The 68664-nt window shown below is 47.8% G+C and overlaps 7 protein-coding genes across 9 annotated transcripts in view; 3 read left to right on the top strand and 4 right to left on the bottom strand.

The window, feature by feature from the left end:
- Positions 1-3934, bottom strand: part of MAPK15 (mitogen-activated protein kinase 15) — a gene marked incomplete at both ends in the record, with an annotated part of 4991 nt that extends 1057 nt beyond the window's left edge. Inside the window, 10 exons of one of the 2 annotated variants that reach the window (XM_080939267.1) lie at positions 1-75; positions 170-307; positions 735-792; positions 1383-1522; positions 1670-1833; positions 1917-2047; positions 2417-2507; positions 2636-2665; positions 2805-2903; positions 3866-3934. The exon at positions 1-75 is cut by the window's left edge and continues 31 nt beyond it. In XM_080939267.1, coding sequence (XP_080795393.1) covers positions 1-75; positions 170-307; positions 735-792; positions 1383-1522; positions 1670-1833; positions 1917-2047; positions 2417-2507; positions 2636-2665; positions 2805-2903; positions 3866-3934 — 995 coding nt within the window. The remainder of the gene's footprint in view (positions 76-169; positions 308-734; positions 793-1382; positions 1523-1669; positions 1834-1916; positions 2048-2416; positions 2508-2635; positions 2666-2804; positions 2904-3865) is intronic. The other variant, XM_080939268.1, reaches the window with a different exon arrangement.
- Positions 3935-14049: 10115 nt separating this feature from the next.
- On the top strand, positions 14050-15535 carry CCDC166 (coiled-coil domain containing 166; the record flags this gene model as incomplete). Its single annotated transcript, XM_080939750.1, has 2 exons — positions 14050-14484; positions 14582-15535. The coding sequence occupies 2 exons, from the start codon at positions 14050-14052 to the stop codon at positions 15533-15535; spliced, it is 1389 nt and encodes a 462-aa protein (XP_080795876.1).
- A 6432-nt stretch (positions 15536-21967) lies between these two features.
- ZNF707 (zinc finger protein 707) lies at positions 21968-27682 on the bottom strand. The gene is made up of 4 exons (XM_080939075.1): positions 27505-27682; positions 24603-24759; positions 24178-24291; positions 21968-22913 (listed from the first exon to the last, which is right to left on the bottom strand). The coding sequence occupies exons 1-4, from the start codon at positions 27610-27612 to the stop codon at positions 22072-22074; spliced, it is 1221 nt and encodes a 406-aa protein (XP_080795201.1). The 5' UTR covers positions 27613-27682; the 3' UTR covers positions 21968-22071.
- Positions 27683-31298: 3616 nt separating this feature from the next.
- GFUS (GDP-L-fucose synthase) lies at positions 31299-60707 on the top strand. Of its 2 annotated transcripts, XM_080939200.1 has the most exons (12): positions 31299-31367; positions 55830-55926; positions 56599-56756; positions 57104-57218; positions 58507-58635; positions 58727-58800; positions 58966-59099; positions 59225-59289; positions 59550-59616; positions 59748-59827; positions 59994-60093; positions 60389-60707. In XM_080939200.1, exons 3-12 carry the CDS (start codon positions 56611-56613, stop codon positions 60442-60444), a joined length of 966 nt encoding a protein of 321 aa, XP_080795326.1. In that variant the 5' UTR covers positions 31299-31367; positions 55830-55926; positions 56599-56610; the 3' UTR covers positions 60445-60707. The 2 variants fall into 2 exon arrangements, with proteins under 2 accessions (XP_080795326.1, XP_080795327.1); XM_080939201.1 differs by lacking the exon at positions 31299-31367 and having other exon boundaries at positions 55915-55993.
- Positions 39220-46938, bottom strand: ZNF623 (zinc finger protein 623). The gene is made up of 2 exons (XM_080939228.1): positions 46816-46938; positions 39220-41525 (listed from the first exon to the last, which is right to left on the bottom strand). The coding sequence occupies exon 2, from the start codon at positions 41451-41453 to the stop codon at positions 39954-39956; it is 1500 nt and encodes a 499-aa protein (XP_080795354.1). The 5' UTR covers positions 41454-41525; positions 46816-46938; the 3' UTR covers positions 39220-39953.
- On the bottom strand, positions 50428-50772 carry LOC308438349 (large ribosomal subunit protein eL30-like; the record flags this gene model as incomplete). Its single annotated transcript, XM_080939719.1, has 1 exon — positions 50428-50772. The coding sequence occupies one exon, from the start codon at positions 50770-50772 to the stop codon at positions 50428-50430; it is 345 nt and encodes a 114-aa protein (XP_080795845.1).
- A 3531-nt stretch (positions 60708-64238) lies between the features above and the next one.
- The window catches only part of PYCR3 (pyrroline-5-carboxylate reductase 3), a 5062-nt gene continuing 636 nt past the window's right edge, over positions 64239-68664 (top strand). The window contains exons 1-5 of the mRNA XM_080939216.1: positions 64239-64368; positions 66591-66655; positions 67032-67211; positions 67454-67666; positions 68651-68664. The exon at positions 68651-68664 is cut by the window's right edge and continues 636 nt beyond it. Coding sequence (XP_080795342.1) covers positions 64278-64368; positions 66591-66655; positions 67032-67211; positions 67454-67666; positions 68651-68664 — 563 coding nt within the window. The 5' untranslated portion in view covers positions 64239-64277. The remainder of the gene's footprint in view (positions 64369-66590; positions 66656-67031; positions 67212-67453; positions 67667-68650) is intronic.

Raw genomic sequence — 68664 nt, forward strand, 5'->3', positions numbered from 1 at the left:
GAGAGCTGGTCTCCTTCGTGCACCGGGAGTCGCACAGCGGACACCCGGGTCCACTCGCGGTCGGGGCAATGGAATCTGAGGGGCCAGAAAAAAAAAATGGATGCAGGCGCGATGGGGACACAAGTGGCCGGAGAGCAAGCCACTCGGGCATCCACCCTTGCAATCTTACCTCTGCACGTAAGGGTGTTGCAGTGCCTGCTCTGCACTAAGCCGCTTGTCGGGAGCAAACGCCAAGAGTCGCTCGAGGAGGTCCAGGGCTTCTGGGGGGGTGTCTGGCGGCAGGAGGGCGTCCAGCGTCTGCCGTGGCCTGCGGGCAGCCGCCTGTCGTCTCCTCTCTAGGGCCCACCCGTGGAACTTTCTGTCTGTGGCGTGACCTCTGCTTTTCTGCTTGTGTAAACCCTACTTTTCGAGCTTTTCGAGTCCTCTTTTGGAACTTTCCGAGGTGTTCATCACTTCACCCCCTCCTCCCCGCCCAGTGGGACGCTCCCCCCTTTTCTAAGGCTAGAGTGTTCTCATGTCTGGAGGATGGGTCTTAGTTTTCTGTTTTCCTTGTCTGTCTCCTAGATTTTGCACCACCCTACCCCCCCCACCCCCCATAACCAAGCTTGAAGAGGCTGGGGCTAAGCACTGAACTCTATCTACAGGGTACACACTGGTTCCTGTGTCAGCTGCAAGATGGCGGTCCCCTCTTGCCATTTTCCACCCCTTCCCCCACGCCTCAGCGTTCCACTCACCTGGAGCCCAGATTCTGCAGAATCAAAGCACTGTAGTCTGAGCCAAGGCCCTGGAGCTCTGTGGGTAGGTGGAGGGAGGTATAAGCTGGTAGATTTGGTAGAGGGAACAGCCATTGCTTCTGCACAGAGTCTGTGGTCTAGAAGGGCTCAGACCCATAAAATCCAGCCGGTTTGCCCTGAGCTAGCTGTGCCTTACCTGGAAATCACACACTGCAACATGCTCAGAGGATGCTGGGGGAGAGGGGGTTGTCACACCTCCCTTTGCTTCTACCCAAAAACCAGTCAGAGAACATAGGTGTGCCCTGCTGGGCCTTGAAGGTGTCTCTCTCTTGCCATGTCTCTCTCCACAACTGATGCTCTCAGCAGCCAGGGCAGACACTTCATTCCTGCTCTGCTGGCCCTCTGCACAATCAGCTCCTTCCTGTTACTGTTTAACTTTCTCTGTCCCTGTGGCCAACCCTGCCTCTCTACATCAGCTCTCCAGCAGCTGCTCTCTGAGCCCTGCAATCCACAGGGCCCTTTCAGCCCTTCTGGGACAAATGACCCTCTTCTATGCACAATATTGGGGCTTGTGTCCCTCTGACTCATTACCCCATGCCTAGGGACAGGCTACTGAGGTTGGGACATGAGGTCGGTGTGCATGCTCACCCTCCATCGAGGGCAACGGAATGGTCTCCAGGATCAGCTCCAGCTGGTGGAAAGTAGACGTGCCCGGAAACAGTGGCTGCCCTCGAAGCATCTCTCCCAGTATGCAGCCCAGGCTCCACATGTCCACCCCAGGGGTATACCTGGGGCAGGAAGGGGTATGTGCAAGGGCAGGGAGCACAGGGGCAGTGGCAGAATGGGAATGCAGGGATAGGGCAGCGAGGGAGCCCAAGCAGGACCAGGACACAGGGACCTGAAGGGAGAAGGTAGGTTGGGTGTCCGGCTGTTACCGTCGGGAAGATAGAAGCACCTCTGGAGCTCGGTACCAGCGTGTGGCCACATACTCTGTCAGGGCCTGGCCCCCAGGCCCCTCAGGGAGGTCACTAAGGGAGCGTGCCAGGCCAAAGTCACAGAGTTTCACCCGGCAAGCAGCATCCAATAGAACGTTGGCTGGCTGGAAAGAGGAATTGGGCTTGAGACCCGGTGGGTGAGATGCACAGGAGAGCCAGGGACCTGTGGACACAGTGTGGACCCAACCTTCTGGTCCCGGTGGATGACACGCCCTGAGTGGATAAACTTGGTGGCTCTCAGGAGCTGGTAAAAGATGCAACGCTTGTGGATATCCTCCAGTAGTCTGCCCTTCTGGATGACTGCATTCAGGTCGGTGTCTGGGAAGGGGCAGGAGCCGGGGAAGGAGACGCAGGTCAGTCTGGAGGGTGAAGAGTGCCGGTCTGTACCGCTTTGAGCCTGCACCAGCCCTCAGCCCATTCCATGTTCTTGGTATACGCGCTCAGCAGGACAGGGAGAACAGCAAAGGAAGGCAAAGCAGGGATTCTATGCAGAAGGGATGGGGGCAGGACATCACCACCAGGCCAGTGCAGGCAGGTAAGGGGAGAGGGGACTCACCAGCTTTGTGCTCAGGTGGGGGGGGGGGTGCAGATGAGAATGACAGATACAGCAGGGGCCAGACAGCAAAGGAACATCAGGAGGGAACCAGGCCACTCAGGTAGGGCTGGGGTTGCCAAGGCCTCACTCACCCATGGACTCAAACACCAGGTAAATATCCCTGTCATTCTTTGCTGGGATTACATCAAGCAGACGGATGATGTTGGGATGGCCCCCAAACTCCTAGGAAGACAGACTGTTGCTGTGGGGAAACCAGGGCTGTGCTCCGGGCCACTGGGGCCAGCTTTCTTGTCTGTGGGGACCTACACCCAGGGAAAGGATGTTGTGGTAGGATGTCCTGGGCCACTCACCTGGAGAAGCATGATTTCACGGAAGGTCCTCTGTAAGAAACAGAAATGCCCAGCAGGGCTGACCCAGAAATGCCAGGAATCCTATTGTGACAGGCTCTCCCACCCCCCTCCCCCCGCCACCCCCCCTCACCTGCTCGATATTCCCCACACTTCCTCTCTACTTACTTACCTGAGCGTCTGTCTGGTCCCTAAAGGCATCAAAGATTTTCTTGATGGCCACTACCTCGCCAGTCCTCCGGTCCATGGCCTTCCACACAATGCCATAGGCCTGGGGAACACATGGTCAGCTTGTTGAATGTGGACCTTCTACTACACATGTATATACATTCCAGCCATCCAGGCTGTCCCATCTAGCTCTGGATACTGGATGGGTCAGAGTGGGATAGGCCTGGAGTGACAGAGCCTACCACACTAACGGTAGCATGTTCTGTTGTGGGAAAAGAGGCTGAGAGCTGTGAAGCCACCAGTGGACACTACTGGGCAGGACCTGCTGCCTCTGGAATGACCTTTAACCCTTCCAGCTCCCCACACATTCTCTCTTTTTCTAACCCCCTCCCACCTACTTAGCAAATCCTATTGAGTTGACCTTCAGAATGTATCCAGGACGTGCCAGCTTCCCCTCCTCCCATTTACGCTGTTAAACTGGCCCAAGCTTCCAGCCTGGTTTATAGGCCACGCCCACCCATTACCAGAGCCTCTGAGCCTCGCCAGAGTAAACCGGATGAGCTTTTTAAGTGTTACCAAAGAGCGAGCACTAAAGATCAATTAAAGTCAGAGTCTTGAAGGTTCCCCATATCCCTTCCTCACAATGGGGACCACCGCTGCCATTCTCCCAATTCCTCCTGGCTCCAGGCATAAAAAGGCAGTGTCTCCAACAACCAACAGGTCTTTGATTCAGGGCCCTTGCAATTGTTTGCTTGCTCCCCTCCATGATACACAGAGAACACGCGCGCAAGACCCAGTTACAATCACGAATGCACCCATGCTCACACACAACTCCTGCTCTCATTCTGTTATCCACTCAGACCTTCCTGAGCCTGCCTTTCAGGGCGAGGTTCTCGAGGTCCACCTAGTTTCCTTATGGAAACAAGAGTACAGGAGCCTCGTAGGAGGCAGGACCCGAGCTCAGGAGTCAGCATCCAGTGTCATAAGAATTAGACCTTGAGGGGGCTGATTAGACCCGCAAGTGACTGCAGTGCCCCTAATATGATCGGACGTCCCCGCGCTCACCCCCTTTCCAAGCCTCCTCTTGATCAAGTATCTCTGGGTTACATGACGATCCACCTCGGCCGCACACATGGCGAGAGGCGGGCGCTGGCTCTTGGAGTCCACCGATTCTCTCCTTGGAGCTGCTGGACCTGTTGATCCGTTGGCTTGGGAACCAGCAGCCGCGATGCTCCTCCCTTGCGCCTGCGCCAATGGGCGGGGTCTGCAGCCAGCCCCTCCCGTCCGCTTGGGTTCCCCTGGTCAGTGCCGCACGCGGGGTGGAGGTTGGGGTTTGGAGGCAGCTCTGCCAGGCCCTGAGCTGTGCACATCTCAGGGTACAAGGGGATTCAGAGCCAGGCTTTCTCAGGAGCAAAGCTTTTGGATGCAATAGTGGATGAAAAGTTGGCGAGATCAGAGTGTGGCGGGTGTCCTAGTCCCTGGTAGAACACTAGAGAAGGTGACTGGGAAAGTGAGCCCAAGGCTTTGAGGTTCCAGGACTGTTTGGCAGGGGAGCTGAATGGGGTCCAAAGGCATAGGCCACCCAGAGGACTAAAACACTGGGCACATTAGTGAAAGGGAGGAAGTTGCCAGGGCCAGAAGGTCGCGATTATGCTGGGCACAAGAGCAGGGAACACAGTGTGGAACTGGATTAGGGCCTTTGTTAGGATGTGGGAGAGGTGACAAGCCTGGGCTGACCAGAGAGACCCAGAATGCAAGACTTGTGGCTCAGTGGCAGAGTGCTTGCCTAGCATGTACGGAGACCAGAGTTCCATCCCTAGCACCCCCCGAAAAACGAAAGATGGAAAATGCCGATTATGCCTCCTCCGGGTTCCTGTTCCTTAAGAAAACTGGGTGATGCTGAGGGAACCTCATCCCGGGAGCCACTGGGAGGAGCCACTGGGAGGAGCCACTGGGAGGGGCCACTGGGAGGAGCCACTGGGAGGAGCCACTGGGAGGAGCCACTGGGAGAGCGATTCCAATGCTTCTCCACCTGTCAGTCACTTACCTCTAGGGCCCTAGTCTTGTTTCCACCAGATGCTCCGGGGAGGCCTGGCTCACCAGTCACTGAGATTGAAGGACCGTTTCCATCAGCATGGCTCAGGGTCACATAAGCAGAGCCCACCAAGTCTGAGTGGTACGTAGCATAAGGACAGGAATTATGTGAGCCTGAGTGTGCATGTGTTTATTTGTGTGCGTTAGAGTGCGTCGGAGGGAGCAGGTGACACAGTACAAATTGGACTAGAATGCCACTTAGGGAACAGTAGAGAATCAGGAAGAGCTCTGAGCTCTCCCATCCACTGTCAGATTGCCACCATGCCTAGGGGTTAGATTTTTTTATTTTTTTAAGCAAGATTTAAATCTGTTGTAGTTAAATATTTGTGTAAAATGCTTACACAAAATGTGTAAAATGTAGTGAATTACCGAAAGAAAAAAGTAAACCTCAAACTTACAGAGGAAACCATCATTATCATTTAGTTATTGGATTGGGTAGTTAAATTACCCTGCGCTACGGCTTTTGAGAAGAGTTTCTTAAGGCTGGAGAGGTTGCTCAGTTACACTGACAGCTCTTCTGCAGGATCTTCGTTCAGTTCCCAGAGCTCAGCTGGCAGCTCAGTTACAGCTGTTTGTGACTCAACTTCCAGGGGACCCCAACACCCTCATACAGATACACATGCAGGAAAAACATACAAAATTAAAAAAAAAAAATAGTAAGAAAGAGCTTTCAGCTTTTCCTGTCCTTTCTGCCTTGCTTCGTCGAATGCCTGCCATCAACCATAGTAGCAGATACATCAGGCCTGTGGCAACTGGTGGCCAAAGTATAATGCAGTATAATGCCTATCTGGTGGCACTGAGAGGTCTTCCCACTCAGTCGCTGGGATGTCTGCCATACACACTGACCCTGTCAGGGGTAGTGGGCTCCTCCTGCCTCCTGCCACTTGGGGCTGAAGAGATATAGCTCAGGAGGTTGTGATGACAGAAAAGCTGGAAGTAATACACTGAACTTATGAAGGACTTACCAATAAACATGCTTAGGCTATGTCGTTACACAAAAGTCGAATTTAGCTCAGGAGCCCTGCTTCCAAAATGGCTGGAACTAAGCAGACCTCCTAAGAACTACAGAAAGATGAAATGTAGAGTCATACTCTAGTGTACTTAGGGTTGCGGCGGGTACATTTTTGTTAGGTTTTATTCACCAAGACTGCCCATTAGGATCTGTTTCCATACCAGGCAGGATGACTCTGCTTAACAATGACCTAGAAACTGCAGTGATCTATGTCACATAACAGAGAACTATCTTTGCTGTGCCAGTCTCTCCTTTGTCCAAAGTGACCAAGCTTGCAGTTTCTGTAAAACATGTTTAATTGCTCAAAGTGAAACTTGAGGCTGGGACCTAAAAAGGATTTACGGATAAGTCCAAGTGTGGAGTGTTCTAGCTTAAAAATCTATTTTAGCTGCAAAATAATTTCTGCCCTAGGCCAGTTTCTCTTTGGGCTTAAGCCAGAACTAGATGCATACCATTGCACAAATTTGCTTCACTGTTATTCCTCAGATGTTTGGAGTCAAATCTCACTTCCTGCCTCAGTACCTGTGGGGCTGTGAGGACAAAGGGGCCTGAGTGTGATCCCCAGCACCACATAAGAACTGGTGGATTGGGCTGGAGAGATGGCTCAGTGGTTAAGAGCACTGACTGCTCTTCCAGAGGTCCTGAGTTCAAATCCCAGCAACCACGTGATGGCTCACAACCATCTGTAACGGGATCTGATGCCCTCTTCTGGTGTGTCTGACGATAGCTACAGTGTACTTATATATAATAAATAAATCTTAAAAAAAAAAAAAAAAAAAAGAACTAGCTTGCTGGCTAGCCTGCCTGACTTAATTAAGCTCCAGGTCCCACTGAGAGACCCTGTCTAAGAAAACAAAGTGTTCCATGAGGCCTGACGTTAACTGGTCTTCACACATGTTCGTGGGCAGACACACTTGCACAGGCAGTGGCATACATATGCATGCACCTGCAGAAATGTGAACACACACACATACACCTAGAAATTCTACAGTGGCAGAGAGAGAGGAGAGAACGCCCCACAAGCACAATTGTACTGGGATCTCCAAGTTTGTAGGTGGAACGCAGGATATAGTGCATTCAGAGAAAATCGGGGAAAGTGCTTCTGAAGAAACAGTGCAAGTCCTGAGAGCCTGCAGAAGCTGCTGTCCCAGGCCAAACAGCAGCTTTCGGAACAAACGAACGAACGAACGGGAGCGGCAGCTAGTAGAGAAGTCAGGTGAGCTGCTGGCCCTGCAGAAAGAGGCTGAAGCTATGAGGGTAGACTTCAGCCTACTGCGAAACCAGTTCTTAACAGAAAGGAAGAAGGCAGAGAAGCAGGTGGCCGGGCTGAAGGAAGCACTGAAGGTCCAGCGGAGCCAGCTGGAGAAAAACCTTCCGGAGCCAAAACTGGAGAACAGCTGCATGCAAAAGGAAATGGCTATACTTGAACTGGTAGCCAGGACAACCATGGAGGACCAGGCGCCTCATGAAGGAGCTCAGCCAGATGCAACAAGAATACCTGGAGCTCAAGAAACAGGTGTGCACCCCAGGACCCCAGCTGGCTAGCCCAGGCCACCATGTGGGCTCAATATACTTACTCCCTCCTGCAGGGCATAGGCAGGGTTTGTTGCTGTATCTCTTTAAGGGGAGTGAGTTGTGGAAAGCTGATTGTGAGTGTTTAGGTTAAATTTTTTTTTCAGCTTTAAAATTTAGACATAAGGAAAAAGGATTGGTTGAAAATATACTTTTAAAATTAACTCAAAAAGAAAGAAAGAAAGAGAAAGAAAGAAACAGTGCAAGTTTCCTTACTTAAAATGTAGGAACTTCTAAAATGATTTCTTTATTTTCACTGGGTATGCTGGCGCACACCTTTGATCCCAACACTGGGGAGGCAGAGGCAGGAAAAGCTCTGTGAATTTGAGTCCAGCCTGACTTACATATCAAGTTCCAGGAAGGGCAGGGCTAAATCTATATTATCTGTAAAGTATTTCTTCAGTTCAAGGTCAGTTTTATTCAGTGCATTAAACCCCTGGTGGGTTTTGTTTAAAGATTTATTTGTTTTTCTATTATGTGTATGAGTTTTTGTCTGAATGTTCGTATGTGTACTGTATGTGTGCCTGGTACCTAAGAGTCACTGGAACTGAAATTGCAGATGGTTGTGAGGAACCAAACTTAGGTCTTTTACAAGAGCAGCAAGTGTTAACTACTGACCCATTTCTCTGGCCTTGAGAAAAAAAAAAATTTCGGGTAGATTTGGCACTTTCTTCAGTTCGTGAGTTTCTAATTTCAAAAAAAAAAAAAAAAAAAAAAAAAAATTAAGGGCAAACAGCTGAGTTGCCTGATACCCACCCTCTACCCCTGAACTCTCCAGCCCAGGGGCTGGGCTTCCCTTCCCCCAGAGGCTCTTCCCTATATAATCCAGATATTTGGTTACCTCTTCTCCTTTTGTACCTTTGGCCTCCTGGCTGCTGTACTTGGTGCTTTCCCTCCCCTCCCCCTCTCCCCATGTGGTTCATGGTCACGACCACTCTGGCCTCTTCCAGATGTGTCTGCCTCTGGCTGTGCTCTCCTAAGTTCCTCCAGCACACCTAGGAGCAGTCATGTCCTTTTCCTTTTTATTTCCTTTTTTTTTTTTTTTTTTTTTTTTTTTTTTGTGACTTGATACAAACTAGACCATGGGGAAGAGGGGATCTTAATTGAGAGAGCCCCTCTATCAGGCTGGCTTGTGTGTGTGTCTATGGAACATTTTCATGATCAATGATTGATGTGGGAGGGCTCAGCTCTCAGTGGGCAGTGCCACCCCTGGGCTGGTGGTTCTGGGTCCTATAAGGAGGCTGAGCAAACATGGGAGCAGGCTGCAGAAGGAGGATGTGTACCACACTGGGTGTAGTTAGGGCAAAGATCTCAAAGCCAGCTTCCACATAGACATGATTTCTCCAATAAGGCCACACCTACTCCAGCAAGGCCACTTTTCCTAACCAAACACAGGTGTCGATGGGAACAATATCTGTTCAAACCACCACACTTAGTATCATTTTCTTTTTTCTGTTTTTTGAGACAGGGTTTCTCTGTTCAGATCTGGCTCTCCGGGAACTTACTCTGTAGACCAGGCTGGCTTTGAACTCAGAGATCTACTTGCCTCTGCCTCTCCAGTGTTGGGATTAAAGGCTTGTACCACCACCACCCAGTGGTACAATACTTATACTTTTTTTTTTTTTTTTTTTGAGACAGGATCTTATGTAGCCCAGGCTAGCCTTTACCTCCTTGATTCCCCCTGCCACCATCTTTCAGGTACTAAGATTACAAGATCAAACCCTGACATCCCCTTGTATTTATAAAATTTTATGAGGTGAACCCCTCCCACACACACTTACCCAGCCGGGCCTAACTAATAACAGCAAGTTCTCAAAGCATTAAGAGTGCTTTGTAGTGAGTGTAGCAAATTCCACAGAATTGAAATATTTCCTCTTGGAGAGAGGAGGCAACTCCTGAAGCTCAGGAAATAAAAGAAACTTACAGGTTCCAGAAATCCGAAACTTACAAGATTCACATTGGCCCCTGTCAAGGTTACTCAAGCCTCACTGCCCATTCACAGTGAGATTCCCCCTCAAGGCTATACAAGCCCCCCATACAAGCCTACTGGGCTGTCTGAAAGCCCTGTGGGGACTCCCAGGCATGCAGATTTCCTTCATGCATGCTGAGTGGGCTTTTGGTGATGCAACTGTCTTTGAATGGTCTCTGTTCCTATAAGTAACCCCAGTAAACTCAGTGGTTCATGAAGCTAGACTTAGGTGGGACAGATTCTGTGGTGGTTTGTTCATGTCTCCCCAGGAGGAGTCACACAATTTGAGGGTTACTAAACTCTTTATATTTGGTTTCATAAACTCAATGGTCCTCAAATCCGTTCAGAAAATTTGTAAGAAGGTGTGTAAGTAAGCTTGGACAAACCTAGCAGAAATCCTACTGCAGACAAGAGTGGGCAAAACAAGCACACAAGAACGTTTCCTACCAGAATTGTCCTTTAGGTTGAGGCTTCTAGTTGGAGGAGAAACAGACACACAACCCCCAAGGTGGTGCTTTACTGGGCTCTAGAGAACCACTTCCATTTTAAAATGTTTATCACTCAGGGGAAAACAAAGTCAGTGAAGAACTTTCTATGAAAGAACAAGGTTCTGTGTGGGCTGTAGTTATGAGAGACAGGAAGGTTGAAACTGACAGAAAGTCCTGTCTCCAGTCATATTACAAAGATACATGTTGAAAGGAAAAGTATTACTCAAGACCCCCATGGCCCAGTTCTCAACACAAAGGAGATTTATTTGACCTAGAAGGGCAGAAGGACAGGGAGTGAGAGTCAAACATGGGAGACAAAGGATGAGGGAGAAGGGGAAGGAACAAAGGAGAGGGGGAAAGGGTGTTTGTTCTGGAATAGGACAAAGGTCTGCCTCTGGATAGAGAACACAGTTGTGTGGCGCATAGGAAAATAGTGTTTTATAAAGGTACAAGGAGGAACCCCTGTGTTACGTTGAGTTGTTTGATTTCAATTGGGCATGTTAATTAGGCAAGCCAAAGGGGGCTTTTGATAGCTGAACCTTAGTAGTCAGCCCCAGGAGGAGGAAGTGGCCAAATATAGGAAGAGACCTTGATATCTAGCTTTAGGAGTATAATCTAATGGTTTTCAGCAAGGCAGGGGGAAAAGGGGAAGAGGGCCAGGCCTTGGGAAGACATGCTCACCAAACTCAAGCCAGAGTCCCTTCACATGTGCCCCCAAATGGTTAAGAATACAAAACAAAGAAAGCAAAAAAGCTGGAATGCTAAGGACAAAAACCTCAGAAACACCCCAAGTGGCAGCAGGAATGATTGTCTGGCGATCTGGCATCTTTATCTTTTGACACTCTTGAAAGCTCTGTGTGAACCCCATGTAGTTGAAATCTACTTTCAGGTTTTTTTAAATACCATTTTTATTATATTTAATCATTTTTTACATTCCAGTCATTATCTCCCTCCCAGTTCAGTTCACCTTCCAAAAGATGTGCCCACCCATCCCCTATCCACACCACCAGGCCTCCCCACTCCCTGGGACCTCAAGTCTCTTGAAGTTTAGGTGCATCTTCTCTGAGGCCAGAGTAGGCAGTCTCTGCTGTATATGTGTTGGGAGCCTCATATCAACTAGTGTGAGCTGCCTGGATGGCAGCTCAGTGTCTGAGACACCTCAGGGGTCCAGGTTAGTTAAGACTTCTGGTCTTCCTATAGGGTCGCCCTCCTTACCAACCTTTCAGCCTTTCCCTAATTCAACCACAGGGGTCCCTGACTTTTGTCCAACTGCTTGTTGGGCCTCTTGGATGGCAGCCATGCTAGCTAGGCTCCTGTCTGTGAGCACACCACAGCATGAGTAATAGTGTCTGGCCTTCGAGCCTCCCCAACCCCTGAGATGGGTAGAGAACACACTTTTTAGTTGGAATATAACACAGAAGCCTCCGATATGTGACCGGTGACACTGGGTGCAGAGGCAAGGCTCCCATCCTCTCAGTTTTGGATAGAACTATCCTGACTAGAGAACTGCGTAAGGACTCTCGGTTATCCACTTTCTGTCCGGTTCTAGGCTGATTCAAAATTCAGTCTTCACTGCTGCTGGTGACACTATGAATCCAGGAATAGAGAGAACACGAATTAAATTAAATGGTTACACCATAGGAACAGGAAAAGACTCCTAGGTCATCATCTGATGCTTAACCAAGTCTGACTGTGAACACCTCTCATGTTTTGAGTTTGTCAGACAAGAGTTAAATTTCTAAGTGGAAACGTACACCTGCCGTCATAACTCTGATCTACAGACTTTTGGCCTGTGTTGTGAGTGAAATCTACTTTGGTAAGCAAGGGTTTCTCTGTATAGCTCACCCACTTCCTCCTCTGTACACAGTCACCCCAGGATACCAGCAGCTCTTTATGACAGTCTTTCTGGTCCAGCTGCTTCTTCATCAAAGCTACCAAAAGCATTCCTAATGACATTCTCAGGATCTGTTGCCAGGTGACATCTTGCCAAATACACGGAGAAACATGGTGATAGTGATGGAGCCTGGCACCCCATCAGTGTGGCATCCAGGTATCTATCAACTGGAATTTTCCCCAGTGAGGCAAACAGACCACACAATTCTCAATTCTTCCTTATTTAGGAAGCCAATTTGGTTCTGGTTGATTTTTCCCCCTCCTCTCTGAGGTAGGGTTTCTCTGCTTAGCCTTAGCTGTCCTATAACTCAACGCCGTAGACCAGGCTAGCTTTGAGAGATCCTCCTGCCTCTGCCTCTCAAGTGCCAGGATTAAAAGTGTGTGCCACCACTACCCAGCCTAGCTGATCATGTTAAAGGTCTCTTTTGCCTCCTGGATCTGGGACTGGTCAAACACTGGCAGACACATTGGGCATGGTGTGCTGAGGGTACTTCTTGGTGATCTTGGCTGTTGTCCTTTTGCTTGACGTGGTGGTGGTGAAGACCCCGCACAGCCAACAGAGTCAAAGCGAGCCAGTGGTTTACTTGTTGCCGCTCGGCTGAGCCTACATCTCCTATTGAACCGTCACCTTCAGTATCCAGTAGCAAACTGGCAGATCCCTGATGTTTTCTGATCAAGATGGAATCCTGTAAAGATGCTGTCCGTGTACAGATAATAGCAAAAAGGGGGAAGTCAATCCCTGGTGTACCCCTCAGATCCTCTAGATGTCTGGTCTACTGGAAGAGAAAGCCAGGGGTATGACGGATGGGCCTCATTTCACCCCCCCCTCCAAAAGAGTCCACTTTTAACCTGAGAGGCATTTGGCACTTATTAATGACCCACAGATAAGCAGGAGGCACTAGGCCCCTGTCTTCTCTAGCCAGCAGCTGCCACCTTCCCACATTCCCACAGGAGCCCTTTTCATTCTGTCATAGATTAAAAAGTTACAATTTTTTAAGGGATGAACCCATGTAAGCCAAAAAGGGGGGGGGGGGGGAGAGATTTTGAACCACAGAAGGATGGGAAAGTTTGGATGTGAATTATGGTAGGTAAGTAGGGGAAACTTTACCTCCCTGAAGAATCTAGCCGATGAGGAATTCGGAGGGGGAGGGATATGTAGGTGTATAAAAACCACTGTTTTGAACCAAGTTTTCAGGCTAGCTATTTTTGCCTTTTTTTTTTTTTTTGATAGGTTGCACAGTCTTTGCAAGGTTGTAAAATAAAATTTCCCATTTGTCACCGAGTCTCCATCACTCGGATTATGAAGTGAAGGCCGTTGTTTATCATGCATTTTATCTGAACGGTCTTAGTGCCTTCCACGTAGTCTCATTCCACCAAGGCCTCAGATGCCAACAGTCCCATTAGAAATACTACGTGGAGATGAGTGTGGTGGTGAAGGCCCTTAATCCCAGCACTCCGGAGGCAGAGGCAAGCAGATCTCTGTGAGTTCAAGGCCAGTCTGGTCTACAAAGTGAGTCCAGGACAACCAGGACTCCGTTACAGAGAAATCCTGACTCCATAACAAACACACAAGCAAATGTGTGTGTGTGTGTGTGTGTATCTCGGGGAGGTTCGTCCTGAGAGTATGAAGACTTCACAAGGACAGGTGGGGGAGGGCTCGCTCAGAGCTGGATAGAGGGAGCATGGGTAAGAGTCCCCTTATGCTATGGGACCTGAAGAGCATCCGATGGAGTGACAGCTAGAGCACGAAAATCCTGGTGAGGGGCGGATAGGGACTTGGAAGTTAGTTCAGTGTCTTGAAGGTGAAGCGTTGCCTGACTGCGATGCCATAACTGAGGAGTCATGCAAGGATATAAGAAATGGTAGGGAAGGAAAGACTGAATCAAGCTGTTGCCAGAGTAACAGAATGGGGTGAGGTCAAAGCATCGTGACCAAGTTCTGTCTCCATAGATGATGATGCGAAGGTTGAACATCAACATTTCTAGAGGTACGCACCAGGATGTGAAAGCTGTGGTCCGGAGGGAGCGCTCAAATACAGATTGGCCATGGTGCTCTCTGATCCTTAATCCTGCCTGCTCTGAACGTCATAAACTGAAGACGCATCCCTGAACCTAGGGTGTAGTTCTCCAGAGTTTTCGGGTTAAGAAGGGGGAATAACTGAGCTGGGGGAGCGGGTGGAGCACGGTGCTCTCATGAGTCCAGTTGGCCTGGGCCTTAAGCCATGGCGCCCAAGAAGAAGCGCGGACAAAACGCCTGGCGCAAGCAGGCGGGCGAAAGTGCGGAGCAACCGCTCTCCGAGCGTGCGCAGTACTTACAGCGCGAGTACGCGATGCTCTCGGAGAGCGTGGTGGCCAGTGAGCAGCAGATAGACGAGGTGCTGCAGAACAATGAGTTCCTGAACAGCGAGGCGCAGCGCTTGCGCGAAGAAAACCGGCTCTTTGCCGGTTATGTGAGCGCGCACGCTTTGCGCTGCGCCAACGCCGTGGTGCGCCTCGAGGACCAGAACCGCATAGACCTGGCGCAGATCCGCTGGCAGCGAGCGGAGCTGGCGTCGTTTTACCACGGCCGTGAGGACGGGGTGCGTGCACAGCTGCAGGAAATGAAGAGGCGCGCAGAAAACATGACACAGCAGGTGCAGGAGCTGCAGCCCTACAAGGCCAGTGCGCCCCCCGACCGCGAATCCGGGTCGAGAGGGATGGGCGCGTTCCCTACAGGTGCGCTGATCTCCCCACCCCCCACCTCACCCCATGTAGGAGCTGCAGCTGGAGCAGCTGGCGCGAATCCGGACACTGGAGCGCGAGCTGCTGCACATGCGCGTGGAGCACACGCAGCTCCTCCACCAGGTGAAACGACGCTTCCTAGATGACAAGTCTGGTTTCGAGCGGGAGGCACGCCTGCACGTGCATTCCCTGACACGTCGCGCAGAGCGAGAGGCAGCGCGTTCCCTCATTTCCCACGCACAGGCCCTCAAGGCAGACAATGGGCGTCTCCGACTAGAACTCATGAGGCTTCTCCACAGGTCTCTTTTACTGCAGGAAATGCGACAGCAGCTGCTGGAGCAGCGGGAGCAGCTGCGCCGGGAGCACGTGAACGTGCAGAACCTGGAGAAAATGCACGGCTGGTTGCACAGGGGTCCGGGGGGACCACCACTCTGGCAGCCACCCCAAAGCCACCAACCCAACTTGCTCATCGGGTCACTTGCCACCGAGCTGGACTCAACCTATCACATTTTAGGAACCCAGGCTTCAACCCAATCAGTTCAGGCCTCCCGAACCCCATCTGTGGATCAGTCACACCGAGTCTCCAAGACTCCATCTGTACTGTCGTCCAGTGAGCCTCTTCCTGGGCCGTCTCGTAAGGCTGGGTCTGTGATTGCTCCCTGGAGTCTGTCACATCCAGAATCTCGAGTCCCTTCTCTGACTCCATCACACAGGGGCTCGCGGGTCACATCTGAGACCCCGTCACGAAAGGGATCCAGGGTTCCGTCCATGACCTCAGGTACCTTGCGGTCACGCGAGGGCTCTCGGATCTCTCCTCAGCCCTCCTTGCGTGAGGTCTCTGCCGAAATTGACACAACTGCCAAGTCTAGCTCCAAGCTTCTCCCAGTCCAGTTGGAAGATCAGGTCTCTCTCAGCCCACAGGTGGAGGAGAAAGTGAACACTGAGGACCGAACAGATACTGTCTTGGAGCAGCCTGAACCCACATGAGGGGGCAGGCCACCAGGGCATGGGGTGGAGAGACATACCTTGGAAGATTTGTTGGTGCATAAATATGTTAATAAAAGTGTAAAATAAACTCTATGATGCTCTGGCACTTGCCCTGTATTTCAAGTGAGCAGAGAGGCCTGCCATTCGAGCTACAAGTGAGCTCGATGCTTCCTTGTCTGCTGGAATTCGATGTCCTTCCACCAACAGCCAGCTTGGGTAGAGAGCCAGCAAGGCAGGCATATGCGGTGCTCAGGGGAAGTTGGGTAGTGTAATCTCAGCAGCAGAGAGCAGATTCTGTTCTCAGCACAAAAAGAAATTACTGGGCTTTCCCATTATATATATATATATATATATATATATATATATATATTTAGGGAACATTGCAAGAATTATGTGAACTCCCATTGCCACCCATCAAGATGAACAGGGATGCGTGTTATGTATCTGGAACTTTCTGGGATTTTGTTGGAGACAGTTATGTCCCTTAATTTTAAATACATCCCTGTGTGTTTTACCGGATAGGACTTTGACCTGTTTTCTTCTGGTGCTGGGTGTTGAACGCAGAGCTATATGGATGATAAACAAACCTATCACCTGAGCTACACACACCCCAAGCACTGTCCAACTTTCTTCAAGACATGATTAAAATTAGGAAATGCAACTTGGAGAAAAATTCTATAAATCATACTGACCAGACTGTCACTTGTCCCTGTGGTGTCTATAGCTAGTTGTAGCCCTTACCTGGGTCACATCTTACATTCCTTTGTGTTGGTCTGTCCTTTTCTTAAGAAAGGGTCTCTCTGTGTAGGTCATACTGTCCTTGAACCCAAGAGATCCTCCTGCCTCTGCCTCTTCAGTGCTGGGATTAAAGGCATGCACCACCATCTCATCCCCTTTGTCTTTTTATAAACTTCTTTTTAAAGATGTATTTATTTTATGTATTTGAGTACACTATAGCTATCTTCCCACACACAAGAAGAGGGTGTTGGGTACCATTACAGATGGTTGTGAGCCACTATGTGGTCACTGGGAATTGAACTCAGTACCTCTGGAAGGGCAGCCAGTGCTCCTAACCACCATCTCTTTAGCCCCCTTTGTCTATTATTATTATTGTTGTTGTTATTATATTTATATGAATACACTGTAGCTGTCTTCAGACACACCAGAAAAGGGCATCAGATCCCATTTCAGATGGTTGTGAGCCACCATGTGATTGCCAGGAATTGAACTCAGGACCTCTGGAAGAGCAGTCAGTGCTCATCATAACCACTGAGCCATCTCTCCAGCCCCATTCCCCTTGTCTTAAGGTGCAAGGCCAGTCATTAAAATTCTTCTTAACTGAGATTTGAATGGTTGGCTTGGGCACCTTTCCTGTTCAAGAAGTTCCGGGCAGGGCTGGAGAGATGGCTCAGAGGTTAAGAGCACTAACTGCTCTTCCAAAGATCCTGAGTTCAATTCCCAGCAACCATGTGGCGACTCACAGCCATCTGTAATGAGATCTTATACTCTCTTCTGGTGTGTCTCTGAAGACAGCTACAGTGTACTTATATATAATTATATAATAAGCAAATAAATTTTAAAAAAGGACGTTCAGGACAGGCGATGCTTCCTGACCTATGGTGCAGGGCGAGGGAGCCAACAGCCTTGATACTTCTGAACTGCCTTAAGAATCCACAAGTTCATGTGTTCAGGAACACAGCTATCATCAGAAAGCCCCATGGATCTTCTGCGTGTTTGGACTAGGGAAGGCTGTCTCAAAAACAAAATAAAGAAAAAAAAAATTATAGTTTGGGGAGACAGCCACTCAGAAAACTGGCTGCTCTTCCAGAGATTCTGGGTACCACCCACATGCTGCTCACAACCATCTACTGGATGACTTCACATGCACATTTAAAGCACCCATACACAGAACATACATTTTAAAAGCTCTAAAGACTTTAGATTTTTACGTGCATGGGTGTTTTACCTCCGTATATATGTGTACCTTATACATGCCTGGTGTCTGCAGAGGTGAAAGGGGGTGTGTGATTCTCAGGAACTGGAGTTACAGTTATTTTCGAGCCATTGTGTGGGTGTTGGGAACGGAATCTGGGTCCTCAGCAAGAACAGTAAATGCCTATCATCTGAGCCATCTCTCCAGCTCCCTGCATAGAATCTTCTAAGATCTAATAGTCAAGTTGCAGGGCCTCCAGATTTGCCCGATGAAAAGAGGAGCATGTAGACCACAAGGGTGTATGTCCTGCTGTCTAAGAGCAGCCTCATGACCCATTCAGAAACCATCTGTCAGATCTAACGTCAAACACTGAAATCTTCTCTGTGCTGCGCCCATGTCTAGATGTATGTTCACATACATATGAGCATGATTGTGAAGGCCAGAATTTGACATCATCAGGGGTCTTCCTCAGGCGGAACTCTCTAAGCTAGTCCAGCCAGCCGGTTTGCCCCCAGGAATCCTGTCTCCACCATTATGGGTGGGCCACATGCTCATCCAGCTTATTATGTGGGTGCTAAGGATCTAACCTTGGGCCCTCATGCATGCAACAGCAAGTACTTTGTCCAGCGAGCCATCTCCCAACCCTTAGATGCTACAGTGTGTGAGACACTAACTAGATATTACTACTGTCATTTGTTTTGAGGTGGTTACCCAAACATCCTCACCAACTCAAGCCTACTAGCATTTCCTGCAAAAGGGGTAGGTCATCAGACCATATCTAAGATTCTGGCCACTCCCTGCTGCCAGCGCCCAACCTTGTCCGATATTGCCCCAGCTGCAGGCGGTTCCCAGAAGTACTAGATAGTCTGTAAGTGGGGTGTGTTCACTGAAGGTGGGACTCAGGGTGAAGCTTCTCCATAAAGTAAGTAAAGTATTGGTTCATCGGGTTATACTTGAATGGAATCCTTCCTTTGAACTCTCTGTGGTTATCAATGATGGGTGAGCACCACAGCTTCTGTTTCAGGGGAAGCAGTGGGAGGGACCACTTGCTGGAGAAGTGTGTCTCTGGGGGTAGACTTTTCCATTAAAAACCCCATTCTACTTTCAGTGTTGTCTTTGCTTAGTGCATGTGGTTGAGGGCACGTATTCTTGGCTTCCTGCATCTACTGCTATGCCTGCCTGCTGCCGTGCTTCCCCGACTAGTTGGACTCTGATCTCTCTGGAACGGAGTCAAAATAAACTCTTCCTTAAAGCGTAGCTGGCCTTGCTGTGTTACCATAGCAACAGTGAGGTAACTACTACAACATCTCAGCAAAGGTCATGAGACATTCAGGTCCCTTCTCACCTCTTAAGTGCCTTTTAAAACAAAAGGTATGGTTCTCTTCCTTTGTATGGGGCTTTGCAGTTTTCCTCATGGCCTGTGGACTGAGAAAGCACGGGAGATACAATGGGCACCGGGAACAGTTGGCCCAAAGCAATTGCTAGATGAAGTTTCAGGACACTGCAGATTAGTGGTTATCAAACCTGTGTCACTTTGGGGGCCAAATGACCCTTTCACAGGGGCCACCTAATACCACTGGAAAATTTACATTATGATTCACAAGGATAGTAAAACTACAGTTGTAAAGTGGCAACAGAAATAATTTTATGGTTGGGAATCATCACAACCTAAGTGTATTAAAGGGTCACAGCATCAGGAAGGCTGAGTTGCCCCAATCTGCCGCAGATGGCTATGGTTGTGGCAGGCTTGTGATCCCAACACTTGGGATGAGGAAGCAAAAGGATCAATTTCAGGACCAGCATGGGCTAGACAGAAAAAGAGTATCTCAAACAAGTGAGACATTGTAGTTGTAGATAGGGTATAGCAGGTGGTAAACAGGGGGTAAGGTGCTGCTGGCCATCTGTGTCTGGGGTCGTGAAGCGGTGCTGGTCCTGCTGGAGACGTATGCTTCCTAGCTCTGTGGACCTCACAAAGCAACCAGTGAATGCCACGGTTTCATAGCTTGCTGCCTAAACAGAGTGTTGCCTGGGATCAAGGTCATAGGCATTATCCTGCCACTTACTGGTCCCACAAGACAACGGAGTAGCTCCATGTGCACACACCTTACAGGGCTGATGTGGTCAGGAGACACTGCTGGCCACTCACCTGCTCTCACAACACTCCTTCATTCAGCCAAGGTAGTGTGAGGGATGTAAGCACTCTTTTCTCTAGCCCTATGCCAACTGTGCACACACAGACACACGCACAACCAAACCAAACCAGGTAAAGACCAGCTGCTCTGGAGAGGCAAAGGACTGGTGGTATAGGCTTCTACAGCAGCCACTTGGGGACTGAGGCAGGAGGATGGGAAATTCAAGATCAGCCTGGACAATGTGACAGTGGAAGCAGTTCTGCAGGACCTAAGATACAAGGCAAAGTCCACAGCAGGCCTTTCTGCATACTCCTATGAAAGCTCCTCCCAACTCTAATACTGGATATACCAGACACCTATCTGCCTGGCAGCCCTTAGGTGGAAGGCAAATATGCATTTGTTTATCCAAGTATATATAGGAAATGAAATGCAGCCTCCTGACTTACAGAAGTAAACCTGGACAAACTGCTATAGACTTAAGCTTCTACAATGCAATTGCAAACTCACAAATGACCCAGCTTGGTTGCAATCACACAAATAGGGCCCCAGTGGGGGTGTAGCTGAATTTGAATAGTGTCTACCCAGAATGCACTAGGCAATGATCCCCATGACCTATACTCACTGCATTCAGGAGGTAGAAGCAGGAAGATCAGGCTTGACCTAAATAAGCTTTTTAAACTGGAGCAATGGCTTAGGGGTGAAGAGCACTTGCATGGAACCTGGGTTCTGTTCCCAGTATGTATATGGTGCTCACAACCTAGTTCCAGGCTATCAGAGTCTTTTAGATATGTGGGTACCAGGCACACGTTGCACATACATGTAGGTAACATACTAGTACACAAAATTGTTTTAAAATCTTTAAAACCTTTAGCGGCTTAAGATCAAGGCCATCCCTCAGCTCCATCTGATATGCCAGATTATGTCTAGCACCATCTTCTGGTTCCCATTTCCTATAAACAGTACTTGCTAACTATGTGTGGATGTTTTACCTATATATACATCTGTACATCATGTGTGGCTTTGTGTCCAGAGGCCAGAAGAGGGTGTTGGATCACCCGGCATCAAGAGTTGTTGTAGGCCATGGTGCTGGGACACAAACCTGGAATTCTCTGGAGGGCAGTTGGTGCTTTTAACTGCTGAGCCATCGCTTCTGCCCCCTGAAATTCTTCAAACTTACAGTCCATCATTAAATCTGGGGATAACCTGATTTATAAAGGGAAAAATGTGCTTGGTTCCTTGATCAAGCTTGTAGTACAGAGCTGTATCCATGAGCTCCACCTGGTAGACCAGTGGCTGAAAAACTGACATTCTGACTTAGAACTGAAGAGATGCCCTGGGATACACATGGCTACCTCACACTGCCTTAAGGCCCAGCCTAATTCTAGGGGCATGACCCCAGACACCAGGGTCATGCGCCAAAGAGGAGCATCTAGGGCAACGGCAGGTAATTCACTTTGGCATTTGTGTAGGCAGCAGACCTGACCCAGGCAGTTCCTGAGCACCACCCGATGTCCAGCACCACAGTAGCTACAGCCTGTGGTAGTGCATCCCTGGGGTCCTCATTCCTGAAGGGACCCAGAAGCTGAGAATGGGCCCAGCTTGGCAGCTATTTCTACAATTTATGACCTTATCCAGAGAAACCAGAACACTGAGAAGCATCCAGCTCTCACAGCCAGGAGAGGTTCCCACTGTCCCGCCCTGCCCATCACTAGACAGCTCCCTACAGGTACAAAGGGTCATATGTGAAGCAAATACTCATCTGCCTTCCCAGCAGCGCTCCCATGCCATTGGGAAATAACCTGGTTATACTTTAACGAAACCAAATAAACAGAAGCAAAGATCCAGTGTCTCTAGCTGAACAAAGTGCTAGGGAAGCACTGAGGACGCTGTAATAGACGCCCCACAGCCACCCCAATGTGTGTCTGGGTCTTTCTGTAGCCCTTTACCAGGGCTGTGGTATAGCCACCTGCTGAGGCTGAAGAAGAGGCTTCTCCCATTGATTATTTATTGTGTCTGTACGCACACACAGGAGAGAAGTCAGGACAGCTTATGGCATTTGGTTCTCTCCTCCGGCCATACGGATCCCTGATAGGACTATCAACCTTTGTAGGCTGTTTACTCTCTGGGTCATCTTGTCAGCTCCAACAGTAAGCTTTGCTTCTGTTCAAGCCTCAGACCTCCCTCCCACAAGACAGGCGACATGGCGGAAGAGCTGAGAGAGAAGAGTTAAAGTGCATACAAAACGACACTCAGGACAGGGACAAATTTCTTCAACATGATCAGAAGCAAGAAGCACCAAAGGAACAGCTGCTGCTGGCTCTGCCAGCGCAACTTAGATCCCTTTCCCTGTGTCCGAACTTTCTCAGACTTCCAGCGAGAACTGCTGGCTCACGGGCCTCTGCTTGGGAGCACCTGCTGCAGTTCTTCCCCACGGCCGAGAACAGGGAAGACCCAGCTGCCCACAGGAAGCTCTACACTTCTCCTCGCCCATGAGTTCTCTGGTGCCTTGTGAAAAAGCCCAGGTGGCGGAAACCCTTTCCACACTGTTCACACTTATAGGACCTCTTGTTCATGTGCAGCCTCTGGTGGATGCTGAAGCCCTTGGGCCACCTGAAGGCCTTTCCGCACACACCGCAGGTGTAGGGTTTCTCTCCACTGTGAATCCGCTGGTGGTAGTTGAGGTTCTCTTTAGTCCCAAAGGCCTTGCCACAGTTGTCACAGTAGAAAGGCTTCTCTCCTGTGTGAACAAGATGGTGCCGCAGGAGGTTTGACTTCTGTTTGAAGGCCTTCCCACAGTCACTGCACACATAGGGCCGGTGTTCAGTGTGAATTTTTCGATGCCGTGCCAGGCGGTCCTTCAAGCTGAAGGCCTGTCCACACACCTCACAGCAGAAGGGCTTCTCGCTTGTGTGATTTCGCTGGTGGCGTAGAAGGTTTGAGACCCAGCGGAATGTCTGGCCACACTCAAAGCACTCAAAGGACCTGGTTCCAGTGTGTACTGTCTGGTGAGCGGCCAGCTTGCTGTGGCAGCTCAGGGTCTTCCCACATATGCCACAGATAAATGAGTGTCCCTCTGCTCCACCCTTGCCCTGTTCCTTGAGGCCTGGCTGCTTCCTGCTGGATTTTCCACACATCTGGTTCTGGAGAGCTTCGTTTTTGTCCACTTTCTTTTCAGAGGTAGCTCTGGGAAAGCCCGCCTTACTAGATGTCAGGGTGTTCTTCCTCAAGGTAGCCCCTTTCTTGGCTCCTGTCCGTGAATGGGTCCTCTCAGAAACTGAAGCCAACTTACCAGGATCTACAGGTTTTCTGCCTCCTGTGGAGGAATAGATACATTTACACAGAACTGGCCCAGACACAGACGACTTATAAAACATATCCAACAGAAAATGAAGAAAAGCTACCAAGTGTCAAATCAATCTACTTAGGGTACTATCTAATCAGTGTACACAGATGAGCCAAGACAATGGGAGACTGAAAAGGTGAACATTGAGCTGGGTTGCGGCACACACCTTTAACCCAGCACTTGGGAAGAGGCAGGTGGATCTCCGAGTCTAAGGCCAGCTAGATCTACAGAGCAAGTTTAGGGACAGTCAAGGCTACATAGAGAAATCCCGTCCCAGACAGTGGAAAACAGCACCTGGTACTCCAGCACAACTTTTTTCCTTCGTGTAGCCCTAGCTGTCTTGGATCTCTCTATAGACCTCAACCTTAGAGATCTACCTGCCTCTGTCTCCTAGTGCTAGGATTAAAGGTGGGTGCTGCCACCACCCAGGAAAAATGGGTTTAAAAGGACCAAAAACAACCATTCAAGTGTCCATTAAACTTGTGTTAGCTCATGGAGGAATTGAGAGCTAGGGCAGGAATTGAGAGCTCCCTAAAATTGAGAACCACCAACTCTAAGCCATGAGCTTCCTGTAAACAGAGGCCTGGAGGCTTCACGTAATCTGGGGACTTCTCAGCCTGACTTAGACTTACAAAGCTGCTTGATCTGACTTCTGAGAGGCAGGCAGTGACAGCACACACCTTTAATTCCAGCACTAGGAGACAGAGGCTGGCAGATCTCTGAGTTTGAGGCCAGCCTGGTCTACAGAGTTCCAGGGCAGCCAGGGCTACAGAGAAACCTTGTCTGGAAGTGTGCAGGCACAAGGACATGGAGGGGACAGGACCTGGGCTGAGTAGTAAGTGGCCCAACAACTGCTTCTCCAAGCCCTTGGGTTCTATGCCCATCATGGCAAAAAGAAAGCCTCCTCATGACCACTGGGAATATCTTAAGGAAAGAGCCATGGCTTTATCCTAATTCTACAATTGAGCAAATACATGTGAAATAGAGAACCTGCTCCCCTGTCAAACCTAGAGCATGACCTCTTTTCCCTCTGCCTTGCCAAATGGATAACAGTCAAATCCCAGCCACTCCTAGGCTCACGGTGCTAGGACACTGCCTCCCTTTCTCAAACACCTCTTTTCAGGTATAAGGGACTGATGATGCACAGATGAGTCAGAGCCTAGTGGCAGAACTGAGACATTCATGCGGCCTCCAAAGCCCCTAATTCAGAGTGCGAAAAGCTCATCTCACTTACCTGGGCAGATACTTTTTTGTCCTTCCAGGGACTCAGATCTGTCCCATTTGTCAACCCAGGGCTCATCCCATTGTTCAAGGCGAGAAATAAGGCCTGGTCTCCGGCAGCAGCATCCTTTCCAAAAAGGAGAGAAATGGTATCTGATTTGTGTAAAAGACAGTACGGCCAGGACTAAGAGTAGCTCTAGGCAGCACAAGAACCCAGCAGCCTGGCCAGGAGAATGAAGAAAACAGAGGCTTGCAGGAGAAAGAAGAAGGCTTGCCTACATATGAAAACACATATGTTGACATAAGCCTTTGCAGGGCCCCAAGGGTTTGAGGAAAAGAATTTGGCTACCCTAGGGGAGCCAAATGAGATTAGACACAGCACAGAAATCTTTAGCCAGGACCCACAGTGAGCTCCAGAAACTAACATGCAGCTCTTACCAAGCTCATTCAAGCTCCTGAAGTTCTCCAGCATCACATCCCGGTAGAGGGTCCTCTGGCTAGGACTGAGACACTCCCATTCTTCCCTGCAGAAGTACACAGCCACGTCTCTGAAGGTCACTGGCACCCGATACTCAGATGGTTCCGGGATGGTCTGCTACTGAGTGACAGTGAGTCAGAGAGTGTGCTAAAACCCATATACAGGGGCAGGGCAAGCAATGACCTCTGTGATGGTCAGTATTCATGGAGGGTTACCTAGGAGACATTTGGGTGTGTTTGTAAGGGTGTTTCCCAGAAGTCTAACCAACCCCGAAATATATGCACTCTCATTCCTTGGACTGTGGTTCCTTCCAGACTAACAAAAAGGGGAGCTCCAGCATTTCCTCCCTGCCTCCAGAATGAGGATGCAATCTGTCCAGCTTCAGCTCACGCTCCTGCCACCAAGGTGGGCTGTATACCCTCAAGCTGCTTGTCATAGCAACAAGAAAAGTTACTGATGGGCTGGAGCGATGGCTCATCACTGACTGCTCTTCCAGAGGTCCTGAGTTCAATTCCCACCAATCACATGGTGGCTCACAACCACCTGTAATGGGATCTGATGCCCTCTGCTGGTGTGTCAGCCACAGTTTACTCAGCTACAGCATAGCATGACCTTCCCTTCAGACCATCCCATTGCTATCAAGAAAGAGATCATTTTGATTCTGTAGTCAGGACAACAAAGTAGGCAAACAGCAGTAATAACTAGGTATACTGCCGTGCTAATGAGACTGATAGCAGTCTCACAGGAGGGAGGGCACACTGACCCACCACTCCCTCAAGTTGGCTAATGCTCTGCTCCCCTCCTTTTTATTTGACACAGGGCCCAGTCAGTGAGGTGGTGCTGCCCACATCCAAGGTGGAACTTTCCTCTTCAGCTAACCAGTTAAGAAAATCTCCCAGCCGGGGGCGTGGTGGCTGAGGGATGGGTGGATCTTGGTGAGCCAAAGGCCAGTCGAGGATAAACTGAAATTACAAAAGAAAAATGCCTGGCTGGAGAGATGGCTCAGTGGTTAAGAGCACTGACTGTTCTTCCAGAGGTTCCAAGTTCAAATCCCAGCGTGGCTCACAACCATCTGTAATGGGATGCCTTCCCTGCTGGTGTATCTGAAGAGAGTTACAGTGTACTTTATATATATATATATATATATATATAATTAAAAAAAAGTTGGATCACCAAGATGGTTCAGCTGGTAAAGGTGACTAATGTCACCTGAGGTCAATCCCCCAGACCAGTATAACATGAGGAAAGGACCTACTCCAGCAAGCTGTCCTTATATGCAGAGTGGTATACACACCTGCCCTGTACTATTTACATGCATACACACAGTAAATAGTTTTCCAAAACTGGAAAGTTACAAAAGATGGCTCAGTGGTTAAGAGCACTGACTGCTTTTCCAGAGGTCCTGAGTTCAAATCTCAGTAACCACATGGTGGCTCACAACCATGTGTAATAGCATCTGATGCCCTCTTCTGGTGTGTCTGAAGACAGCTCCAGTGTACTTATAACAAATAAATAAATCTTAGGAAAAAAAAAGTCCAAGGCTGGGTTCATCTCTGCTGCACAATAAAATTCGGACAAAAACCTAAAACAGTTTAGAGAAGGCTCATCTAGTTTACAATTCCAAGTTACAATCAAGGCAGCTAGTCACATCAGAGTCAAAAACAAAATGAACTAATACATTTTTAGAGCTCACCTAGCTTTCTCTAATCTTAATCCAGGGCCCTAATCTGTGTCTGCCCATATCAATTAAGCTAATCAAGGCAATTCCCCAAAGACATGCTTACAAGCCAACCCGAACTAAATAATCCCTTGAGACATTCTTCCCAAATTATTATGATTGTATCAAGTTGAGAAATTAACCATTAGGCCAGCTTTGACTACAAAGCTATGTTAAAGACCATCTGGGATACTTAAAAAGCAAGCCAAAACAACACTTAACAAAACGAACAGAGGAGTTTCTGGTTCTAAGAGGGAGTTAGGAAGATGGAAAGGCAAGCAACAAAGATTTCCAATTCATTTTCCTGCCAAAGAACTAGTCTCTAGAATAACTTCTACAAACCAACAGTAGAAAGAGAACAACGTTTTTTTTTTAATATAATATTTATTTATTTGTGTATTTATTTAATGTATACACTGTTGCTATCCCCAGAAACACCAGAAGAGGGAATTGAATCCCACTACAGATGGTAGTGAGCCACCATGTGGTTGCTGGGAGTTGAACTCCAGACCTCTGGAAGAGCAGTCAGTGCTCTTAGCCGCTGAGCCATCTCTCCAGCCCCCGGAACAACGTTTTAAAAAGGTAAAAAGAAGCCTCATTAATCCTAACACTCAGGAGACAGAAGCAAAGGGGTCAGCACAAGTTGAGGCCAGCCAGGCTACAAAAGTGAAACTCTTTAAAAAGATAAAAATTATTTAACAGCTATCACAAAAGTTGCGCCTAGAGGCATTCAACCTTGTGACATTGCGACATGACCAGCCAACCACCTACAGGATCCTGAAATCCGTTCTTATCTACACTCCACTAGCAAGGCTGCAAATTGGGACACACCAGGAAGACCCGAAGCTCGGGAAACACAGGTCTGGTTAGTGACTGCCAATCACAAACTCTGCATGATAAATCTAGAATATTTCCAGAACTGGTGCCACAAGCCTGGGGCTGGACTTCAAGGCCAGAGAGCAAGGAGTGTAGGAAACACTAAAACAGAAAGCTGTAGTCCTGGAAAGCAGGAACAGAGACCCGGACTGAGACTCGAGGACTGCCCGAGCGCGGTACCAGGGAGAAGCAGGAACCCCGAGCGCCAGAGCCATGAGGATTCATGTGGACGCAGGACCAGGGATTGGAGATAAAAGGTCCGTATTTACCGGAGGGGCATCGTCGTTATTCTCCTTGGGAACAGCGCTGCCGAGTCCGAAGCCGCGCTCTCGTCGAGCCTCACAGGGAGCAGAAGCAGCAGCAAGTGGCCGGTGCATCTGAAGGCCGCGGGGGATTCCGGGGGTAGGATCAGCTTCAGCGCAAGCGCAATGGTGCAGAGCAGAGCCGCTCAAAACAGTCCAACAGTCCGCCTCCAGACAACTCCCCAGCTCTGGCAGCTTCACCCGTCAACTCAGCTGCGCGCCGCACAAACTTCAACTCTCCAGCGGAAATTAGCCGACCAGAATGCTTCCGGATACTTATAGTGCGGGCTGGATAAGAAGGCGGAAGTATGCTAGAGCCCGCCCCCAGAGGCCCCGCCCTTTAATTGCTAAGAGTAGTTGACCCGCCCAGCAGGTCAGGTTATTCAGGGTCCCGAAGAGGCCTTCATCCTGAGAGTCATGGGGGTGAGAGAGAAAGGAAGCCAAGCACATAAAGAATGACACAGAGTCAGTCTGGATGGTGTCAAGGCTTCATTGAGGATAGAATGCTTACAGCTTATATAGGCTTAAGCAGGGGGAAGGCAGAATGCAGTGGAATTTTACAAAATCTTTAGACCACGGAAGAGGGTGGTGTTGTGGTCTAGCACCAACAACGGTCTCGTGCTTTTTCTGGAACATCCTGTTTTGTCACCTGGCAGTTATTCTTGGCAGGGTCCATTGTGGTGCTTCCCGGAAGGCTCAGGCGAAAGGTCAGGTTCCCACAGGCGGGGGGGGGGTGGGGGTGGGGGGGTGCAGCTACTCACAGGTTGCAGTGTCAAGATGGCTGTAGTTTGGCTATTTTCTTAGCCATGGCTCCCCACAAGTAGTTGTGCTTCATGTGTTCCTGATTAGTTTCCTCCTTTATGATCTTGCCCTTGCCCTGGTGGCTTCTGAGCCTGCTGGGAGGAGGTTTTTGTTTTGTTGGATTTTGGGGATAGGGTTTCTATGTGTAGCCCTGGCTATTCTGTAACTTTCTTTGCAGGCCATGTTAGCTTCAAACTCAGATCCTCTGCCTCTCTTTTGGAATTAAAGGCGTTCGCCATCATGATAAAGTACAAGTAATAATACAGCCTACCTTTTAACCTGTTGAGTTATGTGGTGTTATGGACCAGCAGTTTTGCGTGTTGGCACTGGAAAGCTCTTTATGCAAATCAGAAATGTCCATGCCCTAAAGAACCTATCTCCAGTTCCTCTCCAGCAGCCAATATTCTTTGTTTGAAATTTGTCCTATGACTGTCTTCCTGATGTTTGCCAGGTTGGTTCGTGTCAGTGGCACGGGTCAGGATTTCCTACTTTGTTTTGTTCACTCAGGTCACTGGACACTTGGGCCACTGTGATGCCAAATTTAATTTGAGAGATAGAAACTAATTTATAATTCTAGTTCAGGCAACCTTCATTCCACAATGAAGCTGAGCAAATAGAAGGGAGGACATAGAGGGAAGACCTAAGGGGAAGAAAGAAAAAGGTAGAAATAAGATTAGTCTTGTCTGTTCTTAACAAGATCTCGATTGTTGGATTTTTACCAGTGAAGACAACAGAATCAGATGTTGGTGTGAAAGCCTGCCAGCTCATAGAGGGAGAGAAAGCACCCACCTGATTCCTCCTCAGCCAATATCCCAAAAGGAATCCCCTCTCTCACTCATCCCCAAAAGACTTCTAACTCAATGACCCCCCCTTTTCTGTGTGTCTCTCTACCCATCCTACAGATTGTTTACTCTCTGTTCTTTCCTTAATAATCCTATTTTCGCTTCCTGTCAACTGTTTGCTTGCTTCCCCTCTTAATCTATGGTTGACTTTTCTTAATCCTGTTTATGAGAAAACTCTTGGATTAAAGGTGTATGCCACAGCTGAGCCACACCAAAATAACTTTAAAAAAGAACAAAAACTTTTTTCCCCAGCAAATAACATAATCTCAGAGTTCACAGTGTGATTAAATAGCAGGTAACACTTGTTATCTGACAGTGGTGGCTCATTCCTTTAATCCCAGCCCTCAGGAAACAGTCAGGTGGATCTCCATGAGTTCCAGGACAGCCTGGTCTACAGAGCAAGTTCCAGGACAGCCAGGGATACACAGAGAAGCAAAGAAAAAGATTGGTCTAGATGGTTACTTTGTTCCTCAGGTAGAGACAGACTATAGAAAAAATAACTCCAGATTGCTCTTCTTTAGTAAGGATTAAAGCATAGGGAACTGGGAACTCTACTATCATGCTCATGGAAATCCACCCTCTCCTGATTTCCCAAAAGGTAATATAACAACCTAGTTTCCTTTGATGTCTGAGACTTGATTATGGTTGACACTTTTGTTGAGTTCAGCCCAGTGCTGAAGCCTAGCACCAAACAATGGCCACCTGTAGTTTTTCTTGAGCAAGAGAGCTAAGAGCAGATGTGTTCATTATCTGTTTGCATTCATTACTTTGGGCTGTGTATTCAGAAAATAGAAATTCTTGAATTTTCTAGACTTGTGTGTCAATTCTATAACTTGTTGAGGAGCCAACAGTCTCTACATCAGAGGTGCTTAAGGAGCAACACAAGAGGGGTTCAAGGGCCCCCTGTCCTCACCAAGCATGTTATTTTTCTACTTGGTGTTGTTTCTGGGCTTTTTGTTTTGCTTACATTGTAATTATCATAACTGATTTAAAGAGGTATGTTAGAGTAGAAAAGGTCATCTTAGTGCTGCAGGAGTAACACAGAACCTTGGCAAGATCTTTTTGTTTTTGTTTTCCTAAAAAAGGGGTGCACCAGAGCCTAAATCCAACTAGTAAGTGAACCAAGACAGGAAGTTTACTTGAGTGTTATTCTAATGTAGGTGGTGATGTATCTTTTCCCTGTCTGCTGGGTCTCACCTCAAAGTCTTTTACAAGTTTTAAAGGAATCAGTGTAAAGGCAATTAAAGATCAGCCACTTCAGGCTGTCAAGTTCCCAAAATGCACGGGGACCTTTGTATAAACAAGTTTTACCAGGTAGGAGAAATGAAAAGGTTTGTATAACCGTTTTTTACAAGGTAGGAAAGATAGAAGGTGAGGGGAGGAGCCCTGTCTCAACCAAAACAGAACAAAGAACTGAGCATGAGGGTACAGGTCTTTAATGCCAGATTTTGGGAGGTAGAAGCAGGTAGATCTCTTGAGTTTGTGGGTAGCCTGATTTACATATTGTGCTCATGGACAGCATGAGCTACGTAGTAGAGAGATCTTGACTTAAAAAGAAAAACATGATGATGATGGTGGTAGGGGTGGTGGAATATTATCCCATGCCCAAGCTCTGGTGGCATCATGCCCTTCAATGCCAGACTGGTCTATAGAACAAGTTCCAGAACAGCCAGGGCTCCATGGAGAAACTGTGTCTCAACAAACAAACAAATTATCTCTTAGCAGACAAGCTTTTTTTATTCTTAGATAAGGCCTCACTATGTAGTCTAGCTGGCCAGGAATGGGAATGTAGACCCAAAGTAGCTTCAGATTCAGAGATCTGTCAGCAAACTGTCTGTGGTAGAAAAATATGTCACATATTAAAGTAGAAATTTCTGGTTTCTTTGGAAACATGAGTTACAATGTTTGTTGGGGTAGACAGGTAGGATGTTTTGCTGAAGTTGACACAGGTGAAAGGTCACATGATTTGAAAGACTATAATTATGACCCCACAAACAGTGGGAGCTTGAAAATTGGATTGTTTTGCTCCATCTCGCTAGTCTTTGCTGCCTACATGCAAGTATTGGTTTGCCTTACATTGCATTGCTGTATCTCGCTTGTGACTTCCTAGAAAGACACTCTTCAAAGAACTTCTCATGAACTTCCTGCCCTTGCTGATTCGTGCCTTGAAGAACTATTTCTAAACAGGTCTGCTTCCCCCATATCTTTATAACTGTCCTTACCCACTATCTCTTGTGGGTGGGTTGAACCTATTATAGTAGGTTGTGAAATGTAGTGAGTTGGCCTGATGCTTGTATTTTAATACTAAGATTGTTTCCTTGAGACCTGGTTGCCCAAAAATGAAAGAGTCGTCACATAGACCCAAGTGACACTCTGTGACCTTGCTCCCAAGTTATTTCTAATCAGTGAATAAAGATGCCAACAGCCAATAGCTGGGCAGAGGAGACATATGCAGATTTTCAGGTTCTCTGGCCTGGGGGATTGGAGGAAAAGCCACAAGGAAGAAAAGAGGTGAAGAAGGAGAGAGAAGCCGCCATGGGTTAAGCGAGTCATGAAAATGTGGCCCTGAGGGTTGGCCAATCGGAGTTAAGAGCAGCCCAGGTGAAACATAGTAAGTAACAACTCAGGATCTTTGATAGGAAAGTAGATTCTAATAACACAGAGGGTAGGTATCTGCCCAGCTCTTGTGCTGTTTAAAGCTTATTGTAAACATAAAGGTTGTGTGTCTTTTATCCAAGAACTGAATAATCAAGGTGGGGTAGAAATTTGGGATTGGGATTAAAAATTGGGATTTCTACAACAGTGAAAAATATATGCCTATAACATAAATGTATAGATATCTTCCATTTAGATGTTGTGCGGTTTATTCATTTCTCAGTGGTGATGTTTGAAAGGTTTAGTTTCAAAGTTCAATGGAACTGGATTTGGAAAGCATTAGAGTGCTTTAAATGTTTTGTAGTATTTTGGTGAAGAATATAGCTACTTTTTGCCCTGGTATGAAGTCGGCCTGAGGCTAAGGTGAAGAGACTTCTTAAGTGCATTGACAAAGGAAGTCTCAGAGCCCAACCGAGACTTTGTTCCCTGGTTAAGTCTCATGAAGAACATTTTGAACAAATGTAGAAAGGAAAAATATAAAATATATGGTTCAAGTATTAAAGGGGCATCAGGAAGTGAAAAGGAACTCAAAGCTGTGTTCGGGGATAGTAAATTGCATTAAGGGAATAGTGACCTTAGCGCAAGAGCCTATCCAGCTAAATTTAGATCCAGGAAAGGTAGTGCGTGCCTTTAATCCCAGGAGGCAAAAACAAACAGATTTCTGAGTTCAAGGCCAGCCTAGAATTGAGCAAATTCTAGGTGAAGAAAAATTTAAATTCAGGCTTGGTGGACCACACACTTAATCTCAGTGTATAGGAGACAGGCATGCAGATCTCTGAGTTCAAAGTCAGTCTGCAGAGCAAGTTCCAGGAGAGCCAAGTTTAGGCAGGGAGGGAGTTGGAAAACAGAAAGCTGGTGATGATGTAATAGAACAAGGGGGCCATGTTCCAGCCCCAGCAAGCAACAGAACTTGGCAGCTTTAGCCACGTGGCTCTGGCTTTAGAGTCCAGAATGCCAGAATAGAAGGCATTACTGGGACAATTGATGCTGATTAGCTGGAGCTAAGAAATTATTGGTGATTAAGAAGAAACCAGCGAATCATATAGATACAGCTGAGCATACTTGTAGCTAACCATTGGTCTGAATTCGGGATCCCAATGAGGTTGCTAAAGAAAGGATCTGAGGAGCTGAAAGGGGTTGCACCTTCATGGGAAGATAACATTATCAACCAACCAAACCCTCCAAAACTCCCATGGGGTAAAACACCAACATTTGTGCTCACTTTGAGAGAGACCCATTGATCCAGTTGCATATGTAGCTGAAGATAGCAGTCAGTTTCTGGCATCAATGTGAGAAGAGGCTTTTTTGTTCCAGAGAGGGCACGTTTTCCCAATGTGGGGGAATGCCAAGGGTGGAGAGGGGGATCAGAAGGGAGTGCACCTTTGTGAAGGCAAATGGAGGAGGGGAGGGGAGCGGGGCGGGGTAAAGAGATAACATCTCAGATGTAAATATACGGTATCTAATTAAAAAAAGAGAGAGAGAGAGAGAGAAAAGAAGAAACCAGCATCACTAAGGTAAAATCTTGTACAAAGTGTTTTCTGGGAGCACAAAGAAGCTGTGTTCCAGAGATAGCTAAGGTTGCACCTTGTGCTGCAGCTGGACTTGGTAATGTGTAAGAGTCATCCAGGTGGTGCTGGTTTTGAAATTATGAAGGACTCATGAAGAACTGCTGAGGCTGGCACAGTGAGAGGCTAGGGAAGACCATTGGTGAAGGTGTAGCCTCAGTTGCAGTTGAGGGCGCATGATTGAAGGAGTAATGAAAAGGAGCTGAGGCTCGACACAATGAAGAGCCAATGCTTGGCTACTAGTGAAGCCTGGTAGTGTTGTGCCAGGGAAATGTTAGTAATCCCCAAAAGCCAGACAGGAGCCAATCTGATGCAACTCACAGCAGGTCTTTATTCTATTAGAACTAGCTCAGCCCCCCTCCCCCCATGAACCACTGTCAAGAAGGAACCCCACCACCACCACATTAAATCATCATCCTTCAGTTCTGTAGTGGCTGCCACCTGTAGCCTGGGTACAATGGGGGCTGGGATACCATACACAATTTCAAAAGATCCCATGTGGCAAAGAGAATTCTTTATCATATATAGGGCAACAGGAAGGAGCATCACCCAGTCCACACCTATCTCTAAAGCTAATTTAGTTATGGTCTCTTTTAAAGTTCTATTCATTCTTTCTACAGGCCCTGAACTTTGGTGTTAGTATAGTATGCACAATGCAATTTCCAATCTGCTCCAATGAACTTTGCTACATCCTGACTTCCTTTGGACACAAATGCCAGTTCATTGTCTGGCCCTATCATATGAGGAAATCCATACCTAGATAAGATGTCCTCCAACAATTCCTTGGCCACTATCTGCTGTCTCATCCTTGGTTGGGAACACCTCTGTCCACCTGAAGAAAATGTCCACAGATACCAGCAGATACTTGTAGCCATATCTTCCTGGCTTGATCTCTGTGAAATCAATTTTCCCAGTAGGCCCCCTGGTCTCTTACCTCACAGTCAGGAACCTGGATGTTTGGGGTTGCTGGGAATATTGGTCAGCTGGCAAGCTTTTCAGCTTGTCACTATATCTTCAAAAGTGTGCTGTATATCCTTGAAAGTCATCTTTGGATTGTCTGACCACATCTGTCATTTGTCTGATGTACATGTGGGTGACTCTCTAGATTTTTCTGAGAATAGTTCTGGCTAAAGACTCAGGTACTATTGGCTTACCTTCAGTCAATCATCACCAGCCTATTTAATTTCTTCTGTATACACCAGTTGGTCTGAGCGGTTCAGGTAGGACAGTGGCCAATACAGAGATGGCTGTTATTTTTGGCAGTTCTTCCTTTTGATTATAGGAACCCTTGCTCCTTGTAAATGGCTCCATGCATGACCCGTCCAGCAGGTCAGGTTATTCAGGGTCCCGAAGAGGCCTTCATCCTGAAGTCATGGGGGTGAGAGAGAAAGGAAACCACGCACGTAAAGAATGACACAGAGTCAGTCTGGATGGTGTCAAGGCTTCATTGAGGATAGAATGCTTACAGCTTATATAGGCTTAAGCAAGGGGAAGGCAGAATGCAGTGGAATTTTACAAAATCTTCAGAACACGGAAGAGGGTGGTGCTGTGGTCTAGCACCGACAACGGTCTCGTGCTTTTTCTGGAACATCCTGTTTTGTCACCTGGCAGTTATTCTTGGCAGGGTCCATTGTGGTGCTTCCCGGAAGGCTCAGGCGAAAGGTCAGGTTCCCACAGGCGGGGGTGCAGCTGCTCACAGGTTGCTGTGTCAAGATGGCTGTAGTTTGGCTATTTTCTTAGCCATGGCTCCCCACACATGCACACGAGCAGTCGTAAATGCATAACTCTCTGTCCCTGCAGATGTTAACAGCTGGTCCTTTTCCTATGATGAAGGCCTGTGTTAATGTTCTTAGCTTAGCCCTTTGAGCTGAAGTGCCTGGAGGAAGAGACTGAGTCCAGATTACCTCTGTTTCTGTAATTAATGCTGTCCCTGCTCTTCTCTGACCATCATAGATGAAGCTGGTTCTGTATATAAACCATGTCTGCTCTGCCTCCAACAGAGGAGAGTCCCTTCAGTCGGGACAGGTTCTGTGTGCCTGGGCCAGAACCTTGTCAAATTGACCAAATGGACAGTCTAAAATAGGATTGGAGAGTCACAGGGTTCAGGGAAACAGGTGGCTGGAAAATAACTCAGCCAGGGTTGATTAGTAAAATCTGATAATGATATAAGCATTACTGAGCCATCAACCAGAGGGCTGCTTGACTACCTTTTCAATTGCATGGGGACAGTCACAATCAAATTCTGTCCTAAAGTTAATTTATCTTCATCTTTAACCTACAGTGCTGTGGCTACAAAAATACACAGGCAAGGCGGCCATCCTGCTGCCACTGGGTCCAGTTTCTTTGATAAATAAGCCTCCAGCCATTTCCGTGGTCCTGGAGTTTGGGTCAAGACCCCTTTAGCTCCTCCTCCTCCAGCAATCTGCTGAAATTTGGTGTTTCCCTTCTCCTGGATCCGAGGCTTTGTTGGCTAGAAGGATAATCAAATCTCCATTCAATGTCTTTCCTGTCTTCATCTGCACTCTCTCTGCAACTTTTCCTAGATCCCTCAACGACTTCTCTCTTAATCTTCCCTCAGTAACTTATTCCTAGTGTCCAGTGCTGACTGATTGGTGAAAGCCAGGGCTACCTTGGTAGAATTCTGTTTTCTCTGGGTCTATGTGTGCATAGCCTTACAAGGGGGGCCTTTATGACATGTTTAAAAAATGCCACTGGACTTTCACCAACTTCCTGTCTAATATCATATTAATATTGGTCATATTATTGTTGAGAGCTGCTGAAAGAGCCTGGTGGTAAGTCTGGAGATGCTCCCTACCTTCCACCATGTTGAAGTCCCAATCTGGATTCACCCATAAGTCTGTGGTGAGGAGACCCTGTAAGAGCTTTGGGAGGTAGGTATCTGCACTGAGTGCTCTAAGGTGCGTGGAAGGGAGTGGCTGTTGCTTCTCAGTGGGTTGAGTGTGGCAGGATAGTGTCAGTGAAGACCCTCTCTTTACAACTCAAGAGACCACATCTGTTCAGACAGGGAGTGAGCACGTCTCTTGGCAAGAAGGATAGCCATTTACTGAGCAAAAGTAAGTGACCAGGAGTTTGTGGCAAGCTCTGCTGAGGGATACTTCTTCACATTTGGGGCCTCTCCTGCCCAGTCTGTCTCTGGGATCTCACCTCCCAACTCAGGGAGAGCCTGATTAGGTCACAGAAGGCCCCAGCCTTAGACCTTTCTACAGGCCCTAGATGCCTGTGCTTTGTGCCTACAGAGGGTCAGGGGAAGGGGTGGGGAGGGGGTGAGGGGGATAAGCCTGTGTGAACTGTAGAACATGTACCTGATCCTGAGAATAAAAGCAATAAACAATGTGGTTGCTGGGAATTGAACTCAGGATCTCTGGAAGAGAAGTCAGTGCTCTCAACCTCTGAGCCATCTTTCAAACCCTAAAGCTAACACCACCAGGAAAGGTGACAGGGCTGGAGCTGTCCCCTGTTCTTTGTCACCCTGTGGCCGATCCTGTTGATGAATAAGTGTTAGCAGAGGTAGAGGATAGACTTTTGAAACCCTTTATCTTCTACTGTTGACACCATGGGGAGATGAAAGGTCCCCCTCCAGTGGCAGTAAGTGTTCCTTAGCCCTAACTACCTTAAAGCGAGTCGGAATAAGATTAAGGCGAGAAACCGTCCTATCTATGGCATCTGTCATGGTCAAATACAAGTAAAGACCAAACCACACAAGAAACAGAATAGACAGGCACACTCCAATAACAATAAACAAAAAAATAGTCACTCCAAGACTGAAAACTAAAGTAAATCCAAAGACTCACAGATTCACAGGGAGGAAAGCAACTGACAATGGGGTTGTCTTTCCCCAAAATCCCTCCAACTGACAGGTGGATAACTTATTCACCTTGGAGTCGAAAATGTCTTCCTGACTCCCAGTCAGAGCAGTCAGTTCATGTAATTTCTGACCCATCTCTCGAGCCATCTGTCAGCTTTAACACGCATCCATGCATGCAGAATGAAAAAGGACTTTGAAATGTTAGCTTTTCATCACTGGGGCAACATATTTGGATGTGGATTTGTTTGTGCTCACAGTTTCAAAGGGCTTATTTAGTCCATGGAGTTTGCCTTACTGCCCTGGGGCTGTGGGGAGGCAAAAACACTGATAACCAGGATCAGGTGGTGGAAGGGGCTGCTCACTTCATGGCAGACAAGTAGTAGACAAATGAGATGGGAGGATATCTGAGGGTATTAACACCACCAGCGCCATCTTCTAAGGGGTGTTCAGATTATAGGTGGGAGCCACCTTGCTCAGTTTGGAAAATCTGTTCTAACTTTTCATATCTACTATGTGTATGGGTGGTGTGTGTTCGTGTGCCACATGGTGCCTCTGAAGAGTTAGAAGGGGGCATTGGCTCCCCTGAACTCAAGTTATGGACAGTCATATGCTGCCAAGTGGGTCCTAGGAATCAAACCCAGGTCCTTTGGAAAAAGAACCTGTTAATCCTAGGTAAAATATTAAGGCCCAGCTGGAATGTTAATGCCTAGGTTACTATTTGCCTGACTAGCCTGCCAGTTTGTTTTATGACTAGCATTATAAGGAAATTTCTATGTTGTTTCTGCGGTTACTAGGAAACTTTCTTATGCCTAAGTTGATTACATGTTCTGGTATGTTCTATGCCTTTGAAGTCAAAAATATTTGTATAATGGTATAGCTCGAACCAGAACCAACCACCTAGCAACACTTCCTACACCCATGTATAAGCTTTTATGGTGTTTGCTTTTATAAAGTGCCCCTGGGATGGACCCAAACATGAGAGACACTTGCACATATGAAACTATTTGGAATCAAACTTCCATTTTTAATGGTGGCTGAGTAAAGTTTACATTCCCAAGACCTCCCTGGGGACTGACATCCTACTTGGCAGAAAGAGACATGTATGTGGGTAACTGACATCTGGTTGGCAAGTAAAGACCTGAATGTTAGACAAGGAATGTCCCCTGCCACAGTTGAATACCCCAACCAATGAAAACAGGAAAAACGTACAACAAAGACATGTTCCTAAGGAAATCCATCCCTACATCCTGATTGGTAGAAGAACCTGGCACAGATGTTTGTGGATTGTAGGCTTAAAACCCCTGTGGGATCTTAATTCAGGGTCACAGTTCAGCTCCTGGGCCAGAATCATGTCCCTGATCATTTGTCTTGGGGTGTGGTGTTCAGGACACCATCCCTAGTTGATAAGCCTTCCTAGATCTACAGTGCCACAAGTTATAGCCTTATCCAGGGCTCTTTCAAGGACCGGAGCCTTTACTCACTAGTCTGTGATATCTGGCTTCCTCAGCACACTTCACTTAGAATGCACGGCACCATCTTCCTCTCCTCTTTCAAACAGCTAAAATTACTCCTCACAGTTTTGGAAAATACATTTTCAATCAAGTGATGTTACAAAGAGGCAGTTGGGCCTGGAGCTGTTAAAGAAAAAAAAAAAGGTGAGGTGCAGGGATGAGGGTACCGTCCTCACAGTATAGTGGATAGATCTGAAGGTGACTGTCGGCAACTCTTAATAGGAATATGTATCAACAGGACTTGGGGGGGACACAGTACTTCCTAGTAAACAGTTCACACTGATGAAAAAAAAAAAAAGAACACCTGCAAATTTAAAAAAACAGTGACACAGAATGGTAGGAAAGACTTTGGAGCACACATCTGTTATCCCAGCACTCAGGAGGCTAAGGGAAGGCTGTGAGTTTGAGGTTAGCCTGGGCCATATGGTAAGACCCCCCTCCCCCAAAAAAAGACAGATAAAGGATATGCCAATTACACAGACTTATGTTTCTTGCTTTGTTTATTGTCATGTGGGACACACTAGGGACATAGAATCAATGACACATTATTACTGTCCTTAGGAAACAGCATGATGGGAAAGAGAAAACTCATAATTGTGGTTTAACAGCAAGTCCGGTAGCCGTAGTAAGCACTGAGCAACAGAAGCACAAGACACAAGCCCAGCTCAGTACTACGGAAGCACTTTTGGCCACAATGCCTAAGAAAGATCCCACATAATAATCAGGAGCGACTGGGAGACACACCAGGACAGGAGTGGGAGCAGCCTGGAAGATGTGTGTGGCAATACACATCAACTGCATTACCGGGAGTCAGTTGAGGAAGCAAAGGTCAAAGACTAAATCCCCTGGCTTGGAGATGAGTCCCAGATAACAGGGAACCATCCTGTAGTTCTGCATGAGAAAGGGCCCTTTCTTTCTCTAACCTTTCAGATGGGGAACCATCTCTCAAGCAATAATACAGCTTTTCTCTGAAAGGATTTAACTTGAGGGTATGTTCTAACTTCAAATAAAATCTAGAAAATTCTCTAGAGGCTCTTCCTCAGGGTACAGCTCAAACTCAGCTGTCCAGGCCTTCAGCTTGCCTGCCCTGGTGACAGACAACAAACCAAAACCAGCCCATCTATGAGTTGAAGAACTGTGACAATCCGGATCTTTCAGGCCATAAATGTACTAAGTATGCCTGTTTACAAGTACCACCTGACTTGGAGAGACTGTCTTATAAATTATCTCCGTGACACTCCTGATCTGCAGATGTCTCTCCTAAATGAACAGAGGTCTCACTCAGGGAAAGATCCTCCTGGTGAACAAGATCCGGGGGTGGGATGAGATCTTTCCCATGCTGACTGTACTTGTACAGCTTCTCTTCAGTGTGCATCTTCTGGTGCTGAAGGAAGTTGGATCTCTGAATAAAGCCTTTCCCGCAGTAACTGCACACATAGGGCTTCTCTCCAGTATGAACAATCTGATGCAGTAATAACTTAGAACTCTGGATGAAGGCTTTCCCACAGTCTTTGCACTCAAAGGGTCTGTCTCCAGTGTGGATCTTCTGATGCTCAGTGAGGTGGGCCTTCTGCAGAAAAGCCTTCCCACACTCTTTACATTCATACACCCGCTCACCAGTGTGGATCTTCTGGTGTCGTATAAGATATGAGCTCAGAAAGAACGCCTTCCCACATTCGTTACACTCGTAGAGTTTTTCCCCAGTATGGATTCTCTGGTGCTGAGTGAAGTTGGATGTCTGACTGAAACGCTTTCCACACTCGTTGCAAACATAAGGCCTTTCTCCAGTATGAATTCTCTGATGCTGAATGAGCTTTGAGCTTCGAATAAAGGCCTTCCCACACTCGTGACACTCAAAGGGTCTCTCTCCAGTGTGAATTCTCTGGTGCTCAATGAGGTCCGAGCGGTGTCGAAAGGCTTTGCCACAGTCTCTGCACTCGTACTGTTTAACTTCTGTGTGGATCTGGTAATGCCGGATAAGGCTGGAGCTCCGAATGAAGGATTTGCCACACTCATTACACTCGTAGGGTCTTTCTCCCGTGTGAATCCTTTGATGGCGGATGAGTAAGGAGCTCTGACTGAAGCCTTTCCCACACTCTTTGCACTCGAAAGGCCTCTCTCTGGTATGAAGCCTCTGGTGCCGAAGCAGGTCGGAACTGTGACAGAACGCTTTTCCACACTGTGCACACTTGAACGGCTTTTCTCCTGTGTGTCCGTGCTGATGCTCGGCTAGGTTTGCATAGTGAATGAAGTCTTTGCCACACACATTGCACACATAGAGTCTGTCCCCAGCGTGGACTCTTTGGTGTTCAGTGAGGAGGGAAGTTTGACTGAAGCCTTTCCCACAATGATCACATTTATAAGGCTCCTCCCCCGTGTGAGACGTCTCACGTGGAACTACATCTGAATTAAATGGGAAGCTTTTGCCACCAACACCACAGGAATGGGTCTCCCCTTCAATAAGCTCTCTCTGAAGTATAAGAAGGTTTGAGTTGATAATGGGGTTTCTTCCTGACTTACTACACATTTGGGCTGTGTCTCCTGTTTGAATTTGCCAGTGGGTCACTGTCATCTGAGTGAAGCCCCTGTCCTGAGAGGAGGGACTCTCCAGGCTCTGCTTCTCTGGGTTTCCCAACAGCTGTGCCAATCTGTCTTCACGAAATCCCCCAGACTCAGAGGTGGAGGGCTCCAGCACTGTGAGCTTGTCTGACATCATCTTATGTGAATTTTCATCCCCAGAAACTTAGGGTCAGGATCACCTTCTTGCCACCAGGTCCTATAGTAGAATCTGAAATGAGAAAAGAAACTGGTCTTCCCCCTTTGTTAACAAGGAGCTGCTGAACCAGCCCAAGGTATAGTTAAAATCCAACCGAGAGAGGAAGCCTCTCTTCTGTCCATTCTGACCCTTCACCGTTTTCAGCTTTGATCTTGCCCCAATGGGCACCCACATGGGAAGGCTTCCTGCAGCCCTACCTGTGAGATGTTCAATCTTAGGGCAAACAGGCTGTGCTATACAGCACTCTTCTAACCTGTGTGGAGGGCAGAGGGATGTGGATATAGTCAGGACTCTACTTAAAAATCAAGACAAGTAATTCCAAGATTATTCAAATGAAATCTATCAATCCTACCGCCCCCATCCTCTGCATCTTGTTATCTCCATCTTGTCGCCACTTTAGGCCATTTGTAGCACACAGGGCCTCAGTGGTAGCAGCATTTCCGACCTGTAGGGACTGAGCCTGAAACCGAGACCCCAGTTACAATCTCCACACTTCTATTCTCTCAGCCTTTCAGTGGCCTTGAAGTCTAGTTCCCTCTGCGACATCCCTCCACGACTGGAATGATGCTGGTGTTTTCTGTCCTAGGCCTCACTGACACAACGCTCACACTGTATATATATACTTAGCCCCCGTAAGTGGTTGGGTTCTGTATCCAAAAGTTAGCCCAACTCAGACAAAAATCAACAAACCAAACCAAGGAAACACACAAAAACCCCTACATCTGTACCAAACATGAGCATGTCCCCTTTGGAGGGAGGGTGATTATTCCTTGAAGACAACATACTTACCTACCTGTCACGTGTATCAGGTGTGATAAGTAACAGATGACTTAAAGGACAGAAAGCCATGAGTAGATAGCATGAGAACATTTGACATTTTCAGAAACTCAAGCATCCTTTGATTTCAGTGCCTGCAGCAAGGAAGTGGTATAGAATCCTTTCCTGCAACTCACCCTCATTTTTCTTCCCATCACGGTGTGTGAGACCAGCTCTGGCTAGATCCCATGTGTTTTGGATCTGTCTGAACTCTTGCTCTTTACACACCTAAGGGTGTGCCAGCCATGTTCTACACCCACTCTTTTTCTTCTTTTTAACTCAACACTGGAGCTGTAGAGGCGGCACAGAGGTTTAGGGTACTTGCTGTTTTTGCAGAGATCCCAGGTTGAGTTTCCAGCACACAAACCAATAGAAGCTCACAAGTTTCTGTATTCAGTTCCAGATCTGATGCCATATTCTGACCTTCCTGGGCGCCAGGACATGTGGCGTGTGCTTGCTCTCATGCACACACACACACACACACACACAGAGGTAAACCACCTATATGCATAAAATAAACTAATGCTTTTTCCTACCCCTTCACCCTTACTTCAATGAGAGAGGAAAGGGAGGGAGACAGGAATGGCCACTTCCGCCACTGACCTGTGTTCCCATCAGTCAACCTCCCTCCTTTCACGCTCTAGACCTTCTCCCATCCCATCTCTTCCAGCCTCCTTCCCTCCCTCTTGAGATAAAAGCTTCTCTGCTCCTCTAGCCTGCCATTCCAAGTCAGCATCCAGCAGTGCCAGCTCATCCACATAACTGCAGAAGGAAAGCTGGACATGACAGAGTAGGGACAAGAGGGCCTTGACTTCCTGTAGGTAGAGTGCAGGCATCTCATAAAACTAAAATGGTACACGTATCTAGTCTCAACTACTCTAAAAGCTGAGGCAGGAGGATGAACTATTTGGGGGAATATTTCAATATCCTACCTCAAAGAACACAAATACCAACCTAACTTCCTGAGTTCTAGTCCCTCTCCAGCTACTGTCTCTCCTCTCCTTCACAAGGACACTCAATGGTCACTGAGTTTATTTTCACATCTCGCCTTTTTCTTTTTTAAAAGATTTATTTATTGTGTATACAGCATTCTACCTGCAGCTACGCCTGCAGGCCAGAAGAGGGCACCAGATCTCATTACAGATGGTTGTGAGCCGCTGTATGGTTGCTGGGGATTGAACTCAGGACCTCTAGAACAGCAGCTAGTACTCTTAACCTCTTTACCTCTCCAGCCCCTCCTCTCCTTTCTTGTGGAAAGGACCTCCTGGGGCCAGACTCACAATAATCTACAGTGTCACCAAAGTTGGCCACTTATTCAACCCACTTCCAGCCACACCTGTTATCAAATGACTGACTCGCAACATCCCCCTGTCACGGTGCTCCTGGGTGCTCCTGGGGCTCGCTCTCACCAGCTACCTCCTCCCAGTGTTCCGTTAAAACAGCGGAGCCTTGCCTGCATCTCTACTGACCCACCTTAGCAGAGCAATGGCACGGAGAATGTTTTCCCCCTGAAACTGGGCTCTTCCCTAACCTCCACATTTGACTAACTTTCAACCTGATGGCTTCTCAGGTTTCTAAACCTCGGGTGTCTACACTCTGACTTCTGCCCCATCTGCCCCATCTGCCCCTTCCATGGTGAAATCTCTACCACTTGTATTTGTTGGGGCTGTAATCGTCCAATAACCCCTCATTTCCTTACTTTTATTCACACCCTATATCCAGTGCACTAGCTGACCTGTAGGTCAGGCCATTACCCTGCACCCTGCTCCTGTCTCAGAACCTCAATGCTCCCCTCTATTGCTATTTCTCAAGGCATCAGGGTGACAGCCTTCTAGCCTGTCTTCATACTCCCTTCCCCCACCGCTTTTCTACAAAGGCAGCAGGCTGACCCCTTCAAAGCATGAATGAAATGACGACTTTCTATTTTAAAAGCTTCACGGCTCACCTAGCCCCTCCTACCAGCATTCTTCCCCAAATATGTAGGTGAATTAGCGGGAACACTTGAGTCACTTGCTAGACAATTGTGAATATTCCTGGCCAGGGAGTGGCACTATTAGGAGGTGTGGCCTTGTTGGAGGAAGTGTGTCACTGTGGGGGTGGGCTTTAAGAGACCCTTCTCCTAGCTGCCTGGAAGATAGTATTCTTCCCATTTGCCTTCAGAACAATATGTAGAACTCTCAGCTCCTCCAGGGCCATGCCTGCCTACATGCTACTGTGCTCCCACCTTAATGATAATGGACAGAACCTTTGACCCTGTATGCCAGCCCCAGTTAAATATTGTCCCTTTAAAAAGTTGCCTTGGTCGTGGTGTCTCATATCATAGTGTGAAACCCTAGCTAAGACAACATTTGAGCTTAACTGGCTCAACCCTTCCCATCAGCCCTTCTAAGAGCTGGCTGTTCCCAGGGGCCAGTGCTCTACTTGCTCCTTGCAAGCTTTAAGCTTCTATTCTGTCAAATCTTTCTCTGATTTGTCACATTGTCTGCCACTTAATTAGACAACACTTTCAAACATGGGTGCTAAACTATCTTAACCTTCATTTGGACTAAAGGTGCGTACTAAGGGCTGAGCTGACACTATCTTGGTGTTCACAGTATGATCAGATATCTTGCAGCATGGGCGTCTAGCGTGGTTATTAGTCTATCCGTCATGTGTGTACTTGGTACCCTCATTAGAAGAGAGGAAAGGAAGCTACTTAGGGGGCAGTATAGAGATAGAAGAGAATCAGTTTTACAGACAGGTTGAAGAGAGACGGAGCCAGAAGATTAAAACAGAGTACTAGAATTAGTTGGAGTCCAAACAGAGCGATTCAGAATCCAGATTGAAATCAGTCAACTGGGAGACCCGTATGATACCAAACAGCTGAGTTAAACCAACCACAACAGTCCAGAAAGAACTGGAAAGGGTGAGCTTATTCAGCAGCAAGTCTCAGAGGCTGAAAACATTTTAGGCCTAGATTAGACTGTACAGAGACTAGAAGCTTCCAGGATAAGTTAGCAGATGCAAGCAGCAAACCTTAGAGACAACAATTCCAGAAGGAGAAAAAAAATAAATAAAAATAAAAAACAAAAAACGACCCAACATTGCAAACCTACACACAAAGTAAAAACAGGAGCAGGAAAGTTTGCATAGCTTCAGCCTTGGGAAAAATAACCAGGCAGGTAGGCCTTGACACCATCTCCTTAGCAACCTGTGGATGTGCTGCTGCAGCTGAGTGCTAGGTGTGCAAAGCCTGCTTTTGGGGGGTTAAAAAAAAAGAATAAAGCCTGTGGCTGGCTGCCCTCTTAGGACTCCTATTCCAACCTCTACCCCTAGTACCTACATACAAGGTCTCTCGTCACATTCTTCTTTCATAACAAGCCCAGGACCCTTCAGCAGCCATTTTACATAAGCCAGCAGAGCAGTCAGAAAGGCTGCTTTATAGAAGTGTTCTATTGTAAGAAGTGCTCTATTCTTGCCCACTGCTTTTCTTACATCCCTTCCACTTCCAGATCAGATCATGAGTCTTAAAGAGGGGGCCTTTCCCAGGTCTTCCCTCTCTCCATCATCCTCCAATGTATTCCAGAACCAGAAATCCACCCCCAAGGCTCCGGGAGTGTCCAGAGCTGCATGTGTTGGCTTGTGAAGTTTCTCTGTACCTCCCATGAAAAAGAATGCCACCATTATGCTAAGTATTAAAACAGATACAATACCACATCCAGGACAGGAACAAAGGTCTGCTCTCTCTACCTTCAAACATGGTGTGTATGTGTATGTGTGTGTGTGGGGGGGGGTCTGACTTCTTTGTGAGCAGAAGACATTTGTTTCTTTCATTGGGACGGGTCTCAGATGAACGATATTTGTAAGTGCATAGGACAGCTGTGAATATCAGATCTACCTGGAAACTACTTGAGTTTAGAACTGTTCTCCTAACACCCAGGGAAACCTCTACCATACCACTCAAGCCCTGGGAACTCCTGGACCGCGGTGGGGAATGGTGCAAAGATTAAATGTCCCTGGCATTATAACAGAGATGTCACAGACGTTGATTCAGACACTTGAGCTTGGCTGACACCTGACCCCACCTAAGAATCCTCCTTCAGGTCATATGGAGCTGATTGTGCCCAACACACATTATTATCTTCAAGCCCTGAAGTTGCCTGCACTGCATCTCCTTGGACAGAGCCCAAAAGGGCTGAGGGAAGGCGGGAGGGCAAGGTCCAAGCCGGCCAGCAGCGTCCCGCGCACCTGCACTCATCACCTGAGCAACTAGCCTTCAAGCAGCCGCTCGGAGGCTTGCCCGGCAGACTACGGGGCTGAGTGTGCCACACTGGAGGGCCTCGATGTCCGCGGAAGACCGGTCCCAGCATCTACTACCCCTCAGCTCGGCGAGGAGCTGCGGACACCGGCAAAAGCGTAGTGCAACCGGCCTGGGACACCGACCAACTCGCCGAACCCCGCCGGCCTCGAGCCCGCCCACCCGCGCGAGCCGCAGCGCCTCACTCACCCGGAGCCCGGCGGAGGACAGCGCGGAACCAAGCCGAGCTGCATCCAGGGGCGCAACCCCGGCCGGCCACAAAGCCAGCACCGCCGCTGCACGCCCCGGCCGGAAGCTGCCCGAGGCTCCGCCCGGAGGACAACCGTAGGCACTCTAGGATAAGAATGGGGCCACGGGGAGCTCCGTGTCACAGACTTCCGGGCCAGATTCCTGCGGTCAGCTGGGGGACCCAGTGCGCAGTCGCGGTGGCTGAGAGCCCTGTTTGCGCCCGTGGGTGAGGGATTAGCGACCGAAGCTAGGCAGTAGATGTCGCCAGACTTCCCTGGAATTGTTTGGAAAGGTAGACCCTTTAGAGAGCTTTTAGTAAACGTTTCTTGTTGGCTGTTAGGGAGGATTCTGAATGGAGCTTTTATTGTATATGTGTATGACCGTAGTGGAAGGACGATTTTGGGCCACTGTGTCTAAGACACAACATCTTTGTAACAAACCACTGGAGACTCAGAGTAGTGAAATCAAGGCAGTTTATTTTACGACCTTGCAAAGTCAGGTGAGAGCCTAGAACACCAAACTTTATTTTATTGTGTGTTTTAGTGTTTTGCATGCGTATAGTGCACCTTGTGTGTGCTTGGTGCTCCTGGAGGCCAAAAGAGGACATTAGATTCCCCTGGAAATGGAGTTATAGACACAGTCCTTAGCTGCCATGTGGGTGCTGGAAATCTAACCAGGATCCTTTGGAAGAGCACCAACTGCTGGCTCTTAACCCTGAGTCATCTCTTCAGCCTCATGGAATGTACAACCTTAAGAGTCATCTAGGTCTTCACAAAAAAAAAAAAAAAATTGTGGTTTTATCTTGATATTTTATATCTTGTTTTTTGTTTTTGTTTTTTGTTGTTGTTTTTTTTTTTTTAAGCCACTGAAACTGCATATTCACCAATGGTCTCTCCTGGCCTCTCCTGGCCTCTCCCAGTGCCAAGTCTCAAGTACACTCCATGAACCCTTCATGCCTTCAAAACCAGTACCACCTAAGTGACTCTTACACTACTAAGTTCAGCTTCCAGCATGAGGTACAACCTCGGCTGCTTCTAGAACACAGTTTCTGTGTAGCTCTTAAGAAATACTTAGATTTTACCTCAATGATACTGGTTTCTTCTTAAGCACCACTAATTTTCAGCTGCAGCTGACCAAGGTTGAGTATCACAGCAAAGCAAAAGTTTCACTTTAGTAGTTCTGGTATCTTATCCATCACAGCCGATTCTTCAGCTTCTGCTAACCTGAATCACAGACTCTTAATTCAAAATAACAAAAGGCCCCAAGCTTACCAAGCCAGGACTCCATCTTTGTCACTGCCTTCAACAGTCTTATGTTCCAAGCTCTTACAGAACAGCTCACTAAACATTAAACACTTTTCACAGCCCTCCCCCAAAAGCATTGTCTGTCACAGCAACACCCCACTCTTCTGGTACCAGTGAGTCTTGGGGTTTCTACTGCTTCGATGAAACCCCATATTGAAAAAGCTCGTTGGGGAGGAAAGGGTATATCTGACTTACACTTCCTCAGGACTGTTCATGACTGAAGGAAGTCAGGACAGAAACTGAAACAGGGCTAGAGCCTGGAAGCAGGAGTTATTTCAGAGGCCATGGAGGGGTGCTGCTTACTGGCTTGCTCAACATGGCTTAAATACATTTCTTGTAGAACCCAGGGCCATCAGCACTGGGATGGCAGCACTTAAAATGGACTGGGTCCTTCCCTATCAATCACTAAGAAAATGCCTTCCAAGCTTACATGCATGTAAAAGTGACTTCTATTCGACAGAAGTAATTGTCTTCTGTCTCAGAGGCTTACTGCTGAATAAGCTTACCCTTTCTAGTTCTTTTTAAACTGTGGCTGACTGGTTAAACTCAGCTATTCTGGCTCAAACTTTCGCTCCAAACTGATTGAAAATGGTCTCTCTTGGCTTTTTACTGAATTTCTCTGCTTGAAAAAAAAAAATGCCTCTGAATTCCATGAACTGAACTGCACAGAACAGAACCGAACTAAACTGTACTCAACTGAAATGTAAATTAATTGAATGATTTCTACCCCATTAGCTTCCAAATGAATAGGGCTCAGACTATAATTTATTTATTTAGCTTTGACATATTACTGGGGGAATTAGCCCTAGTCTTTTTTCCCCAGAGCTAGACTGTTAATTCCCTAGCCGTGCTCCCAGGTACTTGGAGTTTGAATCTTTCTGGATTATTTCTGTTCCATCAGCATGTCCTCGGGGTCCATTTCATTTTGGTCACATGCTCCTGGTCCCTCGTGTGTAATGGAGACTTTCTGTCCTCTCTGTCTTCCTTCTCCTACTCTTTTTTTCTTCTTCTCTCTTCTCCTTCATCCTTGTGGTCCCTACCTGCCTGGTAACTGAAACTCCACCTACTTCTATTCTCCACAGTAATATCCTGTAGCCATTTTTATTTAATCAATAGCTTTACATTTGGGAATAAGGTGTACATAACATCACTTGGTATACTCGAGGATTTGCTCATCCGGGCAACCAGATCTTGGGAGCCAGCAGTTAGCATTTGATTTGAATACATAGCAGCACCAGACTAATTCCCACTGAACTCAACTCAACCTCACTGCATTGCCTAGACTCAACTATACTCACTAACTAACCTCCCCTCCTGACCCTGCACCACTCTTAAGTAGTTTCTCTTTCCTGTCTTTTCTCATGAGTTGGGTGTATCCCATATCTGACTCATTCTGTTACATCTTTGATTCATTACTTTGTCTGCCCCTCAATCAGACACTATTGTTTAAGATTAAAGGTGTGTACTAAGGGCATGTCTGTATCCCAAGCAGAGTGATTAAAGGCATGTCATTCCATCTGGTTCACATAGACCTAGAAGGTCTTTGGGTGTGATCCCTTGCCAAAGCATCTATTGTTGCTGGATTAAGATTCCTCTACACATACAGCCTGGTCTTATGGAGGCATTTTCACGGTTGATGTTCCCTCCTCTCAGATGACTTTAGCTTGTGTCGAGTAGACATAAAACTATTCAGCATACATACCGGTCCTGAAAACTGCAGATGTTTGCAGAAGGACATTGGCTTAAACTTCACTCTTTGTGCCTCCAAGGTAAGCACTTTACCAACTGAGCTACCTCCCTAGTCCCACCCCAGGTTTCTAATGGCAAAAGCGTAGGTGCAAGCTATTTAAAACTTGTGGTAAGGAATCCAATGCCTTCTAGAGCTGGACCCATGCTTCACTAGGAAGCTGTGGTCATAATGAAGCTGTCTCAATTATCTGAGAACTTTCAAATGTTTAAACAAACTTCACCAGTAGTGGGTTATGGGTCCAGTGGACTATGCTACCAGACAGAAGCACTGGTCAGGTAAAAGCAGGTTCAGAAAAACCCAGGAGATCTAGCTCATCCTTGAGAACAGCAGGTGTTGGAACCAGCTCTGCCTGTCTTGGAGCATGTAACCATGACACCCTACTGAAAGGACCATGACAACAGGTCACATAGCATACAAACCTAGAGTTCTCCATGCTGATGAGGTATCAAGATAGGCCCCCAATTTTTTTTTTTTTTTTTAAAGGAGCTCTGGCAAAGTTTTATTAAGGGAAAACTTGGTTTACTTCTCACCAGTCTGTTCTGGCATGCTTCTAATAATATCAGAGCCACCTGGGTCGATGACAGCCCATGTGCACAGTCTGTAGTGTTTCCCACACGCTGTGCCCAATTCAATATTATTACCACTGTAGTGATGAACACCGGTTTTAGCCAACATGGCGTAATATTCTATTTCAGATTTTCTCAAAGCTGGGCAGTTGTTGGCGAGCACAACCAACTTTGCTTTGCCTTGTCTGATCTTCAGAGTCTGTTTGTACCCCAGCATGTACTTTTCACTTTTCATAACAAGCTGGAGCTTAGAGTTGAGCGACTCCAGAGACTTTTCCGTCTTCTTTGCAGCCACCATCTTCTTGCCTCAGGTACGGGACGACCCCCAACCAAGATCAGCCACCAAGATGGCCAGGGAGTGAGAAAGGGCCCCAAATATTTAAACTAATGAGCTTCCCTTCCTAGGCATCCCTTCCAGCAAAAGGTATTTAATCCATGGTTTACTCTAAGACATGTGTTTGCATTTGCCATAAAGAAAGCAGTTTGGACAAGCAAGATTTCTTTCATGAAGGATCGCCCTGGGGTGGGGTGCAGCCTTTGTTGTAAAGAGCCGTGCCTAAATCTCCTAGAGAAAGCCTTCTCCTTTCCAGCCCCTCCATACTCCTGGCACTGACTCAGAACTAGACTAGATTCTGTCCCATCCTGGGGTCAGCCACCTTTCTGCCTGGCAAGTAGAGGAAGGGCAGACCCCTGGACCACGGTTCTGAACTCCTCACAGTCTCCAGCAGCAGCTGGGTACAAAGAATATTGAGAACAATGACATTCGCCGCAGCCCCTGCTGTTTTTCACCCAGAAGAACACAGACTGGGACTCCCTCTCTTGAACTGTGTTCTTCCTTCCTTGAGCAGCATGCCGATGGCAGTGTTGGTACTCTGGCATCCCTGTGGTAAGGCAGACATGCAGTCCAACAGTAGTTGATGACTGCAATGCCTGCCTTCAGTACCAGCACTCAGGAGGCAAAGGCGGGTGGATCTCTGAGTTTGAGGCCAGTCCTGTCTATAGAGCAAGTTCCAGGACAGCCAGGGCTACACAGAAAAACCTTATCTTGTGGAGGAAAAGAAAAAAAAATGGCATCACAGTTACCATGAGGGTAGTTGGATTGCTGGAGGGGGGGGGGTGCTTAGCTGGCTTCTCTAGAAAGCTAGGCACTATAAGCTAGTACTTGTCAATTAAGGTGTTAATTCAGGACCTCTGCACCCTGCCCTCAGTATCTTATTTAGAGGAAAAGTAAACATTGAAAAGGATGATTAGTAGCTGGCACATGCCTTGTGTGGATGTCTGTGAGTTCAAGGCAAACCTGCTCTACATAGCTACTTCTAGACCAGCCAAAGCCACATAATGGCATATTGGCTCAAAAAGGCTGTAAGATTGTTGGGAGCTATTTTTCCTGCTTCTATGAAAGCCTGGCTGTGAGGCAGAGTCCAGGTAGGTGAGTGCCTGCTGGCAGATTTCCTGGCCTGTTGATGCCTGGGACAATAAGGAGCTACACTCAAGGGAAGGGGCTGAATGTTCTGTTAATCTTGGTGGAAGGAACAGGAAGGCCTCTGGATGGGAACAGATACTCTGTGTACATCAGCCGTTGTCCCTGCTATCTCGTGACTTTACAATTCTGTAAAGTATATAATGATATCTAATGTATCTGAGAAGTACCTCCAGGGCTGGCACGGTCTAGACCTGCAGCCATCCCGACTTCTAACTTTTGTCTCTGATTCTTCTTTCCATCTTTCCTGTAATCATCCTCCCTCCATCAGAGGACTGCTGGACTTCACACAGACAGGATTGGTGCATACGATTACAATAAAACATCATCATTATTAACAACATGTAACAGTACTCAGTTTGTGCCCAGGGATATTCCTAGATAAACTCTGAGACTAGATCTCTGCTCTAGAGATAACCAGCCTTGAGGCTCTCAGCAGGCCCAGCAGAACCTCAGGTAGAACTGCTCTAATTTCCTAGAGAATTTAGGAAAGGGCTTCCCACTGTGAAGGAGTCTTTTCCCACTGCCTCAAGGTCTTTGGAGACTTAAGTGCCATTCTGCTGGGGTGACCTTCCTTACATTGTATTAAGGTGTGCCTCTGTATTTTCTATTGTTAATACTGTACCAGCGGGAGAGTTAAGTGCTGGCAGGATTCTGGCACTCTCATTTCTATAGCCCACCTATGGGTTTTCTAATTTGTAAATGTTTGTCTCTCTACACCCTCTAAAGGCAAACTATGTATCAAGCTTTGCCCTGCTGCTGAAAGGTTGTAATGAAGATCAGACAGCCAATAGCAGAGTCAGGGATTACAAGAGTGGAAAAAGCAGTGCCCATGGACAAATGGATAAGGAATATCACAAATATTGGTTCTAATGTGTACCATGCTAATATCATGAGTCAAACTATAGCTAGAGGTCTCTGGTATCAAAATGCCTAGTAAATTAACTTCAAGAAATATGGTACTTTGTGCCAGAGAGATAAACAGGCCATTTCTAGTGGCAATGGTTTTTCTAAATATAAACCAGAAAGAAGGCCTAGACTTCTCAGGGTGTGCAAGAGATGTGGCAAAGGTTGCCATGGGACCAATGAATGTAGGCTCAAGAGAGATATCCAAGATAATATCTGGGCGTTGGGGCCTTGCTCAAGTGCCCATAGCAAAATTCATGAGCAGTTTCAGGCAAGAACAGCTAAGAGTTACCGGGTTATAGAAAGAGCTGGAATTAAATGAGACTGTGTACTCTGAGAAAATGTTAACATCAGAATGGAAGCCTGCAAAACTTTTATGTTGGGGACATGAGCTTGTTTATGTCTCTACAAGACATGAAAAGCTGTGTATACCATCAAAACTTATAAAGATTAGAATTGAGCAGGAGAGGTATCCTGAAAATCATGGCCACTGATCCAAAAATTGCTTAGTTCATCCAAAATGTCTCTGATTATAATTTCCTGCTAAACACAGACAATAGATGGCTTACGACTACAAGGGGGAATTAGTGAGCTTTTTTTTTTTTTTTTTTAATTTCTTTAAAAGCACAGAAATATAATATGTTTTCATTTTAATCCCAGGTGTGGGATATAGGGTTCCTTCAGATTGTCCACAACAGCTGACTATAATTTGCCTCGTACTCTAGCGGGGCATGATTTTTCCAGCAGCCGAGGCAGATAGTTTCTGTGATTGTGTGACATTTGGAATTTTGAGGACTCTTCAGAGGTATATAAGTGCTAGGGCCCCAAGAGGTTTGGGTTGTCATTGTTTGATTGTTGTTGATTGCCACTTATTAAGTAATTGCAGGCAAAGAAGAAAAAACAAGAAGAAGAAATTAGCTATCCTGATGGCAAAGATCAAACTTGCCCCAAGGAACTCCCTGCCCCTAATCAACAGGACGTGGTCTAATGATAACATGTCCTCTCCCCACTTTATTCTTTTTTCTCTCCTGTCTAGTGTTAGGGAGTGAAAGGGTGGGAGAAAAAAAGAATACACAAGGTAGCCAGAAGTTTGGCTACATCGTTCTTTGAAATGTAATAAGCAAAGAAGGTCTTTTGTCTGTCAGTGTGGGAAGCTGCCCAAGCTCTGATAAACGACCCTACACAAGTACTCATGCAAGCAACCCTATATATATTCAATTGGGTCATTTCAGAGACATAAAAATTAGGAGAGGCTCAGAGAGATGATTGAACTAATAAATGCAAATTAAATAAAAATACATTATACCCATGTGTAAAATTGTCAAGAAGTAAATAAAAGATTCTGAAACATTCCACTCCAGAGGGAGAGGCTCCTTAAGACCTTGGAAGCTAACAACTCACTAGTGTCAAGATGTCCCTGATGCCATACTCACAAGCTCCCTCCTTGCCCCCAGATAAGCAGTAATGACACTTGAGGAGGGGAGACCTGTGTAGCTAACTGCAAATCGTACAGAAAGCTCCAGGGTTCCAGCATTCCTGAGTCATCATCCGTGCTGGGATGGGCTTTTAGTGAGGTTATGTAACTACTGTAAGTATCTCCAGTAAACCCAGTGGTTCCTAAGGTTGAGGGGAAGAGTACAGAGCAGTTACCAGACTCTTACCCACCACAGGGGCTCTTGTCACCCCATCAGCTTTCTGCCTCTGCCTCTCCATTCTGCATCCTACATGTAGGCACTGCAGACAGTTTCACTGTGCACTGTGTCATCTGTAATCTCAAAGGTGATAATCATAGCTAGGATTGTAATAAAATAATTTGTGTTTGCCTCAGCTCAATATTAAGAAAGTCTGGACTGCTTGGCATGCATATTGTTCCAGCGGAGACCACTGGGCCTTCTGAATTTGTTATTGTCCAATAAATCCTGGTGTTAAGGAAAAACACAAGTGTGCCGGTTCTCCCCTGCCTCCATTTCTTTGGGTTCCAGAGATAGGTCGGGGAGTGAACTCAGGCCATCAGCTTGTTTGCAAATGTCCTGAGCCATTTCCTCAACCTGTGTCTATTTTTGTTTTGTTTTGAGATTATGTAGCTCTGGCCACCCTGGAACTCACTTTGTACACAAGGCTGGCCTCAAATTCAGAGATATGCCTGACTCTGCCTCCTGAGTACTGGGATTAAAGACATGCTCCATCACAGTTTTATTTTTAAATCTGTCTCTATTTTTAAATTAACACTACCATCACAGTTGATATACATATAATTAGCTAAATTCAATCATCTGCTGTCCTATTTACCTCCTCAGAACCAACATTTTTTTCAGTTTTTTTTTTTTTTTTTTACATTTATTTATTCTTTGTATGTGCCGGTGCATGTGTGGGACAATGTGAGCATAAAGATCAGAGAACGACTTGTGGAAGTCAGTTCTGGCTTTCTGCTAAATAAATGGGTCCTACTGGATCTAACTCAGATGAACCGGCTTGGTGTCAGGTGCTTTTAAAAACACCATCCTAACATGTGCCCCTTTGGCTGATATTTTAATTTTTCATTATGAAACACACTTTAAGATGTTGTCGAGGTAGAAGAGATTTTATTCACTGCTTTTTAGGTTTAAAAAAAAAATCGAGTCTTCTGTGAATTCTTGGCTGGAACGCACAGATGATGAGGTATGCTGACTCAGCCAGGCACTTGGCCACTTAAAGACATGCAGAAGGGCTAATGGGAAGTGGTCTTCCTTGCAAGATAAGAACTAGAAATTCCTGGCCAGCCCATTAGTCCCTTGTGGGACTCGTGTCCGTTTGATCACAAGAGTGTGTCTGGGTGGGCAGCTTGTCCTCTACATTGCAGTTCCGGCGGTCAAAGGGGACCACCCCAGCCTTGTCCACAGGACTAGGTTCCCTAAATGGCCATGAGGTCCAGAAGGCATTTCCCAGAAGGGCCCATTTCACTGGCGCATGACAAAGACTCCATTTCCCAGAGTTCCCCAGGAGGGCCTCACCCCCTCCACTTGAACCGGGAGTAGCTGGAGGATTGTGCACCGGAAGTAGCTCTTGGACTGGTGGAACGCATCGCAGGTGAGACTTAACAGTTGGATGCCGTGCAGCAAACCGGGAACCTCGCAGGCTGGTCAGGGCCGTAAGAGTGCGTCTCATTGTGGGTCTGGTTGGGGTTGGGCTGGGTCGGGAACCAAGGGGTTTGGGGCCCGGGTCCTTGCTCATCTGGGTAACTGTGAAGCCATGCGGCTGGTTCAGAGCCTCGCTACAGGCACCCTAACAAATTCCCAGCGTCTTAATGCCATCCAGTGGTGCGCACCCTGCCCTAGAAAAACGTAGGCTTTCCTAGATCGTAGGCTATGAGCTCAGCACTTGTGGATACGGGGCTCCAAGCACGGGTACCGCCCCCTTGTCTGTCTGTAGGGTGAACGTTGGGGAGAAGCAGCCGCTACGATCTGTGCAGGGTTCTGCCAGCCCTAATTTTGTAGCCATAGGGATGAGGTGTACCTTTCTTCTGGCTAGTAGGGTCACGGGTTGGGACCAAGCAGCTTTGTTTTGGATGGCAGCCAGCAGGAACCTATAATGCCCAGGGCAAAGGACTTCCTGGGGGAAGAGCTGGGTGTGTCTGTCAGCCTGTTGTCCCTCCTCCTTGGGAGTTTTGATTCTGTACCTACTGCCTTTGGCCAAGGAGAATGGGACTGGGAAAGTGGCACATCTTATATCCTCCTTAGTTCTCGCCATTTGGCCCTTCAGGTGCAGGCCATAATGGGTGAACCCCACGGATCCATGAGGATCCTAGTGACAGGGGGCTCTGGACTGGTGGGCAGAGCCATCCAGAAGGTGGTCGCAGATGGGGCCGGCTTGCCTGGAGAGGAATGGGTGTTTGTCTCCTCCAAAGATGCAGATCTCACGTAAGTTGGGGACATATTCAGACCCAATCCCTCCTCTTGGTTCCCCTTCCAGACTGAAGGAGTTTGTTCCCAAGCCTAGCAGTAACCTACCACGAGTTTGAGTCCTCCCTGCTGGGTGACTGATCTGGCAGTGTTTGCTTGCTGTGCTCTAAGTAAATATCCTCCTGTAGTTCCGGGATTCCCACATCTGACAGGTGCTAAAGCCCTGAACTTTGAGCTACTTGTCTCTTTGGATGCCCTTCTAGCCATGGACCCCTTCAGTATACTCACTGCCCAAGCTCCTAACTCCTGATTTCCTCAGGCCTTGCTAGGCCTTCCTCACCTCCTGACATCCTGGCTTCCCTTAGGGATGCAGCACAAACCCGGGCTCTGTTCCAGAAGGTACAGCCCACCCACGTCATCCATCTTGCTGCAATGGTAGGAGGCCTTTTCCGGAATATTAAATACAACTTGGATTTCTGGGTAAGTTGGAGTTTTCAGGGGCAACAGGCATTGGGAGCCAAGAGCTTGGGGTTTTGAAACTTCCACAGATTTACCCCAAGAAGTCCCTGAGGGCTCGTTTTGCACAGCCCTGGGGACATTTGGCCAAGTGCTGACCTGCAGGGTTGGGAAGCTGAAAGAAGCCAGCACACCACACCACATATGTGTCTGGGACTGAGCTTGCTTGGCTGCCAGATTATCTATCTCTGTCTGTCTCTCTATCTATGTAATGTGCATTGGTGTTTTGCTTGTTTGTATGTCTGTGTGAGGATATCTGATCCCTTGGAACCGGAGGTACAGACAGTTGTGAGCTGCCATGTGGGTGCTGGAATTTGGTTCTCTGGAAGAGCAGCCAGTGCTCCTAACTGCTGAGCTATCTTTCTAGCCCAAAAGTTTTTCCTTCCTTTCTTTCTTTTCTTTTCTTTTTTCTTTTTTTAATTTTGGGGTTTTGTTTGTTTTGATTTTTGAGACAGGGTTTCTCTGTATAGCCCTAGCTGTCCTGGAACTTTCTTGATAGACAAGACTGGCCTCGGACTCACTGCCTCTGCCTCTGGAGTGCTGGGATTAAAGGCGTGCTCTATCATCACCCCGGCTGCCAGATTCTTGTACTTGGTTTCCTCAACTTTCTGAATCTACTAACCACTCATGTATGTTGGAGTGTCTGTGGCATGTGCCTTAGGAGGAGGGGCAAAACCTAAGAGCCTCTCTTCTGCTGACCGTGCTCTTAAGACTTGGCCCACCTGCCTCTGGGCAGTCAGTGGCTTTGACCTAGCTGGCCTGACTGGACACTATAGTATGCAGAGGTTCCCGCCAGATTTTGCCCCAGGACTCTCACCCAAAACTCTCCTTGGCCATCCCAGTCTTTTCAGAAAACTGCCTGGTCTCTACCTCTCCCCTGTTCTTAGACCAGCATGCTTCATATCAGTTTAGGGAACAGAACTGGAGAGGTGCAGGGCAAAGCACCGAGATACAGCAGGGCATGACTCCTCTGGAAGTGGAAGGAAGACTTCTCCCTTGTAGTGGGAACCCCACCTAAAGTTTTCCTCATCTCTATTGCCTTCTCTCCACTCAGTAGCCCCAAGGATGCCCCTGCGGCCTCCGCACCCAGGCAGGCAGGGCAGGACCTCTTTGTGGTCTTAGAGGATGGCAGCTCCTATGAGGTCAGTGCTGAGAGACTCAGCCTTATCCATAGGCACAGATAGTGCTCATATATGAGCCACGGTATGTTCCCATGTCTGTCTGACCCACCTGTGCCACCCACCCACTGCAGAGGAAGAACGTGCACATCAATGACAATGTCCTGCATTCAGCCTTCGAGGTGGGCACTCGCAAGGTGGTCTCCTGCCTGTCCACCTGCATCTTCCCTGACAAGACCACCTATCCTATTGATGAGACAATGGTGAGGACCAGGGCCTCCTGGGGTGGCCCCTGAAGGTGTGGGCAGAACCAGGAAGTGGGGGTTCTCAGTTCATCTCCTTCTCCTCCTCCAGATCCACAACGGGCCACCTCACAGCAGCAATTTTGGGTACTCATATGCCAAGAGGATGATTGACGTGCAGAACAGGTGCTCCCTCTTGGTCTTGCCCAGGCCTCTCTGGAGAGGGGAGGATGGACCCCTGGGTTAGTGAGGCCTTCCTGCTGCCTCATCTATAGCATTTTTAAGAAGCCAGGAATTGGGGACGCAGGGGACACTTTCTGGGGATGGTATCAGGAGACACTGCTTCCACAGGGCCTACTTCCAGCAGCACGGCTGTACCTTCACTGCTGTCATCCCTACCAATGTCTTTGGGCCTTATGACAACTTCAACATCGAAGACGGCCACGTGCTGCCTGGCCTCATCCATAAGGTGCACCTGGCCAAGAGTGAGTGCAGCTGTCCGGCACACGCCTGGCCCAGGTTACCTGCCTGAGGGGGCTTTATGCTCAGCTGCGGGGTGGGCAGGGAACTGGGCCTGGCCTCAGAGCTCTGACACCTGCCCCATCTGTAGGTAGTGGTTCAGCCTTGACTGTGTGGGGTACAGGGAAGCCTCGGAGGCAGTTCATCTACTCACTGGTATGTTTTGGGGGGGAGCATGGCATTCCCAGTAAAGCTAGCTGTGTGGGAGGTGGAGGCCTGCAAAATAGTCCTTGAGCCTTGCCAAACCCCCAAGGGTGCAACTTTGGCTCCGTAGGAGAAAGTGTGCCCTGAATGAGGGACTTCCATTAGGGTGAGCCCTGGCTGTACTTCCAAGGGAGCAGAAACAGCGGTCCAGCCTCTACACTAGGGGCATTTGGTGCTTACTTGTGGGTTTGACCTGACCTTTTGGCCTCCAGGACCTCGCCCGGCTCTTCATCTGGGTCCTTCGGGAGTACAATGAGGTGGAGCCCATCATCCTCTCAGGTGGGCGTCCTGCAGCTGCCTTTCCTACAGCAGGGCAGGACCTGTATCCACCCTGAGGAGTGGGAGCAGACATGCCCCTAGGGGTCTGGACAGGGAGGCCTGACTGACTGCTGGCCCATGGTTCCCCACAGTGGGCGAGGAAGACGAAGTGTCCATCAAGGAGGCAGCTGAGGCTGTAGTGGAGGCCATGGACTTCTGTGGGGAAGTCACTGTATCCTTTGGCTCTGGAGATGGAGTGATGGTGAGGCAGTGTGAGGGGTGATTCGGTTTTCCCTTGTAGGATGGCTAACCTAGCACCATTTTGTTTCTGGTGGTGCTTGCCCTGCAGCAGGAGTGGGTAGTGCACTTTCTGCTATGGTCCTGACCAAGGGATCCAGTTTGATTCGACAAAGTCAGATGGGCAGTATAAGAAGACAGCCAGCAACGGCAAGTTGCGATCCTACTTGCCTGACTTCCGTTTCACACCCTTCAAGCAGGGTAAGTTCCTATCCATCCAACATCCTTAACCACCCCAACCTGCTTGCAAGTCTCTCTGCCAATTCGCCTTTGGCTTCAGCACCAGCTGTTTTTCCCTGTTCCCTGCCGAGGACTTAGCCTCCATACTGGGACCACGGGGTTTGGCGCGCTCTGCCGGCTTGGTCACCAGACCCTTAACAAAACCTATATCCACTGAGAAGCAGGACACTATCGTTTAGGGTATGGGGGAGGGGGCACCCTCCCTACCTCCTGGGGGGCAGGGTAGTTACTGGCTCTCACCTGTCTGTCTCTGCAGCTGTGAAGGAAACGTGTGCTTGGTTCACCGACAACTATGAGCAGGCCCGGAAGTAAAGCACGGGCCAAGCAGGTGCTCACCTGGCAATGCCCAGTCAGTGGTCACCACCCTCGGCTTTTGCCAGGAACCGAGGATAGTATCCAGCAACCTGAGCCACATGCTGACCTCTCTGCCAGGGTGCTCCCTGCTGCTGTCCAGTAGGGCCCATGTTTGTCCCTGGGGAAAGGCCAGACCTACACCTTGCTTGTCTGCTTCTGCCCGACGTCAGTGTGTCCCTGCTGGTCTAGAAAGCAATAAAATGGATTTTCATGAGCCTGGACTCAGAAGCTGTGCCAGTCTTCTCCTTCCCACAGCCCTGCCTGGCCTGGCCTGGCCTGGTCTGGGACAGTGCTACTGTCCCTTGTGTGCTACTTAGCTCCTAAGAGCTGCTAGGTCCAAGGTAAGAGTCCCTGTGTGAAGGAGCATCAGGAAGCAGGCAGCATGGGTCAGATATCATTGTCAGGGGTCTCAGGTCTGGAGCAGGGGACCTCCCCAACAGCCTTGCCTGTATCTTGGCCATGCTTAACCCTTCACTTGTGGTCACACACAGGCCACTCTTTCTCAGACTTGACCGTGGTGAAGGAAGGTGAATCTCAATCTGGACAGATTCAGTGGGCCATCCGGGGACACAAGGATGGGCCTGCTAGGAAGACTGGTGACAGGTGACCCAGACTTCTCTAGGTCCCCCAGGCCTGGCCTTGTTGGTCAGTTTTAGCTGAGTGGTGACATCATGGACTTTTCCATTCTGTTTCTTCTTAGATGGTCAAATCCAGGCTAGTTAGGGCAGCACAAGAGCTTCCACCTAAGGCTGCTGCAGCTAGGGGCAGGTTGCTTTGGTATTGCTTGTCTCTGATGACCGCAGCTCCGGATCATTTTCAGACTCCCATCGTAGAATTTATTCACCTAAGACCATTAGGATTGTTTCTTGTCCATGATGACATGGGGTTGGAAGTTACAGGCCCCTTGACTCCTCTCAATCTTGAAATGGAGCTACTACTGTCCTTGAAGACTGGGGAGAGCAGAGGGGGGACATTTACTCCCAAGACTCAAGAGCTACAGCTCCAGGCAAGAAGTGACAGTTGGCACCTGTGTAGTAACATTAAGACTTTTCCAGGCGATGAGTCATAACAGCCAGTCACATAGCTGAAGCTGACAATGGGCTTCTGGACAGATGAGGGTTTTTAACAGGAACAACTGTTAAACAAGGTGATTTATTAGACTGGCTTATAGGATGTGCTCTGGGTAGCCCAACAATGACTAACACTGGACAGGCCAAGAATCAAGTAGTTGTTCAGTGTATAAGGCTGCATGTCTCAGCAGTGGCAGCCTGGCGCTGAAGGACTCCTGGAGAGCTGCTGGTCTTCTGTGTACTGAGTACTTTTGGATCTTAGGTTTAGCAGCTACAAACAAGCAAAAAAGTTTCCTTCCATGTCCTGCTATGGAGCTGCCACCAGAAGGCGCTGCGGTGCTTTACGGTGGATATTCCCACTTCTACTCCAAAAGAATCCTCTGAGGGCATACCCAGCAGCTTGTGTTTTACTTAATTTCACATGCAGTCAGAATTGACAACTCACACCTCCACTTGTCCCCTCCCCTCAGAAGCCACGCCCCTTTGACCCAGTACCTTCTGACCCAGCCCTGTCCAATGAGGTCTCAAAACTTGCTCGGCTTTCTCCACTGAGCCCACCCTTCCTATACATTCTGCCTCTCACCTCCCAGAAGTACTAAAGATATCCAGTTGTTTTATTCTCATTACACTAACCCTCGGTTCCCAGCCTTTTGTCTTCTAGCATGCCAGCCAGGGCCTGCCTGGTCTTTCACCCTCTAAAGCAGTGTCAGCTGGCCCCTCCTATGTTTATTGCCCAGTCTGCCTCTGGCCCATGCCTTCCCTGCATTTACCTCCAGACTTCCTACAAACCTAATCCTCTGATAAGCATTCACCAACCAGCCAGGGCGTTAAGGATATAGCTCCCAGCCCCAGGAAAAGCTGATCTGAGTTTACCAGAACTTGCCAGACACTCAGTTGTCAAGTGACCACCAGTTCGTATGTTAAACATGTCATTAGGTCAAGGAATGCACCTTGTCATAAGAATCCGAGTGCCTTGATCACTCTGGCCAGACAGCTGAATGAATTTTCAAGTCTCAACTTTGAACAATTCCAGGTGCTAATGGTTGCATCCCAGAATACAGAAATGTTTTACACTCACTTTCTTATGTTCATGTCCATCTCTGTATATAGTGAGGATTCTGCAAGTTCCCACTGTTAATCTGCTTTCTGTTGCTGTCCAAGACAGTTCATTTCTTCTTTAACCTTTTAAAAAACTGTCTAGCTATCTATTTATTTATTATAAGTACATTGTAGCTGTCTTAGTCAGGGTTTCTATTCTTGCACAAACATCATGACCAAGAAGCAAGTTGGGGAGGAAAGGGTTTATTCAGCTTACACTTCCACATTGCTGTTCATCACCAGAGGAAGTCAGGACTGGAACCCAAGCAGGTCAGGAAGCAGGAGCTGATGCAGAGGCCATGGAGGGATGTTGTTCACTGACTTGCTTCCCATCGCTTGCTCAGCCTGCTTTCTTATAGAACCCACATCTACCAGCCCAGGGATGGCACCACCCACAATGGGCTGGGCCCTCCCCCTTTGATCACTAGTTGAGAAAATGGATTTCCCCAACTGAGGCTCCTTTCTCTGTGATTAACACCAGCTTGTGTCAAGTTGACACAAAACCAGCCAGTACAGTAGCTCACACACCAGATCCCCTTACAGATGGTTGTAAGCCACCATGTGGTTGCTGGGACTTGAACTCGGGACCTCCAGAAGAGTAGTCAGTGCTCTTAACCACTGAGCCATCTCTCCAGCCTGACAGTTAACTTTTAAGAAGGGAAAACTTTGTTGAGCTTTAGTTTTTAGTTCCTGGTTTTACAGGTTTCCATCTAATGTCAGGCAGACTTACCGCTCTTAGGCTTCTGGTGGGGTCTGAGGAAAGATTAGGAAATACAACTCTTCACCTCACACAGTGAAAGAGGAAAGGACTGTCCATCATCCTGATTGTGACAGGCAGGGGAGGCCATCTTTACTGTGGGACCTCACAATCTGAGGACAGACAGCATTGCCCTTCTAAGTGCTGTTCTATTTTGCCTAATTATACACACTCAAAACAAAACAACAAACCACTTTTATCCAGTTTGTAGGAAGCCTATGTATACTTTTGACTTGAAGTTACTTTAGGGAATAAAAATTAAGTTTAGTTGTTTGAATGGGTAATTTGGATAAGACCCTGATTGTTTGTTTGTTTACTTATTTGAGACAGGGATTTTCTCTGTAGCCTTGGCTGTCCTGGAATTTGCTTTGTAGACCAGGCTGATCTCAAACTCGAGATCCACCTGCCTCAGACTTTCAAGCAAGTGCTGTGTACTGGCAACTGATGGTTAGTGTTGCTTTTAATACGGAAAACTATAACCCGCTTTGAGGACTTAACCCAAGGTGCACACACTAGGCAAAAGCAGTGCCAGCCTCCTACCATAAACCCCAGCCTCATCCTAGGGTGATTCAAGCTTTTTTTTTTTTTTTTTCTAAATCTCTCTGAAAGGCTTTTGGAGAGATTCTAGCTTCGGGTTTCTCAGGAGGAATTAGACAGCCTGCAGGACTAGCTCCCCATCCTTTCTCTTCTTTCCCCTCAGCTTGGGGAAAATCTCGCCTCAAGCAACAAAATCTGTGTCAGCGCCCGCCCCGCCCCGTCCCGCCCCGTCCCGCCTCGAACCCGCCCAGCCGCTTCTGTTCGTCAGTGCAGCTCTAGTGGGCGGGGCCCGCTGCCGCAAGGACCAGAGAAGGCCAGCTCGGAGCACGATGGCGGCTACGACACCTGAACCTCTGCGTGTGGGCTTCGTGGGTGCAGGCCGCATGGCGGAGGCCATTGCCCAAGGCCTCATCCGAGCAGGTGGGGAGGCGAGGCCTGGTTGGGGGACCCTTCTAATGGGAGGAGTCTTTGCGGGAGGGGAGCACGTGGTACCCCAAGGGCCAGTAGGGTGAATTTGCTGGTTTCCTGGGTTAGAATCCTATAGCAGGCTTCTGTCAAGGCCTCCGGGATCTCTGGGTGAGCCCCCAGCCCCTTCCCAGGCCGGTGAGTGGGCGAGCCAGGCGAGGTGTGGGGGAAAAAAAAGTTTATTTAGTACTGATTGTATTGATCAACGATACTCCTTTAAATGTATTGCATTAAAGAAAACTACGATTGACTTCATGCTTGACTTCTTTTGGGGATTGGGGGGGGGGTGCTTTGCTTGTTTGTATGCTTTTTGTTTTTCGAGATAGGGTTTATTTGGCCTGGAACTTGCTGGTAGACCAGGCTGGCCCTGAGCTCGGAGATCCACCTTTTGCTGCCTCCCAGAGTCCTGTGATTAAAAGTGTGAGCCACCACCAGACCGCTCGCTTTTAACTTTTTATCACCTTAATGTGACCGTACGTTTATAGTTCCATATGTAGCTCAAATCAGACCTTAGATTGAACTGACTTAATGCTTAGTTCAACTTCCTGGCCTCCTCCTGAAGGTTGGTTTTTTATTCACGCTTCAGTTCCACTCTCAGAGGTGGGTAGCTGTGTGGAATTCGGGAGGACGATGGTTGGCAACAATACCTTAAATTTGAAGGTCAGATGTCTGCTACCTGGGGGTGGAGGGTATGGTGAGGAGAAAGACAAACTCTTCCAGGAACACTGCTGGTGCTTATAGCTGATGGTGATACTGGCCTAACACTGCAGTTCAGTGTTAAGAAAACCGTATGAACAGATTGCAGGTAGGGAAAGTTGGTGACCTTTGGCTCTCTGCTCTCAATTAGACTTCAAAGTTCGGAGGATCGAATGGCTTCCTACAAGCCTCAGGTGTTTACATGGAAAACCTGGCAGTTCACCTGCCTCTTGATGCTACATAAACAGGATCACTGAGATAATTAGCCTCCCTCTGTGTTCTGGTTATGGCACACACTTACATATTAAGTGTGTGCCATAACCAGAACACAGACATACCAGAAGAGGGCATCAGATCTCATTACAGATGGTTGTGAACCACCATGTGGTTGCTGGGATTTGAACTCGGGACCTTTGGAAGAGCAATCAGTGCTCTTAACCACTGAGCCATCCTTCCAGCCCCTGGCCCAGTCTTTCTACCTCTATATCTTCCAAAACCAGATGATTTCCACCAGAGGGGTCACTTAGTCTCCCCAAGACATTCCAGCTATTGAAAGAGAATACATCCTGTTAGGTCTTTATTGATTGGCTTGGTTTGGTTTTTGTTTTTTTCTTTTTCTTTTTATTTTTTCAAAGATTTATTCATTATATATAAGTACACTGTATCTGTCTCCAGACACATGCATCAGATCTCATTACAGATGGTTGTGAGCCACCATGTGGTTGCTGGGATTTGAACTCAGGACCTCTGGTAGAGCAGTCAGTGCTCTAACCACTGAGCCATCTCTCCAGCCCGGTTTTTGTTTTTTTCAAGTCAAGGTTTCTCTGTAACCATGGCTGTCCTAGAACTTACTCTGTAGACCAGGCTGACCTGGAACTCAAGAGATTCACCTGCCTCTTCTTAAATGCTAGGATTAAAGGCATGTACCACTATCACCAGGCCAAGTAAAATGGGCTTTTTTCTTTTTAAAGATTATATATGTGAGTGTTTTATCTGTTTGCATGCACGCTTACACGCTTGGTGTCTTCAGAGACTGGAAGAGGGCACTGGCTCCACTGGAGGCGGCCTTATGAATGGTTGCCAGTTGCTCATGTGGGTTGTAAGAAGAACCTATCCAAGATCATCTTCAAAAGCAGCAAGTACTCTCAACTGCTAAGCCTGCTAAGCCGTCTCTCGACACCTTTACCAACTATCTTCGCTCTCTATCTTGCCGTCCTAGCTCTGGTGTTCCTCCAGAGGTTTTGCATTTTGATCAACAGACCTAAATATTCCTGCCAGCTGCCCCTTTCCTGAAAGCAGAGGCCCTTGGACTTTCTTCCTTGTTAAGATCAGGCAGGTTTCTGGCCCCAGTGTCCAACAGAAATGGCAGCAGCAAGGACAAGCCCCCCTGCTGTATCTCTATGGAGCCTTAGGCTCACGGTGGGCCAGGCTAGCTGTTTCCTATCTTCCCAGTCCTCACCTGGTTCTGCCCTTCTATCCAGGCAAAGTACAAGCTAAGCAAGTGCTGGCCAGTGCACCGACGGACAAGAACCTCTGCCACTTCAGGGTGAGTGGGACTTAGGGTCTTGTCTTCCTGAAGCATTTATCAGGGGTCACGTATGACTGAAGGTTTGAGATGGTTTGGTCTGTCCAGGAGAATTGGGGGATGAGAGGCCAGGAAGTGTCAAGCTTGTGGAAGGACTAGAGCGGATGCAGGGTGGGTGTGAACACTAGGAGGGAAGGTTCCAGAAAGTAAAACTTAGAGCTTGAGGAGCAGGGCCTGCTGGGTTTGTCTTAGGCATTGGAGGCTACTGCAAGTACAGACATTTGTGACAATATGGGCCTGAAGGAACCCATGGGATACAGAATGACCAAGGACACACAGGTCAGCCTGTTGAATGACTTCTCTCACAGCCTTATTTCTGGCCCTTGTGTCTGTTTAGGCTCTGGGTTGCCAGACGACTCATTCCAACCATGAGGTGCTGATAAACTGCCCCCTTGTCATCTTTGCCACCAAACCCCAAGTCCTGCCAGCTGTTTTGGCAGAGGTGGCCCCTATGGTCACTGCTGAGCACATCATTGTTTCTGTGGCTGCAGGGATCTCTCTGAGCTCTATGGAGGAGGTAAGTGGCCTCTTGGCCTTGAGACCTGACTGATATAGGATCTGTTGGCTGTACTTGGGAAGCAGAGAGCATCCTAGCAAACTCCAAAAGTTAGACAGTTGGCTCACTAGGGTTAGGTGGCTGGGATAGTGGTTCTGCCAGGGTATCTGGGAAGTGGGGACTAGAGGCTGCATTTGGCCGAGGTGTTTGCCTAGCAGGCCCAGTCTCTTAGGCTGCCTGACACTGACCTTTCTTCCATCCAGTTGCTACCCTCGAGTACACGAATATTACGAGTCTCTCCCAATCTACCCTGCGTAGTTCAGGAAGGGGCTATGGTGATGACACGGGGCCGCTTTGCTAGGGATGATGACGCCAAGCTGCTACAGAACTTGCTGGAAGCCTGTGGGCAGTGCATAGAGGTTCCTGAGTCCTACGTAGATATCCACACTGGCCTCAGTGGCAGTGGTGTGGCCTTTGTGAGTATTGTCTTAACCCATACCCTTGAAAGTAAGCCCTTTGCAAAGGCCTTGCTCTCAAGGTCTCAGAATCAAGCCTTGGAGCTTTAAATGATCCACAGGGTAACTGTGAGCTCTGCTGTCTCTCAGAACACCATATTTTATAGGACCATTGAGGCTAGCCCCTTTACCGAACTCTGGGTTTAGGCCTTATAGCCTAGGTATCTGTGACCATGTTTAGGGTTTTGTTTCTTGTGGTTCTGAGCCAGTGGTTCTCAACCCTCCTAGTCCTAATTCCCGTGACCCTTTAATACAGTTCCTTATGTTGTGGTAACCCCCAACCAAAAAAATTATTTTTGTTGCTACTTCATAACTGCAATTTTGCTACTATTATAAATTATAATGTAAATACCTGTGTTTTCTGATGGTCATAGGCCACCCCTGTAAAAGGGTCATTCAGCTCCCAAAGGGGTTGATAGGCATTTTCTCTCCCTTGGTGACACAAACATAGGGCAGATTAGAGCAGATTAAAAGTAGATAAAGGTAGGTTTATTAGGAGGCAGCTCTCTGGGTGGGTTCACAGATCTCACAGGTGGAGGTCAGTAAAGTCACATATCCAGGCTAAAGCAAGGGAGTTTTATAGAGCTTAGGTGAAGCGTGATGACGTGTCAGATAGGAGCTGAGCTTACGTGGTCCATAGCATACGTGGTCAAAAACTGAGTCCCTTGGTAGGCACTCGTGGGTGGGTTGCCAGAGATGGAGAGACAAGGGGTGAGGACATGTTTACAGATGGAGGAGTTTTCTCTGTGTGGGTGGGATTGGGGGAAGGAGAGCAGACAGGATTTTCCAGCTTGTTGAGGTGGATGAGCAGGGGCTTCTAGCCTAACAGGGGTCACGACCCACAGGTGAGAGCCACTATTCTGAGCATTCTCTAGCTTCGAACTGTGTCTAGTAAAAGGGCAACTTTGACATGCCGCCTCCTCACTCCCAGTGCTGTTGTTACAGGTGTGTACATTTTC

Source organism: Micromys minutus, assembly GCF_963924665.1.
Source record: "Micromys minutus genome assembly, chromosome: 27".
Classification (NCBI taxonomy): domain Eukaryota; kingdom Metazoa; phylum Chordata; class Mammalia; order Rodentia; family Muridae; genus Micromys; species Micromys minutus.

Bases quoted from the DNA above. Each gene is read 5' to 3' on its own strand.
- ZNF623 (XM_080939228.1), bottom strand. From the start codon at position 41,453: ATGATGTCAGACAAGCTCACAGTGCTGGAGCCCTCCACCTCTGAGTCT.
- ZNF707 (XM_080939075.1), bottom strand. From the start codon at position 27,612: ATGCACCGGCCACTTGCTGCTGCTTCTGCTCCCTGTGAGGCTCGACGA. The intron at 24,292-24,602 runs GTAAGAGCTGCA...CTTTTTGGAAAG, and splicing joins CAGGAGCTTGAATGAGCTTG to GATGCTGCTGCCGGAGACCA. The intron at 22,914-24,177 runs GTAAGTGAGATG...ATTCCTCCACAG, and splicing joins ACAAAAAAGTATCTGCCCAG to GAGGCAGAAAACCTGTAGAT.
- GFUS (XM_080939200.1), top strand. From the start codon at position 56,611: ATGGGTGAACCCCACGGATCCATGAGGATCCTAGTGACAGGGGGCTCT. The intron at 57,219-58,506 runs GTAAGTTGGAGT...CACCCACTGCAG, and splicing joins AATACAACTTGGATTTCTGG to AGGAAGAACGTGCACATCAA. The intron at 60,094-60,388 runs GTAAGTTCCTAT...CTGTCTCTGCAG, and splicing joins TTTCACACCCTTCAAGCAGG to CTGTGAAGGAAACGTGTGCT.